The following is a 72,089-nucleotide window of genomic DNA, read 5'->3' as shown; positions in this document are numbered from 1 at the left end:
ATATATATGGTTTAGGGGTGGGGATCTAAACCGTTTACAAGATAATAGCACATTCTCAAATTGAATGGGGTGGGGTGAACCCCAGGGACTTCCCTTTAATTCTAATTGATTTGTTTTATTGTCCCATTCAAGAATATATATATATGGTTAAGGGGTGGGAATCTAAACCGTTTACAAGATAATAGCATATTCTCAAATTGAAGGGAATGGGGATTACCCCCGAGGGACTCACCCTCCCCTCTTCCTTTCCCCAAAAATACCTGATCATCACCCCCCCCCCTTTCCCCCTTTCCTCATTTCAATCACCCTGATATGATCTGATATACATTTTAATAGTTTTATCACTTACAATAGGAATTGGTTTAAATTCCCCAATTAATTCTAGTCGGTCAAATATATGAATAAATTGATTTAACCTTTATAACATTAATATCAACATATTTCATTTTTGATAAAGAAGGACAAAAGTTTTCTATGGGTAGAAATTATAGTTACTAATTTGGGAAGCTTTCAAATTCATAGCATGCCGATGGCTGTGTTCAAAGTGCTGGGTTTTTTTATCACCCTCGTTGTTTGCGGACTAACGATTTAGGCCTGATGTGGATAATAGTGTGCGTGCATTAATTTTCTATACCTTCTTAATTAATATTTTCAAATACTGACGGCAAGTGTTGTAATGTATCAGTGTCTTATTCATTGTTATTTGAGACCAACGTGCTATTCTTCTTCTTCTTTGGTATGTATTATCCACCACTATATTGGTGCACCCCATAAATGGGTAAATGTTCATTAATGATATGTATAGTCACATTAAAGGGATTATCTTATCAATACTATTTACATAGAAATTCAATATAAATTCAATATAAACATTTGGGTTAAGAGCCTTAGAATATGTACACCCTTGATGTCTCTTGAGTTTAAAGTCAATGTTCTGAGTTTATAATCACTAATCTGAGTTTATTATCACAGTTCTAAGTTTGACAATCAATGTTCAGAGTTTATGATCAATGATCTTCCACAATGTAGGGAGAAGCACATTTTTCGTGAGCAATCCTCTATTTTAGTGAGAGTCTTTTCACTACATGACAATATTTTCTGTTTTATCAAAACACTAGGGTCAAGAATCAACTGTGTTAATAGACCAAAATCACCAACCAGACTATTCCATGAGCACGTATTTGGATTACTTATGCTGTTTATTATCACTTCCAATTCTTCTATATATGATTTTCTGTATTTAAATAGAGCGTTGCATTTTAAAATGAAATGAACTATATCCTCATCTTCATATTGACACAGTGGACAAACAGAGCTAACTTCATGTTGGTTAAATTTACTTGTGTTGGACTGGAGAACGTAAGTTCCTGTAATTAGACGAGCTTTTATACCACCACGGCGGACATCTTTAATATTGCTTTTAATTGAAGACCAAAGTTTATGAACAGTTCCAATTTTCAAACTTGACAGATCACAGTACGACAGGGTAGATTTATTTTGACAATCAAGTAGTAATTTTTGAGTCCAGAATTTATCAATTGCTAGTTTCACATTCTTTTTCCATAATAATTTACACGGCGGATTAATAACCATTTTAGCCGCACTGGGAAGATCATATTGCACTAGAAGTTTATCTATGTAGGTAAACCAACTGTCTGAAGTTTCTGATTTTGTTGAAATCTGTCCTCTAAGAATTTTGTTTAAAGTTAAGTTTTCACTTCGAATAATACATCCCAAAAGGTTCAATTGTCTAATATGGAGCTCAGCCGTGGCAGGTCTAACACCAAGAAGCAGATAAGTAATGCCTTTAACTGATCTATTTGGTAAACACTGGATTTTACGCAGGAAATTAATGTAAAATTTTTCTAGAGCATTAAGATGATATTGCTTTAGAACAAATGTTTCTAAGCCATACAGAAGTCTTGGAAGAACATAAGTTATGAACAGTTTCATGCATGTGGTTGGTGGTAAGCCATTAGTTCCATGAAAACCAGTACCAGTGAGACTGTACAGAGTTTTTGTAGCACACGAAATACGGTCATCTATATTTATTGATACCTCATTTTTTTCTGATCTAATTATACCCAAATGGGTGGTTGTTTTAGACACTGAGACTTCATTGTCACCTAATTTCCAGTCTGAAGACGTAGTATTTGATCGCTTAGGTGGAATTTTCATAAGTATAGTGCTTTTCTCGGGATGTATTACATATTTTTCACGGTTTGCATATGAATTAGCTACATTCAACATCAATTGGAGATCTGTTGCAGAGTTGGCAACTAGAGCAATATCATCAGCAACAGTCGGACATCCAATATAGGTTGTTCCAATATGCATTCCTAGTCTATTGCGTTCTAATGTTTTTAGAAGGTCATTTATGTAGGTCTTGTATAGACCTGTGGACAAAATGCCTCCTTGTCGCACTCCTTGTTTAATAGGAAAATTGTCACTAAGACGACCACACCACTTTACTCTTGATGTTAAATTTGTATACCACGTGTCAATAACATTCCATATTTTACAACAGATTCCATTTAAAAACAGTTTACATTTTAAAGACGGATGATCGACAACGTCGAATGCTCTTTGAGAGTCTAAAAACGCTATAAATAATGGAAGGTTGAATTCCTTTGCTTCTACGATGCATTCGTTGATCAGTAGCGCTGCAAGTAATATTGAGATATGTTTGGTGAATCCAAATTGTAATGAAGACTGGTCTAAAGGTAACCGATCTTCAATTCTGTCTAGAATGACATGTTCGAAAACTTTTCCTATTGTATATGAAACAGTAATGCCTCTATAACTACCAAAATCAGTAGCGTCTTTCCCTTTTTTGTGAACAGGTGTAATGATTCCTGATAAAAATTGTAAAGGTATATAACAGTGTTCAATTATGGCATTAAACAGTACAGACAGTACGTTAAAAATAGTAGAACTTGCAAGTTTAAGGTGCTCAGCACAAATTCCGTATTCATCACTTGATTTGTTGTTATTGAGTTTATAAATAGCAGATTTTACCTCATCAGGCGTAATAGGTGAAAAAGTATCCTTATTTTCAAGGACAATTTTACGAATAAGCTCCAAGTTGAATTGAGTATTTTCATGATGATCAGAGTCAAATTGTTCTAGTTGTTTTGGTACAGCAAGGTCTTCATAGAATCTTGCAAAACCTTTACTTTGTTTGTCAAGATCAAGAATAAGTTGGCCTTCATTCATGAAGCCTTGTGGTTTTGAAATAGTATTAGATAATCCTCTTCTTATCAGTTTATAAAAGTTTGTGGACTTGCCCGATTCAACTATTTGGTTATAGAATTGTTTCCTTTCACATGCCATGTCCTGTCGCTGTTGTGACCTAATGCGTCTTTTGATAGATCTACGTTCTTCAATAATTGGGTGATTCACAGTTGGTCTTCCATATTGAATCCAATTTTTGTGGATTAGATTGCCTTTCACAAGTAATTGTCTTAGTGCTGGACTAGCCTTCCATTTTGGTCCCTTCAGACGAATTTTCTTAGATGGTACAGCAATTTTGGCAGCTGCAAGTATATTACCATTAAGCTGGTCAATAAATGTCTTTATTTGATCTGGTCTTTCAATGATGGGTATCTGTGAGTTAGACAGAGTGCTTTGATATGCCTCAATATCACAGTCTTTCCATAGATTACGTCTTCTTTCAGGAGGTTTAATAGATTTTGCACAAGTCAAGCTTAACGTGGCTTTTATTTTGCCCACAACTGGTACATGACTAGACGTATTTGTTGGATGTTGGTGACATATTTCAAGTTCAAGAAGATTGTCAACAGTATGACTAAAAATATAATCGATCTGAGATGATCCTTTACCATACTGATACGTTGGTGCAGTTCCCATGTTTGCAAGAGTACCTAGTTTGTGTTTATCTATAAAAGATCTAAAACGTCTATCTGAATCGTTACGTCGAGAAAGTAACATTGTTGCATTCATATCACCTACGAGAATAATTTGGTGTGATTCACAATACTTCTGAATGATGATTTCAAGCAAGTCAAGATTGTCTTGATACTTAACGGCTGTATCAGAATATCCAGATGTAGAAAGGTAGCAATTTATCAAACAGATCCTTTTTGGAGAGCTGTTAATTTCTACTGCAATAATACGCTCATTACCGTCCTTTAAGGTTTTTACATAGCTATCAAACTTGGAGTTCCAACAAATCATAACTCCACCATTATTTACGTGTGCGATCGAAAATGCAGGGGAAGGAAACTTGTCAATTGTGTTTATTTTTAATCCAAAATAAAATAAGCCGCCGTAAAATTAACCTTGGGTAAATTCCTCAAATTGATGCAAGAGGCTTCTTTTTTTTAAGCTATATTTTTAATGACTTACACTTTTTACCATTATTTCTTTCTTTCACTATTCTTTATTCCTTTTTTTCTTTACCCGTTAGGCTCTATTCTGTTAATTCACATCCATCATACCCTCTTATGTGGACTTTCGGTGGTTTATTTTTTTAGTTCTGTGATAAGTCAATATTTCATGCAGGTTCATGAAATAATGGTTTTATGCATATCAGCCAAGATTGTGCGTGGAATTTTAATAAACAATTCAACACCACACGTTATGTGAATTTGATTAAAATCGATGAACATGAATTTGACAGCTAGTGACCCTTTTACAGGTAAAATTCAATTGACAAATTCTGACCTACTGGCATTCAACACCAAATTACCTACTTGCTGTATATATTGATAAATGTGATTGTATGTCAATACCTCAACATCGTGAATACGCCATGTGATGTGTTGGTTATGTGTGCTACGGGGTCACTGGTGGCGCCTTCAAAAAAAAAAAAAAAAAAAAATCCCAAGTAAAAAAGTGTGGAATTTTGTTGTAAATTCCTGAAAAATGTACTTAATTCCGTTCAACTGCTAACATGTAAGTTCGATACGAAAATAGGATGAAAAGCATCCTAAAAATTTGTGATCAGTAATTATCATTCGAATATATGAAAAGCAATGGGTATTAAAAAAAAACACTGAAGAAGAAAAGTAAAAAGCAAAAGAAAGTCGTTGAATTAATTATTTTACAATTGTTAAAATATATGAGAGAATTTTTTAGGCAAATTGTCTTTACTTACAGATAAATGTATTTAAGTTCAGGAAATGATTTATTCTTCTGGCGGCTTCAACAAATATTTTTTTATCAATAACTTATTAACAAGGAGACATTTTTTACTTTTGACAGCATGAACCGCAGTTAATTAGCAAACACAAATTAAGACACAAAACCGTTTACAAATAAATTTTATAGAAGGAAAAAAAGGGGGGGGGGGTAATACGCTCACATACTTCTAAAAAGATTTGCATATCAAAGCTGTCTAAAGATAATTTTAAATTATTTCAGGAGTTTTGAAAAAAGAATATATATATATATATATACAGTTTAATTTTCGACGTCTATACTGTTACAAAAAGGTGGTTCTTTTTAAAGATTTGGTACTTCAGTTTCGACTCAAAATTTCTTTTTGAATTGTTAGATGGCAAACTATTTAGGATAAGATTGTATCTGTTCTTTAAGTAATTATGGTGATATTGGCGACGAGATTCATTATATTATAGCAAGGGCTTGTACAAATCCTTGATTAAAGAATTTCAGCACTATAAATAGACGAAAGTAGACAAACAATTATTAAGATCTCCTTGCGGGCCAAATTGTACATCATTCGAAAAAGATCTATATTTCTAAACGTTTTTAAATGATATAACTTGAATAGAAAATTTCCCAACTATGTGAAGATTTTTTATATTTCTAAACGTCTTCAATTATTACATACCAAAGAAAAATTTATTTAGCATATTCATATAATTTTATATTTTTTTCCAAGTAAACTTTTTTTTGTAAAGTTTACTTCTATGTGTTTATAACCATCAACAGATAGGGAATCACTGAAGCGTGACTGGAGCGGGGCCCCTCTTAGGTCAGTCAGTGGGCCCCCACTTATGAAAATTTCTGGATCCGCCACTGGCAAGGGCTATATAGCCAGTCAAGGTCGTTAAAAACTTCCATTTGTTGGTTCATGCCAAATTGAAATTATGTTTACTCAATGCGCAGTTACTGAAGTTGATATTTGCTACTTTTCTTCTTTATTTCATATACTTGATTTTTTATTTTTTTTCTTCGAAAAATTTGTGGTGTTGAAATAGGGAATAGACACAGATACCTAAGCAAATTTAACAAAAGAAATGTTGTGTAATGTCATCCATCTGTATTACACGTAGACAGGATGTTCTCTAGAAAACTTTACGTTATACACACCGGCGAGTACACGCACTGTCGTAATGGAAAATTACTGTATTTTATAATTACCTGTAATCAGCTTTGCAACAAATCAGTTGACTGACCATGTCATTACAGTCCAAACAGATTTTCCTCAAATCAAAATGGAATAATATATATGTTCCAGACCGTATGAGTATTTGGACCGTATGCGTACTTTTTCAAAATACTCATACGGTCGGACCGTACGCGTACGGTCTGATTAATATGATTAAGAAGATGCTTAAGTTTATAAGTTACAAATGCATGTAACAGATCAACATAACTTAACTCTCAAATTAATATGGAAAAGTTGAATTGTAATTGAAATAAAAACCTTATTTTTTAACTATTTAAAAAATTCACGCTAATTAAATCTGTTACTATCTTGTTTTTAGCATGTCGATCAGTAATACATTAATTGAATCATTAAATTGACGATATCGGAAGTAAACATAATGTGGGGAACAATTGTTTTAGAATATTAGAAACTTTACAAAAAAATGCAAATGCAAAGGAACATGAATGACCTGCAAACATGTAATTGTAAAATATATTACATTACTTGTGGTAGCAAGTGTCACCATGGGCGAGAATACCAAAATAGGATTCAGATATACAATTAAACAAATATTTAATTTCAATTGTTCATTTGTTCATTTTATCCATCTAATTGCAATGATAACAATCTATAAAACTAAAAATAAATGTTTGTTTAAATTTAACCCATATGATCCAACAACATGTATGGTCAGCTCTTACTGGACCATATGCGTATACTCATACGGTCCGACCGTACGCGTATGGTCGGACCGTACGAGTATACGTGAACGGTCCGGACCGTACGCGTACGGTCCAAATACTCATATGGTCTGGAACGTATATATATTCATTTTTATATCTTTAAAATTTCAAACTTTAAAGAGTACACTTTGACAAAATTATGAAATATAACGAATTGAACAATTTAAATAGTATTTTAACAAAGTTTAAGATATATGATTTTACAACGATCCTAAAAATATCCAAACAAATGATAAATCTAACGATATGAACCTACGCAGTTTTATATTATAAGACTGACACACACCAGTTTGCTAACTCAATGTGCTGGGCCAGGGTGCCGTGTGAGGTGTTGGAACTTGATATACATTTATCATTAAGTTACAGTTCTGTTAAGATTTGACTGCCTTTTTACAGGGAATTTCTATTCTTACTGTTAACAGTTAGTATATAATGGGTCATTTTCAAAAAATGTCGAATTTTCAGTACACCCATGCTAAATTTTTTATTTCTAATGGAAATTTCAGTTGTAATGGTTTAAATGAAAGCTTGTCGGATTTGTGATTCAGAACATTAATAATAAACACACCTTACACCTATTTTGATAAGATTAAACTGCATTTAAGGCCGATTTTGGGGGTATTTGTGTGCGTACAGTGTCAGAAAAACACATTTCAAATGATTTTTTTCCGATTTTCTGATCGCCTTGATATCTGAGGGGGGATAGGACCTTTATCGGGACTCCGGGATCGGGTGTTTTTAAGCTTGGGATTTCGGGATTGACCCTTTCGGGATCCGGGAATCCTTTTTTTCGGATTTTGGGATTTCGGGATTTGCTTTATTTAAATTCGGGACCTCGGCATTTCGTTTTTTTAAGTCCGGGATTTCGGGACCAAGACCCCTCCTACCCCACCTAATATCTGCAAAAGGGACTTTTTACGAACGTTAATTATAATTCTAACGAAAAAACGTAGCTTCTTTATCATTGTATGTAAAAGATTATCTACAAACTAAATTCAATCAGCGTACAGGAGGTTCATGTCTATCCTGTTACCGATACTTAAATCAGTCGTTAAATTATTCTCCCTATGAATATTGAATCAGTCAGTGTTGATTTCAAAAATGCAAAGTAATCTTTACATTTAAAACGCCTCGTTTCTTGAACGACAGTGTATAGAAAAGAAATTTCAAGGCATTTAGTGAAAAAAATAGAGCGTACTTTTTTTCATGTCTATACTGTTACCAACCATTTTGATTAATTACACTAACAGTATGGTTGTAAAAAGTGCAATAACGTGTTGGAAACCAAATTCACAATAGAAAACCATAATGCACTTCACCAAAGGGAGTAGTTATTTCACAACAGCAATCAAAAACGAAGAAATTTGTCTATCCTGTTATGTCTATCCTGTTACTATGGTTGCTATGGTTACAGTAACAGGATAGACAATTATAGACAAAAACGTCGTTAAATTTTTTATCTTAATATGTAGGTGGAAAACGAATGAAATATTTCATTGTTTGAACTCATCTTAAGGGTATAACGTCTTAATCTTCCCAATTAAGCATTTGCAGGTGCAATACTGATATCGGTAACAGGACAGACAAAAAGGTAACAGGATAGACTTTTATATAGTGACATATCAGAAACGTACGTTCCTGTTACCAACGAAATAAAGAGAAAAGTAAATTAACTTATGAGGGATTTACTTGATGTTGGGTTTATTTGAAAGGGTGAAAAAAGGCCGAAAAATATAAATTGCTATCTTAGACTTGCATTACTGGTGGTAATTTTTACAACCTTTGAAAACCTATTTTTAGGGCCATTTTTCAGTACAACCTAGAAAATTGGCAAATAATCTATTATTTTACAGAATGAATATATATAGAAGTTTATTCTCTTGAAAACCATCTAATTGGTAACGTTTAACAAGCTTAACATTTTATCTAAACCTTTTCTTAATAACCCAAAATTTCTTTTGAAAATGGTAACAGGATAGACAAAATATTGTATCACCGATCAAAAAATGTTTCAAGGTATTCTTGTATGACATCATTAAGATTGTATCTTTTAATATGTTCTTCTTAAAGTACTGTTTGTTTTGATTTGCTTGTGTAAAGGGTTGTTTGAATAAGTAACTTTTAATAAATTTTTCAATTTCAAAATTCGACATTTTTTGAAAATGACCCATATACTGTTCCTGGCTTAGAATGATTCTCTACTCAGCAACTGGTGCGTAATTCGCATTTTATTCAAATAACTTATAGCAGTAAAACACACAAATTAATGTATTTTTCAAATAGCTTTATTCAGCTTAATAATTATAGCGAAAAACAGCGAACATGGGGAAATAAAATGTTTTTAGTAGCCTTATTATTTAATCTCCAGGCGAGTGTGATCAAATAAAGAGGTTCTCCGTTTTATTGTAAAATCTTATCTGATTCAAGATCAATTCATCGGTTACACTCCCCTATCTTCTTCTTCTTCTTTTCTGTATCTTCCTCCTGCTAATGAGGAGCACATCCAAATGGATTTTAAGAAATAGTTGGCTTATATTACACGGGCACAAATATCAATATAGAATGTGAGGCTTATGTTACACGGCACAATATAATTATTTTACAAGTATTCAACATATAATGTTATTTAAAACTTCTATCATAAAAATATGGACTGTTTTAAATGTTAATATATACAGACTAAAAATTTCAGACTGAAATTTTTAAAAGCTAAAAAATTTTCATATAAACGGTTTTGTAATCAGCACAACATAGCAAGACAAGGCCACTAATATTTGCTACTGTTAATCTAGCAGGTAAGCCAAGCCACACAGATTAAGCCATTCAATAATGCTATAGTTAAGCATGCTAAAGTCCAAGCACACACGATGATATATAAACGATAGCTATTGATTAGTCACTATGGTTAATACTGAGTACATACATGTACATATTCACTATTGTTTTTAATCTATGTTCATTGCGTTCAGACGCTTTACATGCATATCATAGCACATTTTACGAGATGTTGACTCTATATTGTTCATAAGCTCTGCATCATAAGGCAGATATTCTCCAGTGAGTTTCCTACAGTCTGTTATCAATTGGCATATAATGTCTCTATCACGGAACTTGTTATTCCACTGAATGCTTCCAATTTTGTTCACTATCTCTTGCTTGATGGTTCCATAGTGTTTTCTACGGATACCTTCGAGGACAGGACATCTTGTAATGAAATGAATAAGGTTTTCTTCTTCAATCCTGCAAATGGGACAGGTTGAGTCAGCATTTTCTATTTGGAATTTTGCCTTATTTGCTTGAAGCATGTAAGTTCCAGTAAGTATTCTTGCTTTAATTATTGCCCTTTTTGTTTCTCCTGGTAGATTCAGAGCTGTGTTCCACACTGCATGAGTTTCTCCAATGTTTATTGAGTTAATATCCAAACGATGTAGAGTTGATTTTTGAGAAATTTCTGTTTTTATCCATTCTTGCCAAAATTTTATGATTGCAGATCTTGTTGTATGTTTCCAATTAATTTTAGTTGGTGTGTTTTCCCAAAGTTCCTCTATAGTAGGCAGATTATATTTATCTAAAATAGATTCAGTTCTTTCTAGAAAAGTTCCTTGATTAACTTGCAGACGATATTGTCGTATTAAAATTTCTTTTAGGTTTTGATTTTCTGATTTAAGAATGGAATGAAGAAGACTCAGTTGGCGTTTGTGAAGCTCAGCTTCAAGTGGAAGGGCACCAAGTAAAGCATAAATTGCCACTGACGCTGTTCTGACAGGCAGAGATTGGATGTTTCTCAGGAATGTTAAATGGAAGTCGCTGAGTGCTTTTAGTTGCCTTGCATTTAGCGGAAGGACCTCTAAACTGTAAAGGAGACGAGGCAATATATATATTCTGTAAATATTGAAGGACACACGTGGGTTCAGACCATTTGTTCCATGAACGCCTGTTTTCATTAGCGAGTAAGATGTTCTTCGCGCCAGACTTATTCTTTCTTCAACATTTATTAAATTTTCATTTTTGGAAGATCTAGTTAATCCAAGATGAGTAGCTTGATCTGATGTTGTTATTTCCCTGTTCCCCAATTCCCATGCTGACAATGTCACTTTTCCACTGTTAGAAGAGGTTTGATTTTGTTTTAATAGAACACTCTTTGACGGATGGATTGTATATTGATGGTCCTTTGAGTAGGTGTTAACAGTGTTCTACATAACCTGCATGTCCTCATCCGAATTTGATAGCAAAAGTATATCATCAGCACAAGTTGGACAGCCGGAATAATTAGTTCCAAGGTGTAGCCCTACATTTGACTACTCCAATTGTATTAATAAATCTTCAATATATGCCTTATAAAAATGGGTTGATAGGATACCTCCTTGACGGACACCTTGCCTTATGGGAAAACTGGTACTGTATTCCCCTTTCCAGTTTATTCTTGATGTTAAATCATGATACATCTCATAAATTGTTTCCCAGATGTCGAGTGGTATGTCCCTTTGAAATAATTTGTCTAGGAGAATATCGTGGTTTACTACATCGAATGCCTTTTTAGTATCAAGAGTTGCCAAATATAGAATTTCTTTCATCTGTTTAGAGTTCATGTGTGCTTCCGAAATTAGTAGAGCTGCCATAGACGGAGATAGTCCTTGTGAAAAGCCAAATTGTTGAGATGAACGATTATCAAGTTTGTTAATAATTTTATTCAGTAATGCATGTTCAAATGTTTTTCCTAAAATTGAGGAGACGGTTATTCCTCTATAGCTGTCCAATAGGCTGCTGTCTTTTCCTTTTTTGCATACTGGAGTGATAATTCCTGTTTTGAATTGTTGGGGTGTTCTCCTTTCTTTAATTATTTTGTTGAAGACAAATTTTAATACTGGAGTAATTTCTGAGCCTGCTAATTTAAGGTGTTCTGAGAATACGCCATATTCATCTCCTGCTTTACCGCTAGTAAGATTTTTGATGGCAGCTAGGATTTCGTCTTCGCTAAAGTCAATACTACAGACCTTATTGTTTTGGGCAAGTTCTTTGATGATGTTACAGCGAAGTTGACATGTTTTGAGATATTCTTTGTCATATTCATTAGAGATTTGGGGTGTAGCTAATTGTTCATAATATTTTGCCAAAACTTCTTTCTGTTCAACTGGACAGTTTATTTCCTTATTTTCATGCTGAATCACTGGAGTATTTAAATTTTCCCTGCCCATATTTCTATTTATAAGTTTAAAGAATGTTTTATTTGAAGGTTGTTGTTCTAGTTGGTGATAAAAATTCTCTTTTTCAATAGCTCTTTCTTTGCGGAGGATTTTCCTAGCATTATATTTTGCTTCCTTACGTTCAATGTATGATTTGTCAGTTCCTGTTGGACGACCCTTTACAACCCAGATTCTGTGTTTTTGTTTGATTAAATTTAGCAGCCTTTTGGCTTCTGGCGACACCTTAATTTTTGGCCCGTTTAACTTTATGATCCTAGATGGAATTGATTGCTTTTCTGCTTTTTTCAAACAGTCTATAATAATGGTAACTATATCTGTTGTTGTCTGGTTGTTATGAATATATCTGTTGTGCTAGTAATTCCTTTAACTTTGTTTTATACAGATTAGTGTTTCCCCGGTCCCATTCTATTTTATATTTCACGGTAGATTGTTTCTTGATTTTATTTTTTTCTGTTTTTGTTCTGGCAGCAAGGGCACAGATAACTGGTACATGTGTTGATAGGTTTATGCCAGTCATGTCCATAATTGTGATTTTATCAATTATGTCTTCTTTCTTGGTGAGAATATAATCAATTTGGGATGTTGATCTACCGTTGTGATGGAAAAAAGTGTCATCTTGGGAGTGGCATTTATTCATCCAATTTTGAGTACTAGTATATCTTTGTAAGATTTTATCATGTTGGTTTGAACGAGAGGTTTTTAACGTCCCATTTAGATCACCACACAGAATTGTTGTCAAGTTAGTATATTTTTCACTTATATGGGTGATGATATCCAGGAATTCTTTATATTTGACCTCGGAATTTGCAGATGTTGTAAGCATATAGGTGTTTTTAAGGCATATATTTTGATTTCTAAGTTCGATCTTGATAGCAATTATACGATCATTTCCATCTTGGAGTTTTTGTATACAGTTATCTAATGATTGTGGCCACATAATTGCTGTTCCTGCATGACCTCTGGTGATTCTTTGTTTTTAGCAGGACATTCTGGAAAAAGGTGCGTAAGTGTTCACTCGCATTTTGCATGATTAATAACCGATATCGACTCGTTACCCGGACTACTGCAAAAAAACAATTATTCAGTTCACTGATTTAGATGGAAGGTAAACGGACAGAAAGCCACAGGACAAAAAGTCATAGGACATAAAGTCACATATTTGATAGGACAAAAAGTCACAAACAAATTGTTGACAATTGGTTTGAATATATGAAAAAGATCTTGAAATATTTTCTTTTTATTACATATATTCATTTTTAATTTAAGGAACTTGCTCATAAAGCTTGATAAACATGGTAAATGGAAATGTATTAGATTTTGTTTTCATAACAATTATTTGATTTTTATTGATATTTATTGAACAAATTTTAATTACTAAGTGTTTTCTTGTTCAAAGAAAAATAATCTGAATTGTGACTTTTTGTCTGTGACTTGTTGACCGTGACTTTTTGTCCTGTGACTTTCTGTCCTACATTCAGATTGAATAGGGGTTTGGTTGGCCCCATCGCCCTCTATCTGAGACTACTATCTCAGTGATGAACTTAATGTTTTATGTATTGTGCTTGTCATATATCATGTATATGTATGTTGGATAAAAGCTCTAGAGCTTATGTTGTATTGTATGTATAACCAACTTTAAATGAATCTTTTTTGTTAGCCCGTAACAACTAACAAGTAAGATTTAGGTTTCTTCTTTTTTTAATACAAACAATTATTACGCCTTGAAGTTTTTTTTTTTTACTATGACGGCGTCCAAGAAAAAAGTTGAAATAGCTAGACACTAACTTTATATTGGACCCTAGTAGCTTTATATGTGCTTGTGCAAAAATGTTGTGGTTGCAAATGTTAATGCATGGATGCCTGCTACACTGTAAAATACATAACAAGGAAGCTTTGCTTTCCTCTTCATTACGAACTTGTATAAGCAAGCAAGCGTAAGGGTCTTTGACAGTAACCAACACTCATCTCACGAGGCGTACCTAGTATGTCTTTTTAGGTATATATAAATATATATATATAAACACTTTTTTAACATTTATTCGTCATTGTGCGAAGTGCTCCTTTGAAGGAGGGATTTTCTAAACCAGAACAGAACAGAATCAATCTAATTAAAAACCGATCTCTCATCGCTCCTGTTTCTGATATGTGCTACTCAAATAAGTGATTTAAAAATCACTTACTTCAGTAAGTCCCCTGACTGGTAAGGTGTGCATGCATGTCTCTCTGGCAGATTCATAAAACCATGACAGCATTTTATGGTTCTTTGGTCAATGCTATGTTTTTTTTTTTTTTTCTTCATTTTATCAGATATTATAAGCATAGGTCTACTTGTTGTACGGAATGAATGCAAGGTGTCATATAAAAAAAGAAGATGTCTGTCTGCCAAGGTTAATTTTACTAAGACCTCATTTTCATAAAACAATGATAATATTAAACAGCAAGAATGAGGATCAAGTCGAAGTTATATACAAATGAGGCAAAATTTTCAGTTGCCTACTTTTTATGTATTAGTAGTTATTTTTGTCATTTAATGATATTGTTCACCCTTTTATGTGTAGGGCAAGAATATTGAAGATAAAGGGAAACTATAAATAGAAGAAATTATCAACAAACATAGATTTACAAAGGTCAACAAAGCCTAAATGGTAAGTCCACTGTTAAAAAAAGTTTTAGCCCTTGAGTAATGATTAAATATTTATTAAAATAAGATGTGGTACGATAAATGAGAAAACTATCCATCAGAGTTCAATTAAGTGGATGTAACCATTGTAATTACTTATTAGAGGCCAATGATGACCTGTTAGTAATGAAAAAACTCATACCCTATACATGATATAGTAATCTATAAAAGACAATGCTAACAAAATTTGAAACGAAGCATCAATTCAAACTTCAAATATACCAGACTAATTTATAAAAAAACAAAATATTATGAAAAACAAAAATGACGGATATGAACCAACATCAACCACTGAACTATGTACAAGCTCCTGATATTGGACAGTCATAATATGGCTGGGTTGATATAAAAATAAGAAGCAGTCTGATTTCAAATAAAACTTTTCTCCAATAGAGATCAAATGACATTTAAGGAGGCTCGAGGGTATAAAAATTTCAGAAAAATATTAAAATATTTTTTTTTATAACTAATTTTATTTATAACTTTATTAGTTTTTACTTTATCATATGGTACAGAAATCATTCTAAAAAATCAATTTGTTTTGGCCCCAGACAACTTTTAAAATGTATATATCATTGAAAAAGCTCCAAATTATCTCCCTTTGGTGCAGAAATGCCATTTTTAGCTCACCTTTCCAAAAAGAAATGTGAGCTTTTGCCATCACTTGGCGTCCGTCGTCGTCCGTCCGTCGTTGTCGTCCGTCCCTCGTCGTCCGTCCGTCGTAAACTATTTCAAAGATCTTCTCCTCTGAAACTACTGAACCAATTCAAACCAAACTTCATCTGATTAATTCCTAGGGTATCTAGAATAAAGTTTGTGTTTAAATTCCCATTTCATCAAAAAACATGGCCGCCATGGCTTAAAATAGAACATAGGGGTAAAATGCAGTTTTTAGCTTATAACTCATTAAAGCATTTAGAGCAAATCTGACATGGGGTAAAATTGTTTATCAGGTCAAGATCTATCTGCCCTGAAATTTTCAGATGAATCGGACAACCCATTGTTAGGTTGCTGCCCCTGAATTGGTAATTTTAAGGAAATTTTGTGGTTTTTGGTTATTATCATGAATATTATTATCGATAGAGATAAACTGTAAACAGCAAAAATGTTCAGCAAAGTCAGATTTACAAATAAGTCAACATGACCGAAGTGGTCAGTTGACCCCTTTAGGAGTTATGGCCCTTTATAGTAAATTTTTAACCATTTTCCGTAAATCTTAGTTTTCTTTTACAAAAATCTTCTTCTTTGAAACTACTGGGCCAAATTGAACCAAACTTTGCAACAATCATCATTGGGGTAACTAGTTAAAAAATTGTGTCCGGTGACCCGGCCAACCAACCAAGATGGCCACCATGGCTAAAAATAGAACATAGGGGTAAAATCAGTTTTTGGCTTATAACTCAATAACCAAAGCATTTAGAGCAAATCTGACAGAGGTTAAATGGTTTATCAGGTCAAGATCTATCTGCCCTGAAATTTTCAGATTAATCAGACAACCGATTGTTAGGTTGCTGCCTCTGAATTGGTTATTTTAAGGAAATTTTACTGTTTTTGGTTATTATCATGAATATTATTATAGATAGAGATAAACTGTAAACAGCAAAAATGTTCAGCAAAGTAAGATTTACAAATAAGTCAACAGGACCGAAATGGTCAGTTGACCCCTTTAAGAGTAATGGCCCTTTATAGTCAATTTTTAACCATTTTTCGTAAATCTTAGTTATCTTTTACAAAAATCTTCTTCTCTGAAACTACTGGGCCAAATTTAACCAAACATGGCCAAAATCATTATTTGGGTATCTAGTTTAAAAATTGTGTCTGGTGAACCGGCTAACCAACCAAGATGGCCGCCATGGCTAAAAATAGAACATAGGGGTAAAATGCAGTTTTTAGCTTATAACTCAAAAACCAAAGCATTTAGAGCAAATCTGACATGGGGTATAATTGTTTATCAGGTCAAGATCTATCTGCCCTGAAATTTTCAGATGAATCGGACAACCCGTTGTTGGGTTGCCACCCCTGAATTGGTAATTTTAAGGAAATTTTGATGTTTTTGGTTATTATCTTGAATATTATTATAGATGTAGATAAACTGTAAACAGCAATAATGTAATGCTTGGGGTATACAATGTTTTTTATACTTTCATCATAAACAATATTATGAACACGAGACAATCGAGACATTTCAGTGTGTCCACTCTTGTTTTTGCTTTGGAAGAAGATATGACAGAATAGGAGAACCATTTATATAAATTGAAAAACCCAAAATAATCATTGATGGAAGATTTAAGCAAAAAATTAAGGTAAGCAATTCAGGCTCTTGAGAGCCTCTTGTTTGGCATGAGAATTGTAATATCTTTTTTAGCTCATCAGTGACCTATATTTTTTATTATCATTTTCAACTAGCTTTACTTAAACTAAACTATTGTAAAATTTAAGAGATTTCTGTAATTAAGTTCTTTTTAGAAGGCCAAGTGAGCTTTTCCCATCACTTTGCGTCCGTCGTCCGTCGTCGTCCTGCGTCGTCCTGCATCGTTAACTTTTACAAAAATCTTCTCCTCTGAAACTACTAAGCCAAATTAAACCAAACTTGGCCACAATCATCATTGGGGTATCTAGTTTAAAAAATGTGTCTGGTGACCTGGCCAACTAACCAAGATGGCCGCCACGTCTAAAAATAGAACATAGGGGTAAAATGCAGTTTTTGGCTTATAACTCAAAAACCAAAGCATTTAGAGCAAATCTGACGAGGTAAAATTGTTTATCAGGTCAAAATCTATCTGCCCTGCAATTTTCAGATTAATCAGACAACCCGTTGTTGGGTTGCTGCCCCTGAATTGGTAATTTTAAGGAAATATTACTGTTTTGGGGTTATTATCTTGAATAATATTAACTCATCTGGCCCACAGGGCCAAGTGAGCTTTTCCCATCACTTTGCGTCCGGCGTCGTCCGTCGTCGTTAACTTTTATAAAAATCTTCTCCTCTGAAACTACTGGGCCAAATTAAATCAAACTTACCCACAAACATCATTGGGGTATCTAGTTTAAAAATTGTGTCCGGTGACCTGGCCAACCAACTAAGATGGCCCCCATGGCTAAAAATAGAACATAGGGGTAAAATGTAGATTTTGGATTATAACTCTGAAACCGAAGCATTTAGAGCAAATCTGTCACAAGTTAAATTGTTTATCAAGTCAAGATCTATCTGCCCTGAAATTTTCAAACGAATTGGACAACCCGTTAATGGGTTGCTGCCCTGGAATTTGCAATTTTAAGGAAATTATACCGTTTTTGGGCTATTATCTTGAATATTATTATAGATAGAGATAAACTGTAAACAGCAATAATGTTCAGCAAAGTAAGATTTACAAATAAGTCAACATGACTGAAATGGTCAGTTAACCCCTTTAGGAGTTATTGCCCTTTATAGTCAATTTTTAACCATTTTTCGTAAATCTTAGTAATCTATTACTAGTCCTCTGAAACTACTGGGCCAAATTAATCCAAAGTTGGCCACAATCATCTTTGGTGTATCTAGTTTAAAAATGTGTGGCGTGACCCGGCCATCCAATCAAGATGGCCGCCATGGCTAAAAATAAAACATAGGAGTGAAATATAGATTTTGACTTATATCTCTGAAACCAAAGCATTTAAAGCAAATCTGACAGAGGTTAAAGTATTTATCAGGTCAAGATCTATCTACCCTGAAATTTACAGACAAATCGGACAACCTGTTGTTGGGTTACTGCCCCTGAATTAGTAATTTTAAGAAAAATTGGCAGATTTTGGTTATTATCTTTAATAATATTATAGATAGAGATAAACTATAAACAGCAGTAATGTTCAGCAAAAAAAGATCAACAAATAAGTCAACATGACCAAAATTGTCAATTCACCCCTTAAGGAGTTATTGCCCTTTATAGTCAATTTTCATAAATTTTTGTTAACTTTTGTAAAATTTTAGGAAATATTTCCACTGTAGTTACTGTGCCAAGTTCATTATAGATAGAGATATTTGTAGCAACAAGAATGTTCAGTAAAGAAAGATCTAAAAACACATTACCATCAGCAATACACCATTTTGTCATGAATTTATCTGTGTCCATTGTTAAAAAAGAGGGACGAAAGATACCAAAGGGACAGTCAAACTCATAAATCTAAAACAAACTGACAACGCCATGGCTAAAAATGAAAAAGACAAACAAACAACAGCACACACGACACAACATAGAAAACTAAAGAATAAACAACACGAACCCCACCAAAAAACTAGGGGTGATCATATGCACATAGACCAAGGTGAGCGACACATGCTCTTGAGAGCCTCAAGTTATAGATAGAGATAAACTTTAAACAGCAATAATGTTCAGCAAAGTAAGATTTACAAATAAGTCAACATGACTGAAATGGTCAATTGACCCCCTATTGTCCTTTATAGTCAATTTTTAACAATTTTTATAAAATTTGTAAATTTTTACTAACATTTTCACTGAAACTACTGGGCCAAGTTCATTATAGATAGAGATAACTGTAAGCAGCAAGAATTTCAGTAAAGTAATACGTACAAACACATTACCATCACCAAAACACAATTTTGTCATGAATCCATCTGCTTCCTTTGTTTAATATTCACATTGACCAAGGTGAGCGACACAGGCTCTTTAGAGAATCTAGTTTCATTTCAAAATTACCTCTATTTCTCCTATTAGTTCAACAGAAAAAATGTACCTTTACAAAAATGTATATATGCTTCTTTCAAAGGCGGATTGTAAGTGTGAATGAATGGTGTTCCCATTTTTTTAATTTAATTTTTCTATAAAGTATAAGATAAAGTTCATTTATAGAAAAATATAGCGTAACCCTATATTAAGAACAAAAATTGATTGAAACCTGCGAGCCCCCTTAATTTAACAAAAATAGTTCACTGTATAGCCTTTGACAATGAGCGAACGCTATACCGGACAGTGGTTTTAATAACAGCACAACATTTGAACAAATTGTAAAAATTTGTTGCAATGGGCGTAACTCAAAAGACTGCAACAAGGAACCAAACAATAACCAGTAATATGTAAATCATAGACACAAAGCACTGAAATGAGAGTACTAACAATAGATATTTAATTGAAAGTTTATTAAAATGTTCATAAACATGATAAAATAGCCATTTTATTGCTGTATTTCTCTTCACTGATAATTTTTGAGTTTTGTGTATTTGTAGGTCAGACATCTCGGTTTTCATGGTCATCATTCAACAGATCAATACTGAACAGAAAACTTGGAAGATGATATTTTTTTCAATAGTGCGACTTTTATTAATTTGAAATGGAACGTTTTTTTCTTACATTTAATAGAAAAAGGAAATTTCAACATAATGACTATAATGACTATAAACAAAAAGGAGTCATATCATCACGATCATAGATGCTCAAGAACTTGATCATGTAAATGCAACAATGTAACTATCAATTGTAAGAAGGAACGAATGAAAAAAATATTAGTATGTTGTTGTCCCAATAAACCTGCTTTGTCTTCTCATTTGAATCGCCCCATCCAATAAAGATGTACGGAGGAAGATCTTTGAAGAACAGATTGAAAAATGTTTTGTCTAAGAATTGCGGGAATATTCTAGTGGATGAAATAATTTATTGACTTAACTCTTATATAGTGGACTGAATAATTGTACATAGCAAGCGGCAAAAAAGAAAACTAAAACTTTAACACAAAAAGTGTTTAAATTATAAATTTGCAAATATAAGCATAATATTATGTACACCACAAAGGTATATAATTCAAATTGTTTGCATATTCATGTATTGCAATGAAACTATAACAAAGAAAACCTTACTTCATGAAAAGAGTAAACTATTCAGTCAGAATATGAGATATTTTTTTCAGTTCTATTTTTCATTATAAAATAAACAAGACAAGATTTCAAAACAATATTTTTTCATTTATTTAAACATGTCATCATTTTGTTTCAGTGAAAGAACTTTACTCTTTGACTTTAAATTTTATTATACATTCCAAAATCAGAATTATAATCTTTATTGTCATATTAACAAATAAAAAACATGTTTGTGACATATATATATATATATAAAAAAAACTTGTATACATTTAAAACTTTTTACTACCAAACAGCATTCATTGCAACATACACATACTGTATATTTATATCTATATATTTATAATTTGAATCCCATAGGATTTTATTTTGTCCCATGGGATTTTTTTTGTCCCAATCTACAACAAATATCCCATGGGACTACAATTATCCCATGGGACCAAAAAAAATGCCATGGGATTTAACCAAAATCCCATGCGATAATGGTAAATCCCATGGGATTTTGCCCTGTCCCATGGGATATTGAAAATCCCATGTTTTTATAAATCAAATAGCAAAATAAATATAATAGTAACAGTAGAAAAATAATGAAATTATTGAATCCCATGTAATTCCGCACATTTTGGTTATATACATGACACTGTAGCTCTTATTTGAGGCGGCGGCGGATTTGCAAATGAGTGTTTTGCAAATTAAAAGTGTCCAGTGTTAAAAGTTCGGACCAATCATACTTCAATATTTCGGACCTAATTTCCATTTCAATAAACAACAGCAGTCATTATCTGTTAACAAAGCTCTGTTCATTACCGGTTTATAATTTAAATAAAGTTTTAGAGCATTGCAACACAATTTCATATAGCAGTCCTAAGTATAAAATCCTTCAAATTATAATTGCATATTGTTATTCTAAACTGTTTCCCAAAATTGATCGCCCTGAAGATCATAAAAAAACATTTTATTAAAATAAAGTATGTCAAAAAAGGTTTTGATTTTGTAAACATTGCCGGTATTTTAACGACCATTCTGTCAAACAACAAATTCCTGGATATACTGAGCTCCCTCTTATTTATTTTATTGACAAGAAATCTACCCGGAAATTTGTGTTTAATTATAACCAATTGTGTAAAGATTTTAATATCAGTGAAAACACACCTACTTCATGTAATTGCAGTAATTCCAAATACATTTATGAACTAATTTCCTATTTTATAACAGGAGATCTTAACATCGTTCAAGACCGAGAGTTAAAATCATTCCTCAGTTAAAGACTCAAATATCGTCCCCCGTCAATCATTAATTGGAATAAGTGTCGTAATATCATCCACGACTCAACCGTACTAACTATTTGAAATGGATAAAACGGGAAAAAGCTAACAAAAAATCTTTGGACTCTTTTTTTAACTCAGTAATGAATATAGTTGATATACGTATTCAACAATTTAAAGAATGTTTTACTCTTAACAATAACCACAATAAACCTATTTTTCGTATCAAACAAACTAGCCATGGGATTTGTTTTTGTCCCGGCCGATAAATCTGGTAATAATATTTATATTATTGTTGACGAAAATTTCACATTGAGGTTCTGCAAAAAGAAATCACCAATTCACCAACATTCAAACTGACTCCATTTTCAGAAAACGACATCTATAACAAACAATAACTTTTAGCTACCACATAACAAGCAGAACCTAATACAGTAAAAGTCCCGACTATGTATTGGCTTCCGAAGCTACACAAAACAACTTACGAATATAGATTAATATCATCTTCAAGCCATTGTATTACTACTAAATTGTCTATTTTTCTTACCAGTACACTTGGAACAATCAAACACTTGATAATAAATTGTTCAATTAAGGCCTTCGAAAATAATGGAATTAATTACTTTTGGAGTGTTAAGAACTGGTAAGAAGTACTTGATAAATTGCATGCTTATATTGGTGATTTTGAATCTGTTCAAAGTTTTGATTTTTCTAGCCTATATATACCACATTGCTTCACATTCTCATTAAGGAAAATGTCACACACCTTATTAAATGGGTATTTAAAAAGTCAGAATGTGAATATATATGTTAAGTAGCAATAAACAAAAAAAATATGTCAATTGGACATGCTTTGATATTATATCTGCCCTTGAATTTTTACTTGATAACATTTTTGTTCTCTTTAGCGATTCCGTATATCGTCAGGTTATCGGAATTCGAATGCAGACTAACTGTGCACCACTTATTTGCGGACCTGTTTTTGTATTGTTATAAGTTACAATTTATGACAAAAATCAGCAAAGACCCATCGAAACAACATCTGATTCACAAATTTAATAATACTTTTAGATATTTGGATGATATTTTGGCTCTCAATAATGACGACTTCAGTATGTATACTAACGAAATTTATCTTGTTTAACTTACTTTTAATAAAGCTAATACTTACAATGACCACTGCCCTTTCCTCGATCTTGATATCTATATTATTAACGGAAAGCTTAATACTAAAATTTATGATAAATGAGATGATTGTTCATTTCCTATCGTTAATTATCCATTCTTAGATGGTGACGTTCCCTTGTCACCATCTTACGGTGTTTATACATCTCAACTTGTACGATTCGCCCGTGTATGTAACAATGTTTGAGATGTTAACGAGATAGATTGATGCATCGATATCACAAATTAGTCAAAACATTTACTAAATTTTATCATCGGTATAAGGACATCATTCGTAAATATAGCTTGACATGCAGACTTCTTATACGTTCAGGTATTTCACATCCATTTTTTTTTATGGAAATATTCTTTAGAAAGCACAAAAATGTCAGCATTCACCTCAATAGCTATCAAAACCTTTAAACAGACTAATTAAGGAGGGATATAGTTACGATACTGTTGACAGGTGATTAACGATTGCATTTTTTGGCGTTTTGATTCATTTATAGGGTCTTTGCATCGGAACTAAACACATTTATTTAAAAAACAGTTGTTGGCATGACACCGGTTATATTCTTCTCATATATGTTATGATGGTATTTTACTAAACCCCTAACGGAAAGGATTTTGCCTGATATTTATATGATGACGACATAATCTTTCAATCAGTTTAAAAGTCTGGAGCTGACATGTCAGATAACTGCTAGTAGTCTGTTGTTATTTATGTATCATTGTCATTTTGTTTATTTTCTTTGTTTATATCTTCTCACATCAGACTCGGACTCCTCTTGAACTGAATTTTAATTGTTATGCGTTTACTTCTCTACACTGGATAGAGGTATAGGGGGAGCGTTGAGATATCATAAACATGTTTAATAACGCCGCAGTTTTGCGCTTGTCCCAAGTCAGGAGCCTCTGGCCTTTATTAGTCTTGTAATATTTTTAATTTTAGTTACTGTGTACAATTTGGAGTTCAGAATGGCGTTCCTTATCACTGAACTAGTATATATATTTTTTATGGGCCTGCTGAAGGACGGTTCCGGGTGCGGGGATTTCTCGCTGCATTGAAGATCTGTTGGTGACCTTCTGCTGTTGTTTGTTTATTGGTCGGGTTGTTGTCTCTGACAAATTCCCCATTTTCATTCTCAATTTTATTATAATGTCGTTACTAAAATCCTGCCCGAATATGAACTATCAATGAATTATCATTGATACTGTTATATTTATAAATTAACTGTTTACAAAATTTTGATTTTTTTAAAATACTAAGGCTTTTCTACCTCATGCATAGATTACCTTAGCTGTTTTTTGCAAAACTTTTAGGAATTTTGGTCCCCAATGCTCTTCAACTTCGTACTTTATTTGGCCTTTATAACTTTTCTGGATTCGAGCGTCACTGACTCTTGTGTAGACGAAACGCGCGTCTATATAAAATTTAGTCCTGGTATCTATGATGAGTTTATATACTATGTTATACTTATTAATAGGTTTGCAATAACACGAGCAACACGACGGATTTCGCATGTGGAGCATGATCTGCTTTCCCTCCATGAGAACTGGAGAATACCCATAGTTGTTGATGGGGTTCGTGTAGCTTAGTTTTTATTTTTTGTGTTGAGTTTCATGTACTACTGCTTGTCTCTTGGTCTTGTTCGTGTTTAGGGAAGCGTTGTCTGTTTACTTGCAGCATACAAGTTTGAATGTCCCTCTGGTATCTTTTGCCCCTCTTTTAGTCTTGCATTAATTGGCATGGATGCCTTTATTTTGATGGGCTTTTGTTATGTTAGTTTAGATGAATAAAACCTCAGTTGTCAACACACAATAAAAAAAAAATGTGAAGTTAATTCGACTCTGTGGGAAAATCTGGTAGAGATGACAAATGCTAGACATTTAATTTTTTTTTTAATTATTTATGGACATTATATAGTTTTTGATTATTATATTGAACATTATGATAGATAGAGATAAATTGTAAACCAAGCCGAAAAAGGTGCACTTTACTTTCTCTTTTCGATGCAAATACTACCCATTTTAAGAATTGTTTCCCCAAAAAACAAACGCCGTGGGCAGAGATGCAAATTGATGTTTTTAAAAGGTCAATCTTGTATCTGTCTGTGGTTTTTTTTCGATGAAATATATGCTTATGCACAAAAAGATCCACTTCGATTTGAAACAAACTTTTTGAGATCGAAACATATATCTGTGTCAACAGTTACTTGATTGTGTTTGCAAGACTAATAGTTGCGTGTTTTTATAGCGTCACCCGTCTTGTTGCACAGGGCAAGCAATGATATAGAATATTTTGCAGAGGTGTCACAATTGCAAAAATGTAGACTGTGCTTTGGGTTTGAAAAGTGAAGAACATCTGTGACAAATGAAACACAAGTTCATATTGAAAACCAGAAACAAATTAAAATTCGCTAAACTAGAAAAAAAAAATTAATGAAAATCGCGTTCACATTATGTATTACCAAATCATGAATGATGGCAATTAATAGAACAACAGTGTTTGGCCTACGCGTTCTTTTCGTGGAAATGTCTATGTCTATAGTCCGGAGCTTGAAAAGTTCTAAACAAAACATTTAAAGTCAGTGCCAAAATGTGCCAAAAAACGTTATTTATTGACGGATATCATTTAAAAGATTTATTATATCAATCAAAGATAACAATTTTGATTTTATAATATACATTCTATATGTTTTGTTAAATCAGTGAGCTTCATTCACACTTAATTGTTCGTTTAATGACGATGCATGAAAATACGTCATTGCCGGAAATAGAATGAATGTGACATCAATGCATCCTGTTGTTGTGGAATCACGGAAATTATTGACTTTTTGTCATGACATATTAACATGAAAAAACTGACAATGGTGATATATATTTTTATTTGGATTTTAGGCTCTGTTCAGAGTGACAAATGTTACAATAATTCAAGGTAATCTTTATTGTGTCGTTTGAAAATGTAGTATGATGGCTAGCGTTTTTTAATAGCTCACATGTTAAACGTTCGCCAATAATAATTACTGTGTTTGTGTGTCAATCGTACAGAGACGACAAAACAAAGAAACAATGATTTTCTTTAATTAATTGCATTTCTAAACTGCGAAATAAATTAATCAAACTGAACTATCAGTAAAAATAAGATAACAAAAAGCAGCAGGAAAAAGTATAATCACAAAAATACTGAACTCCAAATAAAATTAAAAAAGGAAAGTCCCTTTTCAAATGACCTTTGATAGGAAAACTGACAAACATATTGAACTAAGGCTCGGGCTGCTTCTGACATTAGTTTGAAGACACAATCTCAATGTAAAGACAATATACAAATGTAGTAATTATAAATGACAACACAACATAACAATCTTTTTTTTTATTCAGTTTGAAAAAAAAATAGCATTCAAAATTTATGTTTGAAAAATAAATGGTTACTTTAAAAAATTTGTTTTTGAACAACATCATGTGTTTCTACAGCAATGGTGTACTTTTGTCATGGTTTTGTTGTAATAATCACGAGGAGAAGAATGGCACTTGTCAAGGTATGTTAAGTAATATTCCCGAAAAGAACAATGAAACAATGTTTTTGTTATTTAATACCCGAAAGGACATTCAATAACATACACCGAAGATTACATTAGAGGTACACATATCATTTTTTTGAAAGAAATATTTGTTGATGGTAAAATTACAACCAAATAGTACGAAACATTTGACTTACATATTTGCACATTCATTGCAAACTAACTTCAACGCAAAAAAATGCAAAGAAATAAAAGGGTCAATTGAAGTTTTACAAACAAAAAAATCAACCCCCCTCAAATTCGTTTCCGTTGAATTTTAAATCTTTGACAGAAGTATCTCCTGACCATGAATATTTATTTTGGTGTGAAAATCTTTTGCCAGATGACAATTCTATGATTATGTTATGGAATTCATAAAAGAAAATAAATTCAATTTATCGTTTTCATTTCTTCGAAAACCTGATTTAAACAAAGTCTATTTATTTATTTAGGGAACAAATCATTTGTTGAGTCTTTTATTATGTACCATTATATCCGTTGCTAAAAAAGCCTTATGTACAAACATGAAAAAAAAACATACATGCGACGAAAAAAGCAAGATCAAAATATGTCTCGGCTTTTTCCCACTTAATATAATGTTATAATAAAATACACAAAAAGGTAACGGAGCTCATCTATATTGACGCCAAAGTTTGAAAACTACTCTAGGTATGAAGCTTAAAGCCAAATAAGAAATGCTAATTATCAATTATCATCTGATTGAATTATTGTCTATGAGAGGCACGATATATATTTATTAAATAGAATGTGACATTGGGTATGTCTCAAAGGACGGATTTCCCTGTATGCCATGTTTATCTGAAAGATGGGGAAAGAAATGTGGATATATTTGTAGCTGTCAACAGAACGAAAGGTACATTATACATTAGGATAAGTATTTAATTCAACGCTGAATTATTTCAATATTTTGGACTTTTGCATTGTTCGTTAATTTTCACAAACAATATAAATGCAATTTGAACCGTTTCCAACAACCTAATTATTAGCATATTGTTTAAATAATACCTTTATATAATATAATTTTGTACTTTAATTAGTGCTAATCTCTCTTCAAAACTGTCAAGGTTAACCAGTATATACAATTATGTTCAAAAATTTTCAAGTTTCAATTAATTTCAGTAACTATCATGATACGTTTTAGTGTAGCACTTCCAAATTTATTTTTGGGTGAAACTGTTTTAAAGAAGAGGGCGAAAAAAAACCCCACTAAAGTTCCATTAGCAATAACTTTGTCAATGAAAAACAGAAAGTATAAAGACCAAGGACTAGAATTAAAATACCAAGGACAATCAACAATTGTAAAGCAATCCATAAAACACTTACGAAAAATTAAAACAACCATTGAAACATCTAGAGTGGCATTAAGTGTTTAGAATATTTCAAGATCAAAGATGCTTTTACTTTGAAGTAAGAAAAAAGGACTAACATTCTTTAACCTCGATATCGTATTGTTCAAATAATTTACATATTCACGTGTACGTTTGATTTACTTTTTATATTTGTACTTAATATAAAAAAAAAATGAAAAGTGGCATTGCATTAAATCAAATAAATTTCAGCACTATCTATAAAAAGATGTAGGAAGATGGCCATAATTGTAAAAAACAAATGATTAGGATAAACTTTTTGATCTTATAGTATAAATCTGTATGCCTGTGATATGTGGAAAAACTGTCTAAAACTGTTCTATGATGGAAGTATATGACACTTTTTCTTTCCTAATTCAAACTGTTCTATGGTATAGGAGTAAATGATGTTAAGAGAACTAACTTTTGTCATATTCTAGAACAGATTTTATAATGCTTCAAAACACATGTTAATAATGGTTGAAATGTTAATGAAGGTTTGAACTTTTCCCGGCAGTTTTGATAATGATTTAGAACACCAAACTTGTCTGCTTTTCTGATTAAGGTAGACATGTATCCGCTGTAGTAAAAACTTAATTAGACTAGTTGCGTTTGGTTAATGACAATATAACCTTGATTGTCTGTTAATGATATAACCAATAACAGAATGTGATATTTTATTTAATTTCTGTCAATTGGTTTATGTCTCCGTAATGACCTATCTTTTGTTATGTGTTTCCTTAATTTTTCAGGTGTGATAGTGTGCATGGATGTATTGAAAGGTCAACTGTTTTTTCAGGTACCAATTTTTATTTAATTTCTAACTACTATCTATTTTCACAATATCCCCAAATTGGTAATAATAATAATAATAATAATAATAATAATGATAATAAAAAAAAATCGGGAATCTTATTGCGACCATCTAATCGGTTAAGAACAAAATTTCCCGATAAAAGAGATTATTGCAGCATCCCATTTGTCGACTCATACTGTACCACTTGTATTTTGAGAGTAAATCACCAAGATAATATGATATGTCAGGGCTTATATTTATATGGTTTGTGTTGTTTAGACCCTGGTTATCTATGTATTGCGATGTACACCTTCACTGATGTGTTCGTATTCGTCGTCTTTCTTTTTTCATCGACTTCCCAAGTTTTATTTCGACCTGAACTTTATGATGTTCTTCTTCGTTTTAAAAGAATCATTTATTGCTTTTTGTCTGGTAAAATATCTAAACTAGCATATTAAACACAATTGTGGTTTCAAATCAGTTATTCTAAATTGTTTTTTTTAGTAAGAAATTGTGAATTTTGAATAAATGTCGATAAGAACGAAAATGTATTAGGCAAATGCGTATTTTAATTGAAGAAAAGGACACAGTTGTACTCATTGTGAATGTTCGTTTAAGCATTAAAAGAGTATGAATATCACAATAGGAAAAAAAAACCCATCATATTAACTAGACCAGAGATATCTTTCAACCAAACAATTTAGTTATATGCGTGGCAAACTTATTGGAAAATTAAATAATTATATGAAAAAAGGAAAATGTACTATGATTGCCAATGAGAAAACTCTCCACAGGAGAACGTATTACACAAACATTAACAATTATAGGTCACAGTACGGCCTTAAACAAAGAGCAAAGCCTATACCGCACAGTCAGCTATAAAAGCCCCCAAAATGACAAATTTATATCAACTCAAACGAGAAAACTAACGGCCTTATGTATGTTACACAAATGAACGAAAACAATATGTAACACATAAACAAACGACAACCAACTGAATTACAGGCTACTCACTTACATACATACATAATGTGGCGGGGTTGTACATGTAAGCGGGACCCCCCTCCCCACACACAAACCCCCCCCCTAACCTGGGACAGTGATGTAACAGTATTACATGAACATAAGAACGAACTATAAATATCAGTTGAAAAGGCTTAACGCATCAATTGGATACAAATATAAATACATCTTACAAAAACACAGTGTCATGACCGGGTACATGTAAATCCCAACAACAAAAAGACACTAAGTACTGATCTGAGAGTACTCGCAGTAACTCACAGCTAGTTCAAAGCCAATAACAACTAATTAAAAATAATCAACCATCTAAGACAGAATGACAGTTTTTGGCGACAGTTTTGGCTGCTAGCTGCAAAATACTTGTCGCATTACCTTACATTGTCTGTTTTTGTTGATCTCCCATTTTTGTCCGTGTAACTGAACTATAACAAATAGAAAAACAAAATAACCCAACTCGGATGAAAAATTGTAAACGTTTAGTCCCAAACTGATGTATAACAACTGTAACATTTCTGACTTCATACAGACATTTTTATGTAGAAAATGGTGGACTAAACCTGGCTTTATTTGGTATTTGGCACAACATTTTGGAATTTTGGATCCTCAATGCTCTTCAACTTTTTACTTGTTTGGCTTAATGATATTTTGATATGAGCGTCACTGATGAGTCTTATGTAGACAAAACGCGCGTCTGGCATATTAAATTATAATCCTGGTACCTTTGATAATTATTTATAGCTATAAACAATTGTGATACAAATGGAAGGTTTTACTAGCTGTAAAACCAGGTTTAATCCACCTTTAATTTCGAAAAATGCCTGTTCCAACAGTGGAAAATGGCAATCGTTTTTTTTATCGCTTGTTCTGTTGGTTGTTAGCATTTGATCTTGACTGTTTTATGGACTTCCCCTTATTGATTTTGACTTTGTGTGCGATATTGGTGTTGTTCCTTTTTGAAGAATCATTGAAATTATGCCCTTATTCATAATATATTTTTTAATCAAAGGCAGGTTGATAGTAAATTTGTTTGTTTGGATTTTAGGATATGATCAAGTCGGCAAATGCTACAATAAGTCAAGGTACTTATATTTTGTTAAATGAAAGTAGATAAACAAATTCACAAGGACAATGTATAAAACATACATTCATGATTGCGAATGAGAAAACACTAGGGGTTTTCACGCGATGTATATGACGTTTAAATGCAGCCAAATCCAGTTACGAGTTGTAATAACAAAAATATGCATTCATTATGTAAAGACTCAACAAAAATATAAATAAAACTATTTACCCCAAAATTGATAAAATATAAGATTGATAAAAAAAAACTCAAATATTTTATAATTGTGTTCATAGAAACTCCGAAATGAAAATAATTTTGCATCAACCAAACATTACTACATTGAACAGTTACAAGTTTGGGGAAATAGTAGTTTTGTTATTCTCATCAACGATGAACATGGAAAATACAGATCAGAACAAAATAAAAGCATCGCTTAGGAATATGAATAACATTTATAAAGAAGGTGACCAGTTTAGTGATAACGTGATTTAATGTTGTTTAGTTTATAAAATGTTATTCTTATTTTTATTTGAAATCCCTCCATGCATTTGTACAGCAAAAGTGTAACAAAGAAATGGTTTTGTTGTAATAATCATGAGGAGAAGAATGGAAAGTGTGTAGGTAAGAAGTCATGCAAATAGGCAAATAAATGCAAAATATACATAGATAGAATATACCCAGTATTTCGTAATAAAATGTTATAAACAATGTATTGAGTTTTTAACCTTGATAATCAGATAATACAACTTATTTAAAGCAAAGTTGCCTAATGCAAACAATTAACAAATGCAATTATCAACGCTACAACCTGAATACTCAGTTCATTACTTTTGATGAACTAATCACACAAACTTATCCCTGCTAAAATTAAAGGTAGTTCGAATATCAATTCGTATGATTAGCACATTTCTATGTTATATAAATCTACCAAATTTGGCACGGGACATGGATTTTTTTAGGATGTGGATTAGGATATGTTTCAAAGGACGGATTTCCATGCATGTCTTGTTTACCAGGAAGATGGGGGAGAAAATGTGGATATATGTGTAGCTGCCAACCCAACGAGAGGTAAATAATACTTTGCTCGTGATCTTTATTTCGAAAAGGGAAAAATAACAAAATAACGGACTCAAAGGAAAATTAACAACAGAGGGCCTCTTTAACAAAACCTCAAGCACATCAAAGTTATGTAAATTAACTGGCATATGTCTGACTTGGTACATGATTAAAGTCCATAAACATAATCTAATTCAATTTCACCATAATTTGATTATTTGTTTTAATATTTCACAAGTCATTTTAAACGTCACACTTTCATTAGAACCTCGACACTTTGATCAGAAACAGATCTTTCAGTTTAATAACGAGGTTTACCAAATCAGAAAAAAAAACATTTGCAGAAAAAATATAGCTAACAATAAATGTAAATTTTAGAAAAATGACATATACAAAATTGATATTACATAAAATGTAAGTATTGTAAATAAAATGTTTGATTCCTTTCTCCCCTCAATTGATAGATGAAGTGACTATTTACGAGCAGATTCCTCTATTTTAGGCAAAATTGACTTCAAATGAAATTTGCTTTTCGTTTAATTTATTTTTCGGGCATTCAACAAGTTGTGTGTCTACGTATTTGTATATTCATTTCCCCAAAATACTGAGCTTTGGGGTTTACAACGTAGGTAGAGCAAAATTGAATGCAGGAGATGAATCAAGTGTCAGTTTCCTATTTAGCTCACCTAGAGCAAAGGGCCAAGTGAGTTTTTCTTGTCACTTGTCATCCGTCGTCCGTCGACTGTCGTCAGTCGTTGTCTGTCGTTTACTTATCTTCTGAAACCACTGACCCAAATTTAAACAAACATAGCCACATATATCATTAGGGTATATTGTTTGGAAAATGTGTTTGATGACCCGGCAAACCAACCAAAATTGCTGCAAGGGCTAAAAATAGAACACAGAGGTAAAATGTAGATTTTGGTGATATCTCTGAAACCAAACCATTTAGAAAAAATCTGACAATGGTTTTAACTTGCTGATTAGGCCAATACAATGTATCAACCTATTCTGAAATTTTCAGACAAATCGCATGATCTGTTGTTCTGTTGCTGCCCCTGAATTGGTAATTTTAAGGACATTTTGCAGTTTTTGGTTATTATCTTGAATATTATTATAGATAGAGATAAATTGTACACAGCAATAATGATCACCAATGTAAGATCTACAAAGAAGTCAACATGACCAAACAATTGCCAATTTTTAATAACTTTTCGTAAATTTGTAACACCTTTTACAAAAGTCGGTGTGTCATTTGGGCTCTTGTGGAGAGTAATCTCATTGGCAATCATAACACATCTTCTTTTTTTTATATTCTCCTCTGAAACAAATTTAACCAAACTTGGCCACAATTATAAATAGCGTGTTTAGTTTAAACAATTGTACGATGACCCTACCTGCCAACTAACATGGCAGACATGGCTTATATCTCAGAAACGCAAATAAAAGTATAACGGTTGCATTTTAGCATTAATTGTAAATACAATTATCAGGTGAGCGACACCGATTCCGTGGAGCGTTAAGTTTAGTAAGATGGCAATATATATGTTGAGGTCTGTAAATCCACTAAATTTTGCGTAGTTTAGTTGTCGGTGCTCTACAATTAATATGATTTATAACATACATTTCCAAGTTGATAAATTATGAAATCATTTAATGGAATAAAGTTTTTAACTTTCTTAGGGTAGTTCATCTACTATAAGAGATGGGCAGAAATATACCAGGGGGACATTCAAACTCATTGATCGAATAAACTGACAATTAAGTCATGTGGTTTTTGTTTAAATTCACTTTTGGTCATTAAAGTGATAACGCATCTAGGTATTTTTACATAACAACATACAAATGTTTAGGTATAAGCCTTTCTCGTGTTGCGTATCCAAGAAAGAAGTGTGGACGCAAACACTTTATTGTGTGTTATTTTCTTGTTTCAGATGTGATAATGTGTATGGATGTGTCGAGACAGGTAACACTATATTTTAATTCAAATAATAATTCTTTTGAAAAGATCGCTTTAGAAAGTAAACAAACAAGAATAAAATTGACAAGCTGATCATAAAACTAATGATACATTGTTTAATGTTTAATAATTATATGCGGGGAAATACGTTTATTTAATTGTTGCTTTCCGCTCATCAAAAGAATTGACAATGAATTGTCTACACGGAAGGAAGAAGGACAATGGATACTCCTCAAATCGTACCACAATATGCATGTTCTTTTTTTAGTACTTGAAAGTCCTCTCTTTTTTCGGTAAACATCCAAAATTCATGTCCATTATCTCCAAAGACAGTTTCTAACAAATATTTATGTTCAGAAAATTAAAATACAAATAATATATTAATTAAATTTTAATACTGCCATTCCCACCACTTATTTGTTTCAGGCAAAACACCAAAATATAATTCAACAATTGAAGAGGATAGTATTTCTACAACTGATACACATGGTAACAAAGCTTTCGTTAATGAAAAATGTATATTTTAATAATATATCTCAGTTAGATGAACTCATTGTGGTTTGTCATTGTTTGTGCATTTAGGGTTTTTGAGAGGGAGGTGTTTTATTCTATTAGTTTTTGTTGTGTTTGGTTCTGGCGATGGTACCTTTTTTTGGTGTTTCATTTATCTAAGCAGACAGGAATAAAGATTCTGTCTCAACAAAACAAACCATCACTATGCTAACAGCCGAAGTAAATACAATCGATTGTCTCTTTCTGGATAATATAAATGCAAAAGCGTCCACTGTAGGGAATGTTAAATATGTATAGAGATGCGGCAACATTCATTTGTAAAAATGTTCAAAATCAAACATGATTCTGTCTATATGTTTCAATTGTATGATCGAGAAGTCAATAGGTTGTATGCTGTATACAAGTTAAATACTAACTGAAAGAATACTAAGGTTTCATATGAATTTGGCTGGTAGTTATGTCATTTTCGTCATATAGCTCTTCACGTTTCTACAAGTATTCTCTTCAATGGTCAATGTTCAGGGTTTTCTGACTAAGGTTAATCCAGAAAAAATTAGGCCGTAGTTCATTCATATTAAAAGTGGTTTTTTTTTAATAAAAAAAATACAATAATTTAAAAAAAAAAATACAAATTGTATTAAGTAATAAATTTCTGACTGTACATATTACTTGAATACATTTAATTTGGTGTTTTAAATTTTTGTCTTTATTTATAGATGGGTTACGTTTGATCATTTATTCAATGAGCGCAGGAAGCATTGTTGTTATGATTGCCCTAGCATCATTTTGTTTTAAATACAAAAGGAAAGTCGAACAATTATACAAATCACGATCCCGAAGAATACACCATGATCAAGCTTCCTCAGAAAAGGCAAATGTTCAGTATAGTCGGAATAATGAGGGCGGCTATGATGTAATTGATGAAGGTGATATGATTGATGATGCTTTTTTTAGTCGTAGCAAAACAAGCCACGAACAAAATGACCCAGCAAGAATTAGACAGTATGCATCTGTCAACCAAGGTAGAAGCAGTAGTTCATATACTGAGGATGTTTGCAAGACTTTGGGTGATGGCTATCTTAATCCTTATCAGCCTATTATAGAAGCCGACGTGCATGCTTATCGCACATTAGCCGACGAGACCACTGATACTTCAAGAAAAATTATATCAGCAAACTCAGGGTCGAACAGAAGTGTTCTTTCGTATCAACCTATTTTACCCTACGTTGATGCTCATAAATATACTCCGATAGATGAGAAAGTATCAAAACATCCCACCAATGACCACATCTTGCTTGAAGTCCATACAGATGGTTGTGGCATTCATATCGAAGAAGGAAAGCAAATGTTCCTGTCATTCAAATAAAGTTTACCAATGACAGGGGAATCTGAAGGCGTGAATATTTTTATTAATAAAGTGTGTCTTTGTTTGATGGATACATTGTGTAAATAATCAGGGACTTTCTATACTTATATAGAAAGTCCCTGGAATAGTTTTTGGCAGAAAATACGTTAAGTCTTTTATTTAAGCCTGTTATCTTGTATTTGACTCCTTGATATTATTTAGAATTCAAACATAATTATTATCTTAATTATTTGAATATTTGTTATTTAAATAAGAAGATGAAATATAATTGCCAGTGAGACCACTTTTAACAAGAGACCAAATGACATAGACTTACAACTATAGGCCACTGTTCATCCTTTAACAATTAGCAATACCGCTGTATCAACTTAAAAAGGCCTCGGAACGACAAATGTGAAACAGTTCAAACGAAAAATATAACGGCCAGAATAATCCCAAGCAGAAAACCCTAGGCGTATTGGGCACAACTTTTGGTCCTCAGTGCCGTTCAACTTTGTAATTGTTTTAGCTTTCGATCTTTATCATCTGGGCGTCACCGGTTAGTCTTGTGTGGACAAAACGCACTTCTGACGTATTAAATTTTAAACCTTGTGCTTTTGTTAGCTAATATTCGTGTGTTTCTCTGTCCTATAAGTTCTCCTATTTATTTGTATTGTAGTCCTGTAATATTATGTTGGTAATTTAATGTTGTATTTAACATTGAAATTAAAGCGGGAGGCTTGGCATACAACAAAACCAGGTTCATCTCACCATTATTTTCTTAAAAAAAATGTCCTGTACAAAGTCAGTAAAATGGCCATTGTTATATTATATTTCGTTTTTTGTGTCGTTTGTTTCCTTTTATATTTGAGTGTAAATTCGCGTTGCTATAGGACGTGTCACTTTACTTGTCTATCCCAAATTCATGTATTTAGTTTTGATGTTATATTTGTTATTTTCATCGGATATTGTATAATGCTTAGTTCGTTTCTCTGTGTGTTTCATTTTAATGTTGTGTTTCTGTTGTGTCGTTGTTCTCCTCTTATATTTAATGCGTTTCCCTCATTATATGTACATGAACTAGTATGTTCGCTCTAAATGAACATGAAATACTTGCAACTGGACAATAATCAATTTCAGTCAAAAGTCAATTAAATGTCAAAAAATAAATTTGCAATATTGTTTATGCTAATCATTTAACACATGCCATTGAACAAACAAATGACATTGAACAAACTAATGCTAATAAATGACAACTTTATCAACTGTGTTTCCCATGACAGAACTGCCGTAAACGTTATTGATTTGGGACATGCGTGTATTATGTTAGCGCTGAAAGACGTTACACATTCTGGCGTGTAATGATTGACACGTTTTGGCGAATAACAATTATCGGACACGTTTGGGGGTTATGAAATCGGTCACGTTTGGGGAATATTGAATATAACGAACACGTTTTGGGGAGAATAGACACGTTTGGGGGGATCGGACACGTTTAAGGGAAAGGACACGTTTGAAAATGTTACATATATGCCAGTCGAAATCGCGCAAAATAAATTAATCGTCAAAAAATGAAAAGAAAACAACCCTTCAAAAGCCTTCAACCTTAAAAAAAACGAATGATTGTACCCTAGTAAAACATATTAACGACCTGTCGATATCTGTATCTTGGTATTGAACAAGGTCATTTTTTTCTCTTGACTGTTTATAACGTCTTTACATTTATTTTTAAACAGACAGTCTGTATTCCAATGGGTACTAATTTTGCACCTCTACTGGCAGATTTGTTTTTGTACTCGTATGAAGCAGAATTCATCCAGAACCTTCTAAAAGACAAAAAGAAAAGCCCCATGCAAAATTCTTTAATTTTACTTTCCAATATATTGATGATGTTCTATCATTGAATAACCCATATTTAAGTAAAAACTTATAAATCATGTATCCGAGTGAACTTGAAATGAAGGATATTTCTGATACTATAATGACTGCTTCATACATTGATCTTTTCCTCAATTATTTTATTGACACAGGTGGACGAAAATCTATGATAAACGGGAAGATTTTAACTTACCAATTATCAATTTCCCATTTCTCAGCAGTAACATACCCTCTGCCCCTTCGAATGATGTATACATATCTCAATTAAACGTTATTATCGTCCTTGTTCACTCTATACGGACTTCATATACAGGAGTGTGCTCCTTACGAAGAAACTGCTCCAACAAAGTTATGAGGAGGAAGATTAAAAATGACACTCCGTAAATTGTACGGACACCATCACACATTGGTTGATCCATACAATGTGTCTGTGTCCAAACTAACTAAGGACCTTTTTAACCACGTGTTAGATTGTAATTTGTCATTAGGTCGACTGTTCGTTTAGTTCCCGAGCGTGACTTATTCCCAATTGTGACTCTTTTGCTGAGTGTGAATTTGCATTGCTATCCGACATGTCACGGTACTTTTCTATCCCAAATTCATATATATAGTATTGATGTTATATTTGTTATCCTCATCGGATTTTGTCTAATGTCTTAAAGTGTTTTCTGTTATATTCGTGTGTTATGGTAAAGATAATTAATCACCTCCTTCATTTATTAGATTTAGTTTTGTTCAACGAAATTTGCACGATATATTTGGTTTACAGTTTAATTCAGAAGAAACACCGACATAGCTAGATAATACAATTAATTATCTAATTTCTACCACAATTTGATATTAATAAGTATTGTGATATTCATTGTTATTAATTAAATGTAATATCAGTATTTCAAATCTAATCTTGAATCAATCCTAATTCTATCTTATTTTTGGGAAATATTTTTACAAATTCAAATGTGACGTCACTTTGTGTGTTTTTTGGAATTTTAAATGTGACGTCACTTTGTGCGTTGAGGCTTTGGCTAACTCGGCTGTGTATTTTTATGTGCTGGATTAGGTTGTTTTATATAATGTATACGTTTTTATTCAGTAGTTAGTCTCCACTTCGGTTTTATCATGTATATCTATTATATAGTCATTTTATAAAATTTACTGTTTGCAAAAGTATGAATTATTCTAAATAATAAGGATGTTCTTATCCAAGGCAGAAAACCCTAGCCGTATTTGGAACAATTTTTTGGAACTTTTGGTCCTCGGTGCTTTTCAACTTTGGCTTTTAAATTTGTTTCATCTGAGCATCATTGGTTAGTTTTGTGTGGACGAAGCGCACGCCTGGCGTATTAAATTTGAAACCTGGTACCCTTTGTAAGCTATTATTCGTGTGTTTCTCTGTCCAATATGTTCTCCTATTTATTTGTATTGTTGTCCTGTCATGTAAAGTTGTCATTTTATTGTTATATTTAACATTGCCATAAAAGTGGGAGGTTTGGCATGCCACAAAACCAGGTTAAACCCACCATATTTGTTCTTAAAATGTCCTGTATCAAGTCAGGAAAATGGCAAGAGTTATATTATAATTAGATTCAGTGTGTGTTACTTTTTAATGTTGTATTTCTGTTGTGTCGTTGTTTTCCTCTTTTTTTTGATGCGTTTCTCTCAGTTTTAGTTTGTAGGCCGGATTTGTTTTTTTCTCAATTGATTTATGAGTTTCGAACAGCGGTATACTACTGTTGCCTTCATGTGTCTTAAATTGAACCAGTCAAAGCTAAATGTTGAAGACCGTACTTTATCTTATTATTGTTTACTTTTAGATTTTCTACCTCAGGAATAGATTACTTTAGCTATATTTGGCAAAACATTTTTAGAATTTCCGAATCACAATTTATAAAAGTATAACATTAAAGCTGAAGGTACTGTCTTCAACACGGATCCTTGGTTCACACCGAAAAGCAAGCTATAAGGGGCCCCACAAAACTTAGTCCTTTCCTTAACTATTTTAAATCACTAATAAGCAATTTGTAAAAGTAAACACAAATTCCAAACTAAATTGTAATAATAATATAAAGAAACATATTTCAATCTAAAATAAAATCTCACGTTACAAGTATTATTTTATAATAGCTCCCCATCTCAACTCCCTATAACGACCATTCTTAAAAAGTTTTTTATTCCTTACTCCTCCATGTGCCCCTATAGACGACACATGGTTAAGTAGGCTTACTTTAAATTTGCAATACAAATATTTTCTTAAACTATCCATTCACAGAATTTAAAGGTAAACGCAAGCTTATTGTTAATTATTACCATAACATGTATAGTGAAATGATATGCCTATATCAGGTCATCATTTCCGTCACGTAAAAAGTATTTATTGTGTTATAGTTATCATGAATACTTAATCAATTCTATTACTTAGACAATATTATATAAGTCAGTATTGAGGTTAATGCATTTGAAAATATATATACACAGTACATTACTAGAGACACAGTGATGACTCTGCACCCATGTTTTGACAGTTTTACTTATTTTGTCTGTTTTGTTCACGCGTCAGTGTAAATGTGATGGAATTTAATGCGACTGTCAAACAAGTGTGAGGTTTAGCGCTATTAAACCAGGTTCAATCGACCATTTTCACATTTGAAAATGCCTGAACCAAGTCAGGAATATGACAGTTGTGGTCCATTCGTTTGATGTGCTTTTTTCATTTGATTTTGACATTTATTTAGAGACTTTCCGTTTTGAAGTTACCTCGGAGTTCCGTATTTTTTGTGATTTTACTTTTCTTTATTGAACATTTACATACTTAAATGATAACCACATATAAGGGTTTTTATTCTCATATGTGAACCTGATACGTATGTGTGTGTGCCAAACACTGTTATTTAATTTTAAAAGACGTCTAAATATATATTACATATTTAAAATAGTATTTTATTTCATATTGTTTAATGTATTATATCTATCCATTTCAATATTCTCTAACTAGTCTGTAGTGAATGACTCTCATTTTTTTTAGTATTGTTTTACAACATAAATATTGCTTGTACTTGTTGAGAGATGAGACTTTAAAAAAACATTAAATTTGATTAGATTTGATACATAAATAAATATGAAAAATGGAGTATGGATGGAGCTTCTTCATTTCTTTATTCACCATTGTGTAAACCCCATCCACTCTGTTGACTAACATTTCTTGCATCTTTGAACCATGTTTTAATATTTCCGCACACTTAACACAAACCGTGCACACGCTTTAATAACATGAAATGTATTAATTTCCTACACAAGATGCGCATTTCGACAATACATGTCTCTTCAGTAATGCTCGTGGTCAAAATATTTGAAATCCAAAGCTTATATAAAAGATGAAAAGCTATAATCCAAAAGGTCCAAAAAGTAAAGCCAAATCTGTGAAAGGAAATAGAGCTTTGCATTATAATAATTTCTAACATTTTAATAACATAAAACAATCCGTATTTTCATTCCAGTACCGAAGTACTGGCTACTGGACTGGTAATACCTTCGGGGAATAATAGTCAACCAGCAGAAGCATCGACCCATTGGTAGTCTACCAAACTGTATAAAGATAACCCTGCAGAAATTTACCTAATTATACTACTTACTACTTATGCGTCCTGGCCATTGGCTCAATAAGCTTCCATTTGTTGTATACATCTGACAAAAGGGTATCAATGTGCTAGTGGTGGCACAACGACAAGTCTCGATTCCCGTTCATTTGCCATAAACGATGTAGGCAGTCATTTTTTTCTCCTGTCCCGTAAACGATTTTTTTTCTTATATGTCATTTGTATAAAAATGCACTCAAATATATTCATAGACAGACACGTTTTACCACTGCATCAAGTGTGTACTATATGTATCCACTCGAGACAAACTTAAAACGTGAGGCTTGCCGTAAATAGTTAAACGTAAACTGTGGAGAGTGGATAAATACCATATTTCACGAGATTAATTGTGGAATCTGTTGCTCTTATTATCTATAATTATGTATAGACGATAAACAGACAATTTTAATGATGTCCACAAAGGTGTGTTCTTTTTATGTGACGTCATCAGGCATGGTCGTCCTTTTTGTAATAACGTCACAATAGGAAATTCGGTGGAAAACAATAAGGTTTGATCAATGAAGAACTGAGGACATACGAACTAAACGTTGATTAAATAGAAATAATCAGAGGAAAAGTACAAATCGAGAAAGAATAAGAGAAAACTCTTTACTTACCTTTTTCTGACATATTAATTACAGAGTTACGACCATCACACACTAACGTTATGCCCATCTTCAACATATTTGTTGTTAAAGTTACAACCATTATGTTCGAAATTTTCGAATGACTATTTTGCGAAAATTCGAGTGAATTTATGTATAAAATTGTACCTCAATATCAACGTACTAATGCTAAGCGTGTTTTAGAGCGGTTACGCTAAAATGAACCTTATACTGCACAAACATCGGAAAAGAAAGACTTATCTTTAGAGTTTTCTTTCAGCTATGGTTAACCGTAACTTTATGTAACAACCATTCACTCACCAGCAGTGATATATATATATATATATATATACGTCTGAATAGTAGTCGACGATTTTCCCCACGAGTAACGATACATACACAATACATACATTATATAAACGCCTAAAATAGTGTACACAACAACTCCAAATACAAAAAAAAAAGGTAACTATAAATGTAATTATTTATAAATATTTCGGATAACAGATATCCTTCCTCAGTCAGATTCTGATGTTAAATGAATCATCTTTCAGTCTTCTAAGATTAAACTTTTACTAAATCTTGAAATTTATACAATAAAAAAGTCAAACCGAAAATCAGTTAAGACGCGTGCACCATTCTAAACATTTGTTACAAAATATATATATAGCATTTGCTTCACAGATTTAACATTGTTGGGTTGATGTTAAGACGAGTTGTATATATATATATTTATTTTACATGTAGCAGTTATCCTGAAGAGTCCCAAATGGAAGGGTGATATCGATTGAACTGGAACTTTTAACTTGTTACTTATTTTACTAATTATTTTATGAATATATATATCTGCACATGTGAAAAATATTTTTACGCCTATATATATAAATAACCAGTACACTTATTTTTACCTGAAAGACATTATTGATAATCGTTTTCCTATATCCGATTCCCGATAATGATTATGTATTTGTGTTTCTTTTAAAACTTTAAAAAACCTTTTCACGTTGGCATGTCTTTTTGTATTTTAAATGTGCACATTCTATACATCATATATATGTTAAATATTTTTATAAATAGATATATTCCTGTGAAGAAGCATAAGAAATTCCAATGAAACAACAATTACCAAGAATTTAGGATGATTGATAATAAAAGCAGACCATGTGACATTTAACTAGGCACGTACGTTGGGTTATTAACTATTGTGTGGGTCTATCAGATAACAGATGTAGACAATTTGCAAACAAGGGGATATGTAAGTACTTAAATAATCAAACTGTATGGTTTATATTTACATCTTAACGAATATTTGAATTGCAATTATTTTCATAGTTGTTTTGATAACTCACGGTAAAAATTCTGATTTAAAAACATATTTGTGCTATAAACCATTGTTAACTTAATCCACGAAATCTACCTTTTCGCTTTATTAATAATTAACATAATGAAAGTTATTTATATTATTTGTGTTAAAGCGCTAGCATCGAGGGCTATTTGGAAATAATTATGCCCTATCTTGTTTATTTCTAATTAGAATTAGTCAAACTTAATCTATTTCTAGTATGAATAAGTCAGGGTTTCGTTCATCTTCAACACAATCAAGTACAAATTAAATGGCTGATATTCAATTTCGTAAAATTACCTGTAATTTAAGAATGAATGCCTTTAAATTCAAGATACATTGTATGTATGTGACTTGATATATTTTACGACATAATATTTCGTCAATTAGATGTTGGCGTTGTAAGTAATCCAACCTGTGTTTTTAAATGTATGTCCAACGACCAAACAAAACGAAGCTCTTTGATGATTGTTGATACTATATATGATTGATTTGGAATACATTATCTGTATCTTATATAAAGATCAAATACTGCGTACCTTCCAAAGGAATAAAAGTTATATGTAATTGTATAGAACAGCGAATTCGGACCAAATCAGGAAGAACCTTTTAAAAATAGAACAAATCTTATACACACAAAACCTCCTACCTTTTCGTGTCACTTTAAAAACATATGTCAATTATTTGAACTATTTTGACATGAAATAAATGCTTATGGAATATAAACCAATGTTGAAGCTTTGTCAGAACATTACGAGTGTTGTATGAAATTAGAATGAAATATGTTACTCCTATTAGAAGTATCTTTCACGAAATTGCTTCTCTATTGGGAATGAATGAATTATTTAAACACTACTTGGTATATATGTTGTTTACTGTATACATTTAAAGAGTAAAAGAGAATCTAAAACATTTATAGCAAATTATTTTCACGGCTTTCATAGTGTGTCAATTGTTATCTTAAAAAAATTCCTTTTGTAATGTTTATATTATTTTATTTGTGATTGATCTTGTTTACAATTTTTCTGTTTAGGTTTAAAAACCTAGTAGGAAAATGAATTTTACACAAAATCAATACTTTTTGCTTTTTGTTTTGATAAAGGTATAAACATTAGTTTATTCAGTCTGTCAATATATTAAATTTCCAATGAAAACTGAGGTATTTTTACAAACATGATATGCCGGTTGTGGTAATACTTGAAAGTTTCCAAAATAGTCTACAGATACCCCAAAACAACATAATGCATTAAAACACCCAAGATTAGTATTTCTTTGTTTCATTTTTATTAATGATTGAACCGAACAAAATCATATACTTTTTTATTTATATTTCGTAGATGATGACTTTTTATTCAAATACTAAAATAAAATAAAAATAATTATCCTTGTTATATACTTGTCTTATATTCATATATCATAGGGACAACATTCATTTGTCACTTTAAAATACTAAAAATTTTAACATTCGCAAACTACTCAACCAACCAGTTAACTCATTTACTCAATTCATGAAAGGACGTCCACGTATCAAATGTTTATTAACGATTGAAATCAAATACACTTACATTATTAAAAAACACTAAATTTGATTTTTTCAACAATGTCCAGGTATTACTGTTCACATAATCAACGATAAAGCATGATTCGTTGGTTACTTGTAAGTGTCAGGATGAGATCTTTACTTTGTCCCATCGGAAGAATCATACTTATAAAAAGCACAAAAAAAATCGCTTTAATGTTTTAGATCCGCATTTATATATTGACCATTAGATAGGAGAACTATCAACATGCTAGTATATTTCAGGTACATAATATGCCGGTATTCGCAATGCTTGAATTTCAAAGTCTTTTGGTAAGTTTAAAGTGTTTAAAAGTCAGAATTTGTGTCAAAATTTTATTAGCAGTTTCAGAAAAGCATGACCATATGCATTTTCAGCATTTATTTATCAACACGATATAGCACAAAGCAGATCATAAACAATTACAACAACTGACACAATTACAAAATCTGTTAACAGAATGAATAAAATCGAAATATATTACAAGGCTTTAATTGTATGGAAGACACATCTTGATTTGTAACATAATCTAGTAAACTTCATGGTTTGTATGTTATATAACAATACAATGTCAAATGAAAATATTGACTATTCACAAAAGCGTTCTTTTCACAGTATCATATTTTGTATTATCTGGTAACTGCAATTACAGACACAATATCGGATATATTAAGAAATAAAAATTGAGTCCAAACAGTTTCAAAAAGCCTACACACTTATGTCTATTGTTAATTATTTTGTAGATTATAATATTGGTGTTTTCATCTGAATCCTACCGTTTAAGATGTCCTGATAGATCCCAGAGACAACTACGAACATCCGTATTTTGCAAAAATAGTTCCAGATTGCTATACACATGTCTTTATGATACAAATCAGTTATCGTTTTCTGAACAGTGTAACAGAAATCCAGATTTTGTAACTCCAGGTAAAAATATAAAGCTAATACGATCAGTTTGTGATTAAGCTATCCCATCGAATTAGAGATAAAGTGTACTACAGATACAGTTAAGTCTGCCTCATATCTTGACTTACATCTAGAAATTGACAATGTAAGGGTAACCAAACTTTACGACAAAAGAGATGATTTCAGATTCCAAATTTTGAACTTTCAATTTCTATATAGCAACATTCCAGCAGCGCCTGTATACAGAGTATATATCTCCAAATTGATACGATATTCCCGGGCTTATATTTCCTATCATGATTACCTTTATAGATGATTGCTGCTCACAAGGAAGCTATAAACCAAGATTTTAAATCGGTGAAGTTGTAATCGTCCCTTTCGAAATTTTACGGACGCCATCACGAGTTGGTTGAACGATATGGAATAAACGTTTCACAGATGATATCGATATGTTCCTTATGTCATAACTACAATACCCTTTAATGATCTTTATGGGTGGACAGACCTTCTAGGCCTATATAAATAATGTATTTATATATTAAAATGCGCATTGTTGCATAATATTCCGAAACAGGTAATTTATTATTCTTGTGTGCACCTTTCATACTCAGATGTTTGAATGATTTACATGTTTCAAACAATTTGATACATACATATATGTATATATTTAGCTAAATAACATGCCCAACTTTGAGATTATGAAACAATGCATAAGGAGAAAAAAATGCTAATATATAACAATAAGAAAAGAAGATGAGGTATGATTGCCAATGAGACAACTCTCCACGAGAGGCAAAAATGACACAGAAATTAACTAAAGGTCACCGTACAAACCCCACCCAAAACTAGGGGTGATCTCAGGTGCTCCGGAAAGGTAAGCAGATCCTGCTCCATATATGGCACCTGTCGTGTCGTTTATGTGATAACAAATCCGGTAAATAGTATAATTTTGTAGGTCACGTTCGTGTTGTTTATTCTTTAGTTTTTTATGTTGTGTCATGTGTACTATTGTTTGTCTGTTTTGTCCTTTTCATTTTTAGCCATGGCGTTGTCAGTTTATTTTCGATATATGAGTGTGACTGTCTCTCTGGTATCTTTCGTCCCTCTTTCATTAAAGGGAAAGGGATTGTAGTTACGACGTAAGGAACATATCCGATGTAATTTGTGAAACGGTCATTCCATAACGATCAACCAACTCGTGATAGCGTCCGTAAAATTTATTACGGTATGTGAATTTCTTCAGTGTGTAAATAAAGTTTTTAATAGGTTAAAATATAGCATAACTAGATGGTTTTTGTTTATACTTAAATACTTAGCATTAACTCATCAAAAAGATGAATCAAAGTAGTTACTGATATATTCCATCGTTTTAAAAAAAATTACTTTAACAAAACAACAACCCACAATATTTCGTTTGTTCTTTTATTTAAATTAATTTTGGTTTAAATTACTTCACCTTTACATGTCTTTGTCTCTGCAATTAAATACGATACAAACGGACATAAGAGTCACATCACGTCGTAAATTTTGAAAATATATCAGTAACAAATGTAGACAAATTTGAAATTTGTGAAATCTATATATGTGCTATGGAAAGTATTCTGGCCAGCAATTGATTTTAATTCAAATGTTTTTCTTTTTTTTTTAAGGAGAAAGGTATGTTATATCAGGTAATCTTCGTAACGTAGATTGTTCGTCAAAACGATATCAGCCTTTCCGATTATGGTCAAATGTAAGTGGAGAGTGTTTGTACAAAAAGTCGCTATGTGATGGAGAGGGTCAAGTAGTATTCAATAATGGGTCACTCATTGAAGATAGAAGATGTCGTTGCGATTACACAAAAGGATATGCGTTTATCAAACGACCAAAATACAACTGTTCGTGTATACCATCAGAGGAGGACTGTTCCTGTTACATCAGTACATGTCCTGATAGTTCAGTGTTATCGTCAGGTATATGATAAGCTAAAATGTACAACGAAATAAGTTAGAACTTTAGAATTTGTTAAGTTCAACTGTAAAACAATAAAAATATGGGTAAACAAATAAACTCATCATAGATAAAAGGACTAAATTTTATATATACGCCAGACGCGCGTTTCGTCTACAAAAGACTCATCAGTGACACTCGAATCAATTTTTTTTTAAAGTACAAAGTTGAAGAGCATTGAGATCCAAAATTCCTAAAAGTGTTGTCAAATACAGCTAAGGTAATCTATGCCTGATGTCGAAAAGCCTTAGTATTTCAAAAAAATCTAAATTTTGTAAACAGTTAATTTTTATAAATATAACAATATCAATGATAATTCATGTCAGCACAAAAAAAAGTGCTGACAAATGACCATTATATACACTTTAAAAATAGTTAGGATGTAGTTATTGCACCCGTATCATAGGACTTACAATTTCCAACGAAACTATAATTGAAACAAACGAAGATGATTCCTCACGAGGAAAGTAACCTATTAGACGTAGTGGCAGTTTTATGAATAGTTACAGATCATCATTTGTCATAAATATACAAAATCTATTTAAAGCAATTAAAAAGAGAAAAGTACAACTTTCATGTTCACTTTTCTTGTATTTCATTATAATATACTGGTATTTTCATAAGCATAGAAAAGTGGTTAGATTTTTAGTCATTGTAGGAATTTGACTCCGTCCTTAAATTAGGAGTTACTTTTTTTTTTTGGATAAGGTCAAAGTAATATGAAAATATGATTGTCAATGAGACCAAATGACACAGAAATTAACAACTATTGTTAATGTTTTTAAAATGTGTTTTTGTGTTGATACAACCCTATCATATGTTGTGTATTTAAACGCATGTTTAAGCATGCCACAGATTTCTGTTCCTATGCATATTGTGTTCATGTAATTTGTTGCTGTCAGTCGTTATAAAATCTATTTACTTTAGTTAATACTGAATATGTAATTGCTTTCCGTCAATATATTAATGACTTGCAGTTTGAGTAGTTTATTCACGTGAATTGTGTCTGTAGTCATACTTGGAGTAAAGTTTGAGTAGCCAAAATATAATTATGAACTAGTTTGTTTGATATTGAGTGCCCTGTTCTATATACTTGTTGGTTATATTTAAAAAGTCTTCGGAATAACGAAATGAAGGAAAAACAATAAATTATAGTCTTACTTAAATCATTTATTTTTCATCGAAACTTCACGACAAATTGTTTGAATTATATAAACTTTATTGAGGTAAAAGATTAAAATGGGAAAAACTATACAAAACATCAAATGACCTAAGATATAAGAAACTAATGATCACTGTACGGCCTTCAGGAATGAGCCAAATCAATACCGCATTGAAAGCTATTGAATTATCAGCATTGAAATGACAAATCAAAAACGAATCAAACGATTAAACGAAAGATCTGATTTATGTACGTCACAATCAACGGACAACACAAATGATACTGGTATACAGCGAATAACGATAACCACTAAATGAAATTCACCTGACCTGGAACAGGCGTATTTAAAATAAAGCTGTGTAAAACATGCTTGTGGAGGCAAATCCTGCAGTATAATTAGTATATATTTAATTCGATCCAAATTGAGAACAGAATCAGTATACATAAGAAAAGTTGAAATGGTTGTCAGAAAAAGCATTATAATTTCGCAATCCGTAAGAAATAAAAAAAAATATATATGTATTCAAACTGGTTGATGAATTTGGTTAATGCTTAGGTTTCAGACAGAAATTCATTAATCCTATTTCGTTTCAATAGTTACCATCAACTATAAATGGTTAAAACAATTTCGGGATTGGAGGCACTTTTATAGACAATATAGGCGCAAATACAAAATTTAATCCTTGTATCCATGATGAATTATTTATTTGCTCACCCATTGCTGTCAATAAAATGAATTTCTGTGCAACTGTCATACAAATGGTTGGATAAGCTAGCTATAATGATTTAGTTTGAAATTGTTTGGCTATCCCTCATCTTTTATCTTGCCAATAACCGGACCAAAATTATTACTTCAATTCTTTGTCATCATTTGTCATCAGTAGCTATTTCAAATATTTGTCAGCGCTTCGCGTCTCGCGTTTCAAATTTGAAAATTTAACAGTCTCGAGTGGATAGATATCGTATCGTAATCGATACAGTTGTATAATATATATGTATCCCGTTAACGTTTCGAATAATAAACAACAGGACGGAGTTAAAAATTTATGAATTGCTGTATGAATGTGAATTTCAATGAATTAGTGCCAGAAGTCAGCAAATTCTTCTCTCAAAACTTATTACCTGTTTTGAAGTGCTTTGTTTTTCATTATTTCGTAGATTATGAATGTGTTGAGAAAAAACGCCAAGTCGACTTAAAATGTCCTCTCATGGTGATTGAAAAGTAAGTATAAATGTACCTTATTATTTGATATTATTAGACATTTGCGGAAACTGCGGGTTCCGTTCAATAAAATCCAATAAAACTTCCCCAAAGTCTTTTGGAAGATGAACGGAAAAACGGATAGACCATGTATATATTTCCTGCGTACAACGCCATTTTCTGAATGTACCTTCATCAGGAACGATGAAAGTCAAATGTATGAAAGCTAGTGGTGTACAAGAATCGATACAGTTAAAAAACAAACTATATGACCAAACAGAAGCTACAAATAAAAGCAAGATCCATTTGAAGTCAGTTTGCCTGGACAACTTCACCCTAGAATTGATGACAAACGGGACGATTTTAACATCCCAATTATCAAATTCCCTTTTCGCAGCAGTCACATACCCTCTTCCCATTCGTACAGTGTTTACATATCTCAGGAGCGCATGTTCACACTACATTTATACTGACTTCATAAACAAGAGTGTGCTCCTTACGCAGCAACTGGTACAACAAAAGTTATGAGGAGGAAATATTGAAAATGGCAGTCCTTATATTTTATGGACACCATTACGAATTGATTTATCTATACGGTGTGTCTGTGTCTACAATAACTAAGGATACGACTGTTTTGCTTAATGTAAATTCGCATTGCTATAAAAAGTGTCTCGGTATTTGTTCATCAAACAGTTAAGTATTTAGTAACGATGCTTTATTTTTTTAATTCTGATTAGATATACACCTTTCCACTATTCACAAGTATGCCCCGCCCCTTAGCAAAACACATGACAATCACGCATCATTGGACAAACTACTGGAAGTTAACCTATAAATAAAGGCAACAGTAGTATACCGCTGTTCAAAATCTTCCTCTTTATTTGACCTGTGAACAAGCTTTCGTAACCATGTAACCTCAAGTTTCCAAAATATTCTATAAAAACCCTAAATACAAAAAGTGGTGCTTTGAAATACCCAGGATATATGTTTATAAGATAGAAATGTTTTACTGCAATGAAAAGTAGGATTAATTACCTACAACTGTCAAATTCAAGTGAATATTTTTTCGACCTATTTTCGTATGCAACCGGATGTGCTGTATTCCTGTCATGTTATGTTGTCCTTTTATCGGTATTTTTAGAATTGCCATTCAGCTTGAGGTTTTGGCTAGCCATAAAACCAGGTCCAACCCATCATTGTGTTCTTACAGGAAAATGGTTGTTGTTATCAAATAGTTAGCTTCATTGTATGTTTCATTGGTGTTTGTTTTAGTTGCACTTCACTGTTTCTGTTGTTCCGTTGTTTCTTCTAATGGTTGATATGTTTCTCTTGGTTTAAGTGTAACCCGAATTTGTTTCTCTTACGCGATATATGACTTTTGAACAACGGTTTACTAGTACGGTTGCCTTTATTATATGATCCTTTTTTTTTAATTTGTTAATTAGATTATTTCCTTAGATTATAGTTTAAGCATTTAATAAAGCGATGTGATTCAGTTATACTTCTCTTTTGTTGTGATTCATGATACAATACTTATGGTTTTATTATTATGTTTTATTTAAATCAATTAATAAGTTTTGTTTTGTTATTTGTAGTCGCAGTTTGCTGATTCCAGAAATTAAAAGAAAGCAGGGTAACGAAGACTACAACTATATGTTTTATAAAATAAAATGCAAATTAATTAACAGTTTATATTATCTACATGTATATCAGTTCTGTTTGAAAGAGAAACGAGCAAAGTTGCTTTGTAATTTAATAATTAAAAAACTGCAATTTTGCACAAATAGTTTTTTAAAAGTCGTGCCAATATAAAAGACGAATGAATAACCTCGGTTGAACAGTGTTCTGTTTAAGCAGTACGTTTATCTTTGACATGTAAAATATATATAGACGTACAAAATTTAAATATTGTTATAAATGTTGAATTTTTCTTTGTGTAAGGTGTAATGTATTTTTGTTTTATTTCAGAAAAAATGAAACAGCTCAGTGACATTTTTATTGCAATGAACGGCATGTGTTTTCTGATTCTAGCATATATAGGTAAAACAGATTTTTATGGAACATATTTCAAGCTGTTTTGTGCTTTTAGAACCAAATCTACACATAAAGGACACAGTTACCTATTTATCGATATTGAGTTTATTCTTGTTATAAGTATATTCATATACACAATAGATCAAGATCATAGTCGACCTTTTATATCTTCTGGGTAAATTAAAAGAGTTATAAAAACTTACCATTTGTATCAGTTAGACTTATCATCATTTTTTACACATCATTTTCTTAATCAAAGAGATTGATTGATTGATTAATTTTTGGTGTTTTGACGCCACTTTTAAGCACCGCATTTAGGCTATTTCGTGGCCGTCAGATTTTATTGGTGGAGAACGCCGGAGTTCCCGGAAAAAACAATCGACCTTCGATAGGAAAACTGACAATCCTAGACAATTAAGATTGGAGTCGAATGCACCCGCACGAGCGGGGTTCGAACTCACAACCTCAGCTAATGATTACAATAGTAACTTCTTAAACCACTTGGTCACCAAGGCTCTTTCATCAAAGTGAAGGTGAAAATCAGGGTACACTGTTTTAATCAAACAAAGAGTGAAAATCAATGTAACACGTTTTTTTATTACCTCAATTAAAATGAATAAAAATAAACAACATGTTCTAAATTATAAGCGTCTGAAGCGCTTTTCTTGAATTATCTTCATCAGGAACACCCAAAGCCGAATATTTGAAGGTAAATGATGTATAAGAACCGAATCATTTATGAGTTTGACTGTTCCTCTGGTATCTTTCGTCCCCCTTTTTGAAGAGCTATATGACAAAAAAGCATAAAAAAGTTTAGCTTTGCCTTAGGGATTTGCAATAAATATTTTCAGCACATTCACTTGGAGGGGGATGAGATTTGTCAAGTAAAAAAATGTACTGACAGACTATCGATAGATTATATTTGTAGGTATAGGAAGATGTGGTATGAGTACCAACGAGACAACTCTCCATCCATATAACAATTTATAAAAGTAAACGATTATAGGTCAAGGTACGGCCTTCAACACGGAGCATTGGCTCACATCGAACAACAAGCTATAAAGGGCCCCACAATTTCAATTGTAAAACCATTCAAACGGGAAAACCAACGGTCTAATCTATATAAAAATTAAACGAAAAACGAGAAACATGTATAAAAGTGTCATTTTGTGTAATTGATTAATAATTGAATAACGTGCTTTTGCTGATTTGATGAGTGAAATCTTTTCAAAATGCTTTGTATAGTTTGAGATTATTATCAATATTTGTCTGTCCTGAGACATGTGTAAGTATTGATAGCCAGTCTACTTTAAAAAGTAGACAAGGATTTAAAACAAAAAAAAACCTTGGCGTCATGGGACATCTATCTAAGGAAATGACAAACATTTGAGGCTAGAAGAAAGGCAATAGATTTGATTGTTATGTCGTCGCCTGATCAGAGGAAAAGGTACAGTGTCGAGGTCGTACACATATCAGAAATATGCAGACTTGATAATCAAAAGTAAAATCACAAAAATACTGACCTCAGGGGGAAATCAAATCGAAAAGTCCCTAATCACATGGCAAAATCAAATGACAAAACACATCAAAAACGAATTGACAACAACTGCCATATTCCTGACTTGGTACAGGCATTTTCAAATGTAGAAAATAGTGGATTGAACATGGTTATATAGCGCTAAACCTCTCAAACTAATGAACATTTTCAAGAAAATTTTTGGGGGTAAATAAATGAGAATATCCAAGTTCCCTTGGGAATTACGAACGTTTTTATATGTCTATACAGTCCTAAGGCAACCTAATTGTTTGTTATTTTAACACTAACGTGTATATTTAGTTTTAGCAATAACTATCATCGTCTTTTGGAATAGAATACATAACAAAGGTAAGAATTAATGTTCATTGATACAAATTTGCTTCCGCAAATTGCAGGTTTAACATTGTTATGCTGATATTTAGAGTAGTAACATAATTATACATATGAAATGTCTGAATAAAAGTCAACAATAAATCTTATTTTGCGACTGATCATATAATTATGAAACAGTACATTATAAATTATAATGCAATTTGGATGTAACAATTGTTTTCATTGGCTAAAAGTTGCCGTCAAATCCACAGTTGACCAGGCGTAACTAAGGAGGGACCCGCCATTTTGAATTGATTGAATCAACAAATGTTCGATTACTACTACATAATCGAAAATAAAACAACACCAACCTCGAATTCGCCGTTTTAATGTAATTTTATCCCAATTTGAAGCGTACAGGTAACGTAATAACCTCCAGTTTATAAGTTTTCATTTGTATGACGTCACGTTTAGCCATGACGTCTTTGTGCCAAAATCGTTCATGAAGTTTCGCGGATTTTTTTCTATTTGTCAAATTTAGACATTTTTTCAAGATTTATCGTATTTTTTTCTTTTTTTTATGCATTAGAATCGGAATAATAGTACTGTAGTTGAAGAGTTGCCACCGTCAATTTTGATTTGACGGTCGCAAATCTCCGTTTTACTGTCTCCGCTACGCGTCGCCAGTAAAAATGCATTTGAGACCGTCAAATCTACAATTGACGGTGGCAACTGTTCAACTACAGTACTGTTATTCCGTAAATATAATAATATGTAATTAGAACGTCAAGGGTAAAATATTACCAAAAAGTTAAGTAAAATCACGAACAAATGTTGATATCTCGGATAACAGAAACCCGTCATCAGTATGATTGTCATGTAAAATAAATATCTGTTCTGGTTTAGCTATAATAATCTTGAAAATTATACAATCAAAACCGATCACTGCAACGCTTGTACAATTCGTAAATTTAAATAGTTTGAACAGAGAATGCGATATGAACAGGTCTATTTTTAAAAGTTTAGCAGTTTGATAATAATTTTAAAACAATTATCAAGAATCAATACGTTGGTAAATATTTTTCACAATTAATGTTTTGGAGTAAGAATGAAGTCCAGTATTGAATCCTGAGCTACTGGAAACAAGTGATGGAAGGGACTAATTCCATGTTTTTTTCATAATGCCCTCTGGGAAATCTATCCTTGACTTTCTTTTGAAAAAACGTTTCCGAGCAAGTATGACGGCCCTTAACCAAACCTCGTGGTATATGATGCTTTGTTTTTTTTATCTCTTTTTCTTTTTTTTGCATGTTCACATATTTATGAAAAATACAAAATTCTTGAATTAATAGATATTGACGTGGAGAACTGTAGAAAACCATCAGCAACAAAAAATAGGAAGGAAAAAACCAGGCAAACACCAAAAACTGATATTAACAAGCCAACTGTATCTACAACATTTGTATTAAGTAAGCATAACAATACTCCCCATACACAAGCAAACACAAAGGAAGCCAAAACAACATCAACACCAGCAGCAATTAAACCACTCCCGACAGAGGTGCAACAAAAGTCCAATTTACGTTATTTATCCAAACAGCTGGCTGATGGAGCTTCAAATGAGATTTTACATCGTAATGTAGATCAATATAAAAAGAAGCTTGAATCAACGGAAGAAGCACTAGCGAAAACTAAATTACAACTTGAAGAAGCCGTTGATTTAAAAATTCAGATAGAACAGCTTAAATTGATAGTAGAAAAAAAAGATAGAGACATGGAAAAGATAAATAAAGATATGCAAAATAAAGAAAAGGAGATGAAAACAAACCTTAAAAAGATGCAAGATAAAGATAGCGAGGTGCAAGAAAAAGAAAAAGAGATAAAAAAACAAAGCGATGAAATAATAAGACTTGCAACAGAAAGGCGAGAATTACACAATCAAGTCCTGACATTGAAGGGCAACATCAGAGTATTCTGCAGAGTTCGGCCATTACTCAAACATGAAACTAAAGGACGTAATGGGACCATTGATCACATAATTTTTTCTGGTGACAAGGAAATAAAGCTTGTCCAAACTTCAGATGTTGCATTCAATGAGAAAATATTCACCAAAAAGGGACATGAGAAATATGAGTTTAGTTATGACAAGGTATTCAGTGACAAGGCTACACAGGAAGAAGTATTTGAAGAAATATCACCACTTGTTCAAAGCGCATTAGATGGTTTTGATGTGTGTATATTTGCTTACGGTCAGACAGGATCTGGAAAGACTTATACAATGGAAGGTACTTCTGTAAATGATGATGACAGAAATAGGGGAATGATCCCAAGAGCAGTTCATCAAATTTTTCAAGAAATCGAGAAATTAAAAAATGAAGAATTGATTTATTCTTTAGAGGTCTCATTCTTAGAAATATATAATGAAACAATTCGTGACTTGCTTAGTGATGTAACAAATTACGCCAAACTTGATATCAAAATGGCTGAAAATGAAAAAAACAAAAATAATAAAAAAGTCGTCGTTCCAAACCTAACCATCGTCAGAAACCCTAGAATAGAAGAAGTTTCTGATTTGTTGAAAAGGGCATCTAAAAAACGAGCTGTAGGAGAAACTGAGCGCAATGAAAGTTCATCCAGAAGTCACAGTGTGTTTTCACTTACTTTAACTTCTAACTCAACAAAAAAAATAGAGGGTACCTTGCATCTGGTAGATTTGGCGGGGAGTGAAAAATTCGAAAATTCTGCATCAGAAGTTCAACGAAAAGAGACAGTAGCAATAAACAAATCACTCAGTCAACTAAAAAATGTCATCAGGAATATACGAAGTAATCAACAGCATATATCGTACAGAAATTCATTGCTAACTCGTCTGTTACAAAATTCATTAGGAGGGAATAGTAAAACACTGATGTTTGTGAATGTTTCTCCTCAGAAAGAATGTATTCAGGAAACAATAAATTCTCTGAAGTTTGCAGCAGAGGTAAACCAGTGTAATATAGGAGTGGCGAAAAAGAAGAGATAAACATCGGATAGTTACTATATTAATATATATATGTTCTGCTAATGACATATTTGTCTAAAAGTTTAAAATATGAGAAAATTGTAACACTTGTTAAAACTGTATCAATATTTGAAGATCAAAAAATGTATTGTTGAACATAAATTATTTAGTCCTTCAATAAACTAATTTCAATATCTTGTTGTGAACATATTACATTATTTTTTCGATGTTTGGGAACATTTTAAAACGGTATTGGCTAAATAACAATAAGGTGGTGTGGTATGATTGCCATTGAGACAATTATCCACCCACGTTCAAATAAAGCCTTTTAAATTAAGAACAAGAGTGTACCCACTTTAATGCTCGCCTGCTTTACTGACTTTTGATTTTATTTTTGGATGTTTTGAAGATAAAGGTTTGACTATAAGTACCACGTAAACTTGTTAAATATCCATAGTAGTAGATCCAAGACCAGCTCAATCCTGTCCCACAGACATCTACATGTACACTCTACACAGTAGCCAAAAAAGGTTGACATATTGATTATGGTACTTGAAAAACAGATCAAAACTAAAAACAATTAACGTTTACAAAAACCGTTAAAAGATCATATTATACCTGGAAGACAGACGTGTTAACTTCACAATCATTTCATTAACCAAACAAAGTTCTACTGCTTACGCATGTTGAATTTGAAAAACAGACCAAAACACTAGTTTAACACTAGCCAATGAACCTAGAAAATGAAGTCAAGATCGGATGATACTTGCCAAACAGACAATAAAATTGAAAAAGGCAATGGGGAATGTGTCAAAAGGACAACAACGCGACCCAAAAGCAGAAAACACGTTACAGCCGAAGGCCACCAATGGGTCTTAAATGCAGCGGGAAACTCCCACACCCGGAGGAGTCCTGCAGCTGACCCCTAAACAAATATTTTTCTAGTTCAGTGATAATAGACGTCATACTAAACTCCTAATTATACACAAGAAATTAAAATTAGAAATTTTACAAGACTAATAAAAGCCAGAGGATTCTGACTTGTGACAGGCGCAAAAATGCGTCGGGGTTACACATGTTTTTTTCTTAAATCTCGACCCTCCCTATAACTCTAGACAATGTAGAAAAAAATAAACGCACAACAATGTGCATAGTAAAACTCAGGTAAGGTCTGAGTCCGATGTCAGAATAGGTAACAGAATAAAGTAAACAAAATGACAATAATACAAAAATTAACAAAGAACTACTAGCAGTTACTGAATGCCAGTTCCGGGCCTCCATTAAACTGATCGAAAGATTATGTCTTCATCATATGAATATCAAGCACGATCCCTCCCGTTAGGGGTTTAGTATTATATCATCATTAAATATATGAGAAGAACATAACCCGTGTCATGCCAACAACTGGTTTATTTATAATCATTCCATGCACTAACTATAATTGATCTTTCGGTTATAAAGATGTAGTACCTAACAAACAGACAAATACTAAAAAACTGTAATATATCATGAAAATGAGGTAATGGTCAGATTATACCATCCAGTTGGAAGTGTACGGCTTACAATCAATCTTTGCACCAAATATAGTAGACATATTTGCTTATAGTATCCGATATATAGACTTGAACACGAAAACGATACCTTGTTATCTAATCCATGAAATTAAGTAAAGCTCAAGTAAAAATACAGACATGAGAACCATGCCTGGTACGCACTTGCCAAAAACTTGTTTTTTTAATTATCATTTGAAGAGCTTACTTAACATTAAAAACAAAAAATAATCTTTCAAGTAGTCACTGAACCATGAAAACGAGGTCAAAGGAAATGGACATATGACAGACATAAAACCTGTATAAAATGTAAAGCATCAACGTTCTCTACCTTTATACATTTTAGGCTTTTTAGTAATAAGCAAAGTTAACGCAGCTGACGCCGAGCCACTATTCTTAAGTCTCTTTTTTGCGACAAAAGTCGCAGACGAGACAAACACTCATACCGTAAAGTCGACTATAAAAGGCCACACCATGATAAATATGAAAAAATTCAATGAAAAAACCTAACGGTCAAATGTATATCAAATATTTCCCAAAAATCAAAGCTGACAGACCTGAAGCAAAACGAACAACTGAACTACAGGCTCCTAACTTCAAATTATCATAACACAATGTATATTGTACATGTATATAGAATGTGGCATCGAACAAATAATTAGCATTTAGTTTACATCTATACACATGTTGTTATAACTAGCAATTTAACATTTACAGTGGGAACACATACCCTTAAAATTGAAAATGAAAATGGGGAATGTGTCAAATAGACAACAATCCGACCAGAGAGCAGAAAAAAGTTGAAGGTCACCAATGGGTTTTTAACACAGCAAGAAAACCAGGCATTCGGAGGCGGGCTTCAGCTGGCCCCTAGAAAATGTGTTCTATAAAAAAGAAAACTAGATGCGGTATGATTGCCCATGAGACAACTATCCACAAGAGACCAAACTGACACAAAAATTAACAACTATAGGTCACCGTATGGCCTACAACAATGACAAAATTGCATATTGCATAGTCAGCTATAAAAGGCCCAGAAATGACAATTTAAAACAATTTAAACGATGTGCCCATTCAGGAGGTAAACTGTCAAGCACATTTTTATCAAATTTGCAGACATTATCATATTTCAGATCAGCATCTATCTTAGATAGAAGTTCATGGATTGTAATAAATTTAAAAAAACAAACCATGAATTACTTTATACTTGAAAATTGGATTAAGAGTAAAACATGCACCCTCCCGAGTCTGAAGTACTCGCAAAATATATAGCTGTGTATTGCTGAGTGTTTGTTTCGTCTACATTGGATAGAGGGGGTATGATCTCTCTAAATATGTTTTACCCCACCGGATGTTTTGCTCCTGTCCCAAGTCAGGAGCCTCTGGCATTTGTTATTAGTAGTCTTATAAGTTTATAAATTTTAGTTCATTTAGTTGTTCAGAAGTTTCATATGACGTCCATTTTCACTGACTATAAAAAAAAAAGAAAAAAAAAAGATGTGGTTTGATTGCCAATGAGACAGCTCTCCACAAGAGATAAAAATGACACAACAATTAACAACTTCAATAGATTACCGTACGGCCTTCAACATTGAGCAAAGCCCATACCGCATAGTCAGCTATAAAAGACCCCGAAGTGACAATGTAAAACAATTCAAACGAGAAAAGTAACGATCTTATTTATTTACAAAAAATGAACGAAAAACAAATATGTAACACAAAAACAAACAATAACCACTGAACTATAGGCTCCGGACTTGGGACAAGCACATACATACATAATGTGGCGTGGTTAAACAGTACACATCTTTGTTTAGGGGCAAGCTGAAGTGCGCATTTGAGTGCGGGATTTTCTCGCTGTGTTGAAGACCCATTGGTGGAGCTGTTTTGTTTACTCTTTGTTCGGGTTGTTGTCTCTTTGAAACATTCCCCATTCCTATCTCTATTTGAACTTGTAACCTTCCGACTTTTTTCTGTCTTGACTATATTTGGCATTAAATTAAAACAATACAAGAAAAATAAACTAAACAGTACATCTTCAACAAGAAAATTTAATTTTAAAAATGCGGACAAAAGTCAAAAATAGATTGCAGCGAAAAAATTCAACAGCTTTATAGTCATTTGAAATAAATAATTGTTCAGAGGTGGTGTTCTCGAAAGTATCCTAAGATTCGTCGTAAGTCATAGATAAGACCGATTTTAGAATGGACTTAGGATCGACTTAGGACACTCTTAAGTTGCGTCTCGAAGCTATCTCAGACGCAACTTATGTTAGGACGTCCTAAACATATCCTATGTGCGAAATCCTAAAAAGTTAAAGTAATTGTTTGATAAAACATTTATTAGAGACGAAACCAATGAATAAAATTGTTTACAAAATTTTTTAATAACAAGTATTTAATGAAATGCTTGATTTCAAATGTAGTTATAAAATAATTTCAAAATAAGATTTTGATATAAACTGTAAAACAATTTGTTTTGAAATGAGAATATTGAATTCGTAGTGTCATCGTATCGTAAAAACACGAAGTTCAAAGTTCAAAATCATGCACAATTTCTTTATACGAGTTAATAACCGATGGTGAGTCTCTTTTCACGCTCATATTCACGGAAACAAATGAGAAAAAAGCATGCACAAAGTTAGGATGAAGATATGATGATCTTAAGACACCTAATTATGTGTCCTAAAGTTAGGACGAAAATGTGATATATCCTAAGTTAAGTGATCTTCGAGAACACGACTTAGGACAAAAACTTGTCATTAGATGGTCTTAGGACACGTCCTAATCCTAAGATAGCTTCGAGAACACCACCTCTGATTTACAACTCGTTACTTTTTCAAATATAAACATTCGAATTATTTTTGTTTTTTGTTTTTTGATTACTAATTTCCAACATTATTAAAAAAAACCTTGTGACTTCGAAATTGAGCAGACCATAAAAGCGACGATGATCATTATCTTTCTTCTGTTGTGAGTTTAAATTAGTCATTTGGGTCATAAATTGATATATATTTTATTTTGAAAAAGGGACAGTCCTGTTGTCTTCTACGTCAATAAAACACCACAAAAAAATAAAACAAATAAAAATGGGGTTACATTCATTCGTCAACAAACGAATACATCACAAGAATACAAATTTTTCCAAAAAAAAAAAAATTGTGAGAATTTGTGTAGGACTTGAATGGCCAAGGCAAACTGATAAAAAAAAATTTGAATGAATCGATTTATTGTAGCGTTTTTATTAGTTTATTTTTATTGTATTTAGTAGTTTTATTCATGTGTGAGTGTTAGATGTCCAGGTGCCGACTGGTGTCTCGACGGAGTTAAGGATGGATACCAACATGAACCGTCGGGGAACCGACACGGAACCGACGAGACACCGTTGGCCACTTAGTATATAAGAAAGTGTGAAAGTGTGAAAGTTAGTTATGTTGAAGTTGAGTTTGATGTTTAGATAAGTATTAGTGAGGAGCAGCTGATGATTTTTTTTATTTATACTGTGACTACATGGAATTGTAATCTGTTGTATATATTTGAAGAGAATGATTAAATGATTAGATTTTATATACTGTCGTGGTTGTACTATGCCAACATTACTACCAAATAAAAGAGTACAAATACGGACACGTTACAAATGGTGGCAGCGGTGGGATCGCTCATTCCAGTAGAATTAATTAGGAAGGATTTATTTCAAATGTGATTGATTTTGATTGTAATGGAAGATTCGAATAGAGATGGAACAAATTATGAGAGTTATCCAATGGATTTTACATGTGTTACAATGATCATCAAATTGCTCCTACATATTATGGAAATACTCAGTCTGAGATATTTTCTCCTTCTGGTCAACAGAGGATGTATTGTCCAGGTACAGATGTTTATAGTTATCCAAAACCAGTATCGGTTCCGACACTGACGGCGTCGGAGCCATTGACACCGTCCGGAGCATTTAATCCTCGAGAATCTTACTTACATCCGAGTATGACAAGTACACCTATCCCTGAACATTGTGTTGCAGAAAATAGTAATAACGAGAAAAGTTTCCGAAACAACAGGAATTCTTTTAAATGGAGGGGATTTTTCGTGAAATGGATTATTTCTATAGCGATAGTGACAAGTGTGATTGGAGGAATTTTAACAATGAATCCATTTTATGATGTGGTATGCTGGTTTCGGGAAAACTACATAGTGATTCCAACTACCGTTTTTATTCTGTTTATGTGAACAGTGATTTTCAAAATGTTTGAGGAATATCAATCGCTAAAAGCTAGCATAGGAGTTTAGGAAGGTCGACACAAGGGATTGTACTTATCCAATGACTACACCAAAGGTTAGACGGAAATTGACATTCCATCCCGAAATACCAAATGAAACAATATTGTCAACTGGTGATGATAAGAATCGATCGAGTTATAGATCTGAAACCCAAGCGAAGCAAACATTCAGTTGTACAGGGAAAGACATTTGGGCAGATTTCTTGCGTTATTTTGAAAATATTGCTATATTAAATGAATGGAATAATGATTGAAAACGGCTAGTTTTCATGACAACACAAAGAGACCAACCAGAGACATTTATGCATGGACTTTCTAAGGAGATTCAAACAAATTGGGATCGTTTAATTGAAAGCATGGAATTACGATTTGGACATTCAAATATGAAAGAAAGTTATCTCGCTGAAGCAAGGCTAAAAAGAAGAACACCAGGGGAATCGTTCAGAGATTTAGGACAAGCAATAGAAGATTTATATAGTTGTGCAGGAAAATAACATTCGAACATTTCATGATGCTTGTGGAGAATCTGAAGATTTCAGGATGGCAATTCGACGTACAAAACCTAAGACACTTCAGGAAGCAGTGACGAGTGCTATGCAAGAAGAATGCATACGCATAAACGAACGAAATTCTAGTAAGTTGGTTTATGAAGTTGAAGAAGAAAGAAAAATTCGTGGCGATGATAAGTTTCCAAAAACTCGAAAAGAAATCAGAACTCTAGTATTCATGGACAACAAAGACGTACATATTATATATATCCTTGCAATTACTGCTGGAAAACAAATCATACAGTGGACAAATGTTGGAAAAAGGAAAACGATACTAGTATTCAGAAGTCAAACACCACCGTTCGACGGAGTCAGGGTACCGACCAACAGTTAAACGGGGATCGGTCGGAGCAGTAGGTCATGCTCCGAGCGGCGGTTTCAAAAGGCCTAGCAAAAGTGAATTGGAAAGTATTCTTGATAGATCAAAGATGTCAATAAGCACTCAAACTTGTGTTGAGGACATTGATGGTAGTTACATGGATTACTTGAAACAGTTGAACGGTTCTTCTGTACAACAAAAAGTAGACCAGAAAGTAACTCCTGAATGTTTTCATTCACAGGTAGATCAAAGTGATAATACATCTTATTTTCATGAAGGGAATTATAATGTGAAAACATTGTCTACAGAATTTGACTTTCTACAGGACAATGGAAAGGATGAATCGGACATTGGGTCCAATAATGTAGCATTCTTAACAAGGGTGAATGGAAAACCTGGTATGGTGGTGGATGGTCAACTGGAAGGATCTCCAATCTCATGGAAAATAGATACCGGGCTGAAAGGACCTTTATAACAGAGGAAAACTACCGAAACATTCTGCCTGATATCAGACCTTTGCTTCGTCAAATGGAAACGAATTTCGAAACCGCAAATGGAAGTTGTTTAAATGTGTTGTGTACTGCAGTTATGACATTGTCTTTTGACGAATTTTGTGTAGATTTTCCTATAATTGTTGGAGGAGTTAAATCTAATTTGTTAGTAGAAGACTTTATAAAGTGTTTTCGTTGTCATTGGGATTGGAATACATCTTTGGAATAAATAGAAAGAATATACCATTTCAGAAAAACGGTGTCGATAATCGATCAAGTAGAGTAATTGCTTTAGAGACTATTATGGTACCTGCTAAACATGTAGTCGTTGTAAAATCGGGACTAACAAGAAAGGTAGGAGATACTTCATCGAATATCTCTGATGTACCTTCTCCGGCGAGAAGTTTTATGAAAAACAATGGATTGGCGCTAGCAAGAGTTCTTGTGAATGCATCTCATGGATTAATTTATTCCAGATTATTTAATGCAACCAGTACAGATATTATTTTGTACAAGGGAACGCATATGGCTCTGTTTGTTCAAGTTATGAAGATCGATGAAAATATTGAGGTAGAGTTTGATTATGTAGACGTTTGTCACATTGATGAGGGAAAATGTAAGACTGATGAAATATTGCCTCAATATATGGATAAGATGTTTCTAGATGGGAAAAAGTTTTTAACCCAAGAACAGTCCGATCAATTTAAGAAGGCGTTAATGCACTACAAAGATGTATTTGCAAATCCTGATGGAAAACCTGGAAAAACTTTGTTGGGAATGCATTCTATTAAATTACACGACGAAACACCAATTAAAGAACCCCCGAGAAGAGTACCATTGTTTAAAAGACAAATCTTAGCAGATGAAGTAGAGAATTGAAAGAAGAAAGGTATCATAGAGAAATCATGTAGTCCATGGTCGGCTCCCATTGTTTTGGTGCAGAAGAAAGACTCATCATGGAGACTATGTGTAGATTACAGGAAAATAAATGAAAAGACCATAAAAGATCCGTATCCGACACCAAGAATTGAGGATAAATTAGATGCCTTAAGTGGATCTCAGTGGTTCACCTCATTGGACTTAGATATGGCTTACCATCAAATACCAATGAGACCCAGTGACAAAGAAAAGACTACTTGTTCAACTCCAAACGGCGGACTTTATCAGTACATTTCAATGCCCTTCGGACTATGCAATGCGGCATCAACGTTTCAGAGAATCATTGAAGCAGCAGTTAGTGGACTCCAATGGCATATTGCAGTGCTATATCTAGATGATATTATTGTTTATGGAAAATCTTATGAAGAACACCTTCCCAACCTATGCAAAATCATGAACAGACTTAAAATAGCTGGACTAAAACTTAAACCGAAAAAATGTACATTATTTCGACACGAAGTGCAATATTTAGGACATATAGTTTCAAGAGAAGGTATACGAACAGACCCAACGAAAGTTGAATCCGTTTCAAAAATGGCGCCTCCACAAAATGTGAAAGAACTTCGATCGTTCTTGGATTTTTCGTATTATAGAAAATTCATCAAAAACTTTTCTTTAATAGCTAAAAAGCCTTTTTTGAACTAACGAAATCAAATAATAAGTGGAATTGGATAGAGGAATGTAGTAAAGCCTGTAAAATTTTAAAGAACAAATGAATTTCTTAGTCCATCTTAGCTTACCCTAGTGTTGATGGAGGTGAATTCATATTAGATTGCGATGCAAGTCAATACAGTATTGGAGCTATCTCAGATGCAGAATGGTCAGGAGAAGGTAATTGCGTACGGAAGTGGGACGATCCAAAAGCCAGAAGTTACTTATTGTGTGACTAGAAAAGAACTTTTAGCCGTAGTTTACTTTGTAAAATATTTTAAACATTATCTGTTGGAACGTAAATTTACCCTCAGAACAGATCACGTTTCCTTAACTTGGCTGTTTAAATTCAAAGAGCCAGATGGACAAATAAGCCGATGGCTGGAACACCTTAGTTCGTATGATTTAAAAATAATCCATAGACCGGGAAAACGTCATGGTAATGTTGATACGCTACCAAGAATTAAGATATTGGAAGAGGAATATTGTGTCCAGTGTAAACTACCTTGGAATTATAAGTTTAAAGAAAATGAAGGCGCAAATCCTGTGTTTAAGAAAAACGATGTAGCAAATTCAATTGAGACAATTGTTAATGCAATAAATGATACAAGTACTGTTAATGCGAATGATACACCAAAGCCACAAGGAAGGCGTCCCAATGTTCCTAAACGTGCAAAACAACGAGAGCAGCCATCTATTGACGTAACACCATCATCGGTATTTACAATGCAACAAGAGGATAAAGACTTTAGTGAAATTGTAACATTAAAACTGAACAAAGCGGAAAAGCCAACTTTAGAATCATTCGTGAGTAAGAGTCAATTTTTTAAACTCTGGATACAGAAATGGGAATTGCTACAAATAAAAGACACAATGTTATGTTATTATTGGGAAGACAGTGAAAAGATTAAAATGTGGAGAATATGTACTCCGAAAGTTTTACAAAAGTATGTGTTATGGCATATTCATGACTCTCCAATAGGAGCACATCAAGGAATAACGCGTTCTGTAAACGTGCCAAACTTTGCCCGTTCTATTGGCCAAAAATGAATCAACATGTAAAAGATTATGTACATACGTGTGACGTTTGCGAAAAGAAGAAGCAACCACCACGTTCAAAACGCCATAAGATGAAATCTTACATAATGGGAGCAAGATTTGAAAGAATAGCAAGTGATATCGCAGGACCATTCCCTTTGACAAACAGAAAAAATGCGTACATTTTAGTAATAGAAGATTATTTCACCAAATTTAGGGAGGTACAATGTATATCCAATTAGGGATATGGAAGCTGAAATAGTTGCGAACGTTCTGCTTAAAGGGTGGATAAAAAGATATGGATGTCCGATAGAACTGCACACTGATCAAGGGACTCAGTACGAGAGTAAACTTATTCAAGGAATATGTAAACTTTTGGGTATATCTAAAACAAGGACGACTGTAGGTCATCCTAGATCGGACGGAATGGTAGAAAGAAGTAATAGACCAGTAAAAGAAATGTTATCGAAATACATTAATAAACATCAAAAAGACTGGGATCTGTACATAGATTTTATGGTTATGGCGTATAACGCGACTCCACATGACGGTACAAACATAACACCTTACAAAATGGTTTTTGAGGACGAAATGAGAATGCCTTTAGACATCGTATCAGGAATTACAACTGAAGAGGACGAAGTGAATTATGACAAAAATAAACATTATTATGTTGTGAGGATGAGAGATGAATTAGAGAACGCGCATGAAATAGCTAGACGCAACTTAGCTAAAGCATCGCTTAAAACAAAAAGAGTATTATGATAGAAATATTAAAGAAATTAACTATTCAGCGGGAGATTTAGTTAGACGGTGGCAGCCTCAATTTATTAAAGGAGCAAAACGGAAATTACAAAGAAATTGGACAGGACCTTGGGTTATTACAGAGAAGTTAACCGATGTTCTGTTTAGAATTAAACACTCAAAGAACTCACCTGCTATTATAATTCATGCGGATAATTTAAAACCCTATCGAGGGGGAACTTCAGTTCTTTGGTATAAACCTAAAACCACTGTATTAGATGCCCCACTTTCATATTTAAGCTATTTTTCGGGTGATGACAGAAACGACGTTACATTGCATAAAGTACCAGAAATCCCGAGAAACACCGACGAAGTACCGTCCGAGAATGAATGTAAGACAAACACTTTAAAAAAACAAGATAAATATAGAGATAGGGTAAAAACGATTGATGCCACTTCAGACGGTAGTGCAGAACCGACCGGTAGTTCGGAACCGACAGGTAGCTCCTGTCTCCGTCCGGTAGTGTCAAAGGATCCGCCAAATTACATTCGCACACGCATCGGTAGAACAATCAGACCACCGCCACGATATATACTGGATAACACCTATGATTAATAATGGATACAATACAATGTGAAATTTGTTTTAAATGGTTGAAAAATAAGAAGAACTTATATAGGCATAAAAGGGAAATTCATGGACATAATAGAACACTGTGGAATTGTACCGTTGAGTCGTGTCCACAAATGTTTAGTAGAAGATCACACATAAAAAAACATTTAAAGAAGAAACATGGAATAAAGACGGAGGTCCATACAGAAATTCCAGTTGCAAAGGGTGATGCTAAGAAAGATATTGAAAACGATAACACTGGAAATATTTATATAACTGTTAAAAACAATCAATATTCAGACATAAGTGAAGGTGAATTTGACAATTCTGTAACACCGGAACATATTGAAAATACAGAGCAGGACGCCGATCATTCAGAAGGATTACTGAATATAGATGATTTTATGGATTATTTTGACACTGAAGATATTCTGGATATGAATAACAATTCAGTAACTGTGGACGAAACAACAAAACCAATAAAATTGGAAATTAAAAAGAAGACAATGACACTTGCTGATGGCACAGTAGAAGTGACAAGGGATAGTCTAATTGCATATTCTGTAAATATGGACGTGAAGGAAATAAATGTAACAGATATTGTTGAAGAAGTTACATCGGTAGTAAATGACTATTTACATAATAAACGTGAGGCTAAGCGCCAGGATATTTAGACTTGTTAATAGCCTATGCTGTTTCATTTATATTTAGAATTTAGCTGACAGTGTGTTTATGGTCATTAGGTTAATAAACTATATATAGTATCATTTTGAAATGGGAATTTTAAGTGCAAGCCAGGGGGAATTGTAGCTTTTTTATTAGTTTATTTTTAATGTATTTAGTAGTTTTATTCATGTGTGAGTGTTAGATGTCCAGGTGCCGACTTGTGTCTCGACGGAGTTAAGGATGGATACCAACAGGAACCGTCGGGGAACCTACACGGAACCGACGAGACACCGTTGGCCACGTAGTATATAAGAGAGTGTGAAAGTGTGAAAGTTAGAAATGTTGAAGTTGAGTTTGATGTTTAGATAAGTAGTAGTGAGAAGCAGCTGATGATTTTTTTTTTATTTATACTGTGACTTCATGGAATTGTAAACTGTTGTATATATTTGAAGAGCATGATTAAATGATTAGATTTTATATACTGTCTTGGTTGTACTTTGCCAAAATTACTACCAAATAAAAGTACAAATACGGACACGTTACATTATGGTATTTAACATTGAAAACTCTTCCCCCAAAAAAAACCACATCTATGCATTGAATAAATAGAAGGTCACTGTGATACATGTATGATCACAACGTAGAAGTATTTATTTTTATGTGTTGATACATTATTGGACCCATTTCCCATGTTATAACAGGAGATCTTAACATCGTTGAAGACCGAGAGTTAAAATAATTCCTCAGTAAAGGACCTAAATATCGTCCCCCGTCAATTATTAATTGGAATGAGTGTCGTAATATCATCCACGACTCACTCCGTACTTACTGTTTAAAATGGATAAAACGGGAAAAAGCTGACAAAACATCTTTGGACTCTTTTTTTAATTTAGTAATGAACATAGTTGATATACGTATTCAACATTTTAAAGAACATTTTACTATTAACTATAACCACAATAAACCTATTTCTCGTATCAAACATAAAGTAAAAGAACTAGCCAAGGAATTTGTTTTTGTCCCGGCCGAGAAAGCTGCTAATAATATTATTATTGTTGGACGTAAATTTTACATTGAGGTTCTGAAAAAAGAAATAACCAATTCACCAACATTCCAACTGACTCCATTTTCAGAAAACGACATATGTAACAAACATAAACTTTTAGCTACCGCTTTACAAGCAGAACCAAATACAATGAAAGTCCCAACTATGTATTGGCTTCCGGAGCTACACAAAACACCTTACAAATATAGATTTATTTCGTCTTCAAGCCATTGTTCCACTACTTAATTGTCTATTCTTTTTACCAGTACACTTGGTACAATCAAAAACCTGATAATAAATTGTTCAAATAAGGCCTTCGAAAATAGTGGAATTAATTACTTTTGGAGGGTCAAGAACTCGTTGGAAGTACTTCATAAATTGCATGCTTATATTGGTGAATCTGTTCACAGTTTTGATTTTTCTACCCTGTATACAGCATTGCATCACATTCTCATTAAGAAAAAAATCAAACACCTAATTAAATGGGCATTTAAAAAGTCAGAATGTGAATATATACGGTCAAACTCTTTTAGGTCATTTTTTAGTATCAATAAACAAAAAAAGTATGTCAATTGGACATGCTTTGGTACTATACATGCCCTTGAATTTGTACTAGATAACATTTTTGTTCGCTTTGGAGATTCGGTATATCGTCAGGTTATCGAAATTCCAATGGGGACTAACTGTGCACCACTTATTGCGGACCTGTTTTTGTATTGCTATGAGTTACAATTTATGACAAAAATCAGCAGAAACAACATCTGATAAACAACTTTAATAATGCTTTTAGATATTCGGATGATATTTTGGCTCTCAAAAAGGCGACTTCAGTATGTATACTAAAGAAATTTATCCTGTTGAACTTACTTTAAATAAAGCTAATACTAACAATGACCACTGCCCTTTCCTCGATCTTGATAGCTATGTCACTAACGGAAAACTTAATACTAAACTTTATGATAAAAGAGATGATTTTTCATTTCCTATCGTTAATTATCCATTTTTAGATGGTGACGTTCCCTTGTCACCATCTTACGGTGTTTATATATCTCAACTAGTACGATTCGCTCGTGTATGTAACAATATTTTAGATTTTAACGAGAGAAATTTATATATTACTGAAAAATTAGTACACCAGGGTTTTCGATATCACAAACTAGTCAAAACATTTACTAAATTTTATCATCGGTATAAGGACATCATTCTTAAATATAGCTCAACATACAGACTTCTTATACGTTTAGGTATTTCACATCCAATTTTTTATGGAAATATTCTTTATAAAGCACACAATGTCAGTATTCACCTCAGAAATTATCAAAACCTTTAAATAGACTTATTAAGAAGGGATATAGTTACGATACTGTTGTCAGATCATCAAAGATTGCATATTTTGGCGTCGATATTGATTTACTTACATGTATAGTGTCTTTGCATCGGAACTAAACACATTTATTCAAAAACCAGTTGTTTATATGGGTTATGTTCTTCTCATATATATTATGATGGTATGACACTAAACCCCTAACGAGAAGGATTGTGCCTGATATCCATATGATGAAATCATAATCTTTCAATCAGTTTAATTGAAGTCTGGAGCTGGCATGTCAGTTAACTGCTAGTAGTCTGTTGTTATTTATATTGTCATTTTGTTTATTTTCTTTGGTTACATCTTCTGACATCAGACATCAGACTCGGACTTCTTTTGAACTGAATTTTAATGTGCGTAGTGTTATGCGTTTACTTTTCTACATTGGCTAGAGGTATAGGGGGAGGGTTGAGATCTCATAAACATGTTTAAGGTGTCAGACCACCAATTAAAAATCCCTATCTGTTCAACCAAAGTTTGCAATTTTCACAGTTTTCTAAATATTTTACCTTAAGTTTAACTTCAAGGAAACCAGGTATATCCTGAATTGTACATGTATCACCTTTCTACATGCCAATTTTCAACCAATGTTTAAAGTCTTGTAACAAATTTCTGATCTTGAAAAGACAGGTACTACCAAAATAACTCCCGGTTTTCTGGAAATCTTAAATTAGTGTACTATGTAGCGCATTAATCCTGAATTTTTAATGCAAACTCATAGACAAGTGAATTTTGGCTCA

The 72,089-nt window shown here is 32.7% G+C and overlaps 3 protein-coding genes across 3 annotated transcripts; all 3 read left to right on the top strand.

Annotated features, from left to right (window-relative positions):
- Positions 1-26,090: 26,090 nt before the first annotated feature.
- On the top strand, positions 26,091-36,189 carry LOC139486860 (uncharacterized). Its single transcript, XM_071271928.1, has 10 exons — positions 26,091-26,197; positions 26,734-26,798; positions 27,585-27,693; positions 28,939-28,985; positions 31,048-31,084; positions 31,625-31,689; positions 32,028-32,136; positions 34,059-34,090; positions 34,511-34,573; positions 35,314-36,189. Exons 1-10 carry the CDS (start codon positions 26,115-26,117, stop codon positions 35,961-35,963), a joined length of 1,260 nt encoding a protein of 419 aa, XP_071128029.1. The 5' UTR covers positions 26,091-26,114; the 3' UTR covers positions 35,964-36,189.
- Positions 36,190-43,126: 6,937 nt separating this feature from the next.
- LOC139486859 (carboxy-terminal kinesin 2-like) lies at positions 43,127-57,298 on the top strand. The gene is made up of 9 exons (XM_071271927.1): positions 43,127-43,312; positions 45,204-45,251; positions 45,702-45,885; positions 47,514-47,816; positions 50,174-50,237; positions 51,812-51,849; positions 52,185-52,256; positions 54,088-54,135; positions 55,452-57,298. Exons 2-9 carry the CDS (start codon positions 45,213-45,215, stop codon positions 57,119-57,121), a joined length of 2,418 nt encoding a protein of 805 aa, XP_071128028.1. The 5' UTR covers positions 43,127-43,312; positions 45,204-45,212; the 3' UTR covers positions 57,122-57,298.
- Positions 57,299-68,274: 10,976 nt separating this feature from the next.
- LOC139486691 (uncharacterized) lies at positions 68,275-68,943 on the top strand. Its single transcript, XM_071271609.1, has one exon. The coding sequence runs from the start codon at positions 68,275-68,277 to the stop codon at positions 68,941-68,943; it is 669 nt and encodes a 222-aa protein (XP_071127710.1).
- Positions 68,944-72,089: the final 3,146 nt, after the last annotated feature.

This window comes from Mytilus edulis, chromosome 8 (genome assembly GCF_963676685.1).
Source record: "Mytilus edulis chromosome 8, xbMytEdul2.2, whole genome shotgun sequence".
NCBI lineage: Eukaryota > Metazoa > Mollusca > Bivalvia > Mytilida > Mytilidae > Mytilus > Mytilus edulis.
The sequence above is the reverse complement of the archived record's forward strand: the minus strand, read 5'-3'. Positions and strand labels throughout refer to the sequence as shown.

Excerpts from the sequence above, each read along its gene's own strand:
- LOC139486691 (XM_071271609.1), top strand. The coding sequence starts at position 68,275 with ATGGATACAATACAATGTGAAATTTGTTTTAAATGGTTGAAAAATAAG.
- LOC139486860 (XM_071271928.1), top strand. The coding sequence starts at position 26,115 with ATGAAAAAACTGACAATGGTGATATATATTTTTATTTGGATTTTAGGC. Across the intron at positions 27,694-28,938 it reads AGCTGTCAACAGAACGAAAG|GTGTGATAGTGTGCATGGAT; the intron begins GTACATTATACA and ends TTAATTTTTCAG. Across the intron at positions 34,574-35,313 it reads TTCTACAACTGATACACATG|ATGGGTTACGTTTGATCATT; the intron begins GTAACAAAGCTT and ends CTTTATTTATAG.
- LOC139486859 (XM_071271927.1), top strand. The coding sequence starts at position 45,213 with ATGCCGGTATTCGCAATGCTTGAATTTCAAAGTCTTTTG. Across the intron at positions 47,817-50,173 it reads TAGTTCAGTGTTATCGTCAG|ATTATGAATGTGTTGAGAAA; the intron begins GTATATGATAAG and ends ATTATTTCGTAG. Across the intron at positions 52,257-54,087 it reads TCTGATTCTAGCATATATAG|TTTTAGCAATAACTATCATC; the intron begins GTAAAACAGATT and ends GTGTATATTTAG.